Genomic DNA, 60,948 nt, shown 5'->3' with positions numbered 1-60,948 from the left:
AATGTCAAAACTATTTGCAGCAACATTATCATGGGCATCCTACATAATTATTTTGATAGCTCAACATAAAATTATTTTCTGATCTGTATCTAGCTAAATTTTTAGATGCAGTAAGATTATGCTTTCCGAGCATACATCGAGACATTCTTATTTTTTTATGAAATTTCAGAAATAAATGCTAAAAATAAAATTTTATAAACATGAACAGAAACTAAAAAGTATCTTTCAGATGGTATAGCAGCTTTTATAATACCGTTTTGTATTTTGTAATGTCTTTGAAACATAATCCAAAAGAGCATCTGAGAAAGTGGGCCTCAAAACCAACACAGGCAGCAAAATTTAGCCTCGTAGGGAACAAGTTAACTATAAAATAAATTAATAAACTAACAAGGGACGTTTGTGAAGTGTCCGCCTTAGATTTAAATGAGCTTTTAATATATTGTAATACAGATAAAAATAAGGAACACGTATTTTTTTATACGTGCCTTAATGCACTTTTAAGGGTAAAACATCTCTTTGAAAAAAATCGGTTTTTTTTTCTTTCAAAGCGTGTATCGTTCAAACTATAAAAGATAGAGAAAAATGTTCTGTTTAAAAGTTAAATGGCTTGAAAAATACTTTATAATAGTAATAAATTTTTTTTTATTATTGTTATAAAGTACTCCTCAGGACATTTAACTTTTAATCATAACATTTTTTTTCTATTTTTTAGTTTTGACAATATACAGGAGTGTTTTATCCCCTAAATGTGAGATTGAACACATATAAAAAAATACGTGTCTCTTATTTTGATCTGTACTACAATGTATTAAACGCTCGTCAAAATCGAAGGGGGATACTTCCATAGTACACGGACGGGTACGCGTACCATGCGTTATGAAGTGGTTTTTAATTATTTTTTAAAAATGGAAATGTCGCATCATAACTTTGTCATATACCATTGAATTTGTAATAAAATAAGTTTTATTTTGCTTATAAAAAAAATAAAAATTTTGAAAAAAATAGGTAAGTGGTGGGGAAAAATATAAAAAAAGTATTAAAAAATTTTGTTTGTTACTATTATAAAGTACTCTTCAAGCCGTTTAAGTAAAACATTTTTCTCTATCTCTTATAGTTTCGACAATATACGCTTCGAAAGAAAAAAAACAGATTTTCTTTAAAGGGGTGTTTCCCCCTTAAAAGTGCATTAGGGCACGTATAAAAAAATACATGTTCCTTATTTTTATCTGTATTACAACATATTAAAAGCTCGTTTAAATTGGAGGCGGATACTTCGCAAACGTTCTTTGTAAGTAATAAAATGTAAAATATAAAATTGAATCCTTCCATTTTATACATATTTTTGGCACCTTATTAGTGTATACGTGGTCACGTCCAACGCTATTTTTCCTACCTTAGATATTAAAGAAAATATGAAAAAATTCATGAAACATCTATCAATATTGTAGTTGAAGATTTTATAATTATTGTCTGTTCTCAACGGAGAGAGAAATGGATCGCTTCATGCTGCATGGAGATTTTATGTTTCAATACTACGAAGAAAATATAAGAAAAATATTGTTGTGCTGGCGGGTGCAACAAAGTAAAATATTCGAAGTTTAGTCCGTCTGAAGGATTGGAACCCACAAGGAGGACACTTGGAGGAGAGAGCGTGAATTGGCGAATAATACTCTCACATTCTTATTAACACTTTTATTCCTCAAACTTTTGTTATAAATGATTTCTCTTTTTTAATATAATCGAATCGCGGTGAACGGATCACATGTATTATCGCGCACTCGGCCGCTGGATGTGCTGCGGAGTGTCGGGTGACTAACTTATCGCGGAGAACGTTCGTGCCGCTTGTACTTTATATTAAAAATCTCCCGCTTCCCATAATTAGGCAGCTTAACTTATAGTTTCGGTATTTCCGATATGGTCATTAGATCCTCGCGATGACCATATATGGTCATACTCGCGTCAATCGTGCGATGCTTACGCTGCTTACGATTGCAAATTCTGCAATTTTGCATTTTCGATGCAACGAGAGCTCGTGGCGTGATCGTTGCTAAGCAAATATGCAAGATGATTATAGTAGTTAATGAGGCTACAACAATATAAATTGTAGAGAGATTAAAAGTCTTTATTATAAGGTCTGTCCGCTACAGAATCAGTTCGACAACTGGCTGCCGTCGCTCAGGCAGGACGCAATATATATATATATATATATATATATATATATATATATATATATATAAGGTGTGTTCAAAAAGTATCGCGAATTTTGTGTTTTTTCAAAAATTATTTATTTATTCATGAATATCTATTTTGTCCCCTTCAAAGTAATCCCCATGAGATATTATACACTTGTGCCAACGGTTTTTCCAATCTTCGAAGCACTTCAAAAATCATTTTTTTTATCTTGTTCAGCTCCTCCTTCGATGCCGTCTTTATCTCGTCAAGCGTAGCGTAACGTCGTCCTTTCATGGGCCTCTTCAGTTTAGGGAACAAGAAAAAGTCACAGGGGGCCAGATCTGGGGAATACGGTGGCTGCGGCATCATTAGTGTGTTGTTGCCAAAAAGTCGCGCACAAGCAACGATGTGTGAGAAGGGGCGTTTGGTACGAATTTCGCGGCGACCCGTCTCATGCCCAAATCATTGATAAAAATCGAATGGCACGAGCCAATCGATATGTTTAGGTCCTCAGCAACTTCTCTAACGGTGATTCGACGATTGGCCAATACCATTTTCTCCACTTCATTAATTTTTTCGTCTGTTGTTGAAGTGCTCGGGCGTCCGGCACGCTCTTCGTCGTTCACATCTTCTCGGCCTTCTGAGAACATTTTGTACCACCGATAAACGTTGCTTCGGTCCAAGGTAGCTTCTCCGTATGCCACAGTCAACATTCGGAATGCATCCGCGCACTTAATTTCGTTTTTCACACAAAATTTGATACAGGTTCTTTGATCCATTTTTTTGAATAGGTAAAAATCGAAGACGATCCAAAACACGTGCAAGCAAAGCAGCTGTCAACAATTAAGTGAACATTCAATGGCCGAGCTTGTCGGCATAAGTGAGAGACATGAGTACCAACATAACGCCACAAAAAGATCGAAATTCGAATATACGTAACCCGCGAAAATTCAAAATTCGCGATACTTTTTGAACACACCTCGTATATATGTATATATGGTTTTGGCGCGTTTGGTCGCTATATCTATAAGGACTCCGCAGATTATCGTTCCATCGTTCTGTGGTGTTAATGCGGCGCGGAAAGAGCTCGCAGTACGCTTCCAAAGCAGTGACGGTTCCCGCGATTGAGCTGATATCGCCAAAGAAAAGAAGCAGTTGGATCTGAGGTGGCAGCGATGATTTAAGTTTGTCGCCACCTCAGATTACCGTGCCGAAGAATTACAGCACGATCTAAGACAACAGATCCTACAAAATAAAACTGTTTTAGGAAACTACAAACATGTAAAATAAACTATTACTAATAATATGCTCATTATTGTTTATATTTGCAAAAAAAGTCGTGCACATTTTATTTTGACTTTTCAAGAATTTATTTTTAACAGTTTTTAATATTTTATATAGAAAAAAAGTTATGAATATTGGACTTTTATGTTTTTAATTATCTAAGCAAATCATATTTGTCAGTATAAATACAATATAATATTCAATTTTCGAGAAATAAAGGGATATCACTTTAAAAGAATTATACTAATATTATTGACTTTTCTCTACCAAAATATATATTTCATAATTGATATATATATATATATATATATATATATATATATATACATATACATATATATATATATATATATATATATATATATATCATATATACACATATATACACATATATATATATATACATATATATATATATATATATATATATATATATATATATATATATATTGTAATTTGTAATCAGTACAAAATTACCTTTTCATAAAAAAGGTAAAAAAGGGCGTCAAGTATGCGTATGTATCCCTTAAATCTTTATTCGTTCTACAAAATCCAAATGGTACTATCTTTGTATTTTCATTGAAAAATTTTCCTATTCTAATCCATCTGATAGGGTAAAGTCGCCTATTACGGGATGGGTTTCTAATATGAGGTAGCGAGGTTTCTGCTTCATTAATAAACACATGTGGTTGGTATCATCATAAACTTATTACTTTTGGAGTGAAATATATTTATTAAAATATTCATTATTAGATCATGCGTGCAATTGTTGAAAAAAAATTTTTTTTAATTGGATGTTGTCAAGTTTTATTGAGATGAGTTTTTAAACTTTTTTTATTATAAAATAAACAAATATTTGATAATAAATTCTGCATGCAGTGGTAGAATAAAGTCGTATTAATAAAAAAATACAAAATATGATGATTTGCTTAATTATAAATATTAGATTTGTTGAAACCGCAAATAGTGAAACTTATAATGAGACACTCAAAAATCCTTATTTATTATTTCATATTCTGTTTTCGAGAGCATTCTAAAATGCTATAATAAAGTTTTTCATTGAGGACTTTTAAATTATGAGGCTTGAAAGTTATGACTTTCGGTATTAACACTGAGACTTTAAAATATCTCTAATAAAATTAATTTCGGAGGAAAATATTACGTACAAAAGTTTTTGAGTATCGAAAGAGCTATTCGATTGGTCAACTAGATTTTGAGTCTGGAGCCTAATTTCAACCTAATAATATCCAACTCATTAAGACCAATTTCATATACAAAAACCTATGTGTCTCATATTAGGAAACCTTTTTTTGAATTTGCAAAATCAGCAATTTTGACAAAAAATTTTATATATAACAAATTATAACTATTATCAATTACTAACTTTTGGCAATGAAACTTAAATATATTTACTATAATTTGGTTATAAAAACAAGAGTTAATGGTATAAATAAAATAAATTATAAGCATTTAAAAAAAGGTATCTCATAATAGGCAACTTTACTCTACTCTTTTTAATTTCTATACAAAACCTAAGTACTATCTCTGTATTATCATTGAAAAGTCTTCCTATTTCAATCCAAGTCGTATTTACTTAAAAATAAATATCTTAAATTTAATCCAACCTAAATATATTTTTCCAAAAAAATATATGAAATCTTTAAATTGCGCCAATTGTAAAGAGAATATTCGAAATAACTGCTGTACTATTTTTAACAAATAAAATCCAAATGATAATATCCTTATTTTTTAAATAAAACCCAAGTAGTGGAATCTTTAATTTCTTTTTACATAAAATTCAAATGTTACTATCTGTGCACTTCCAATCTGTGCATAAAAAAATCTTTCTGTTTTAACCCAAATGAATGTATTTTATTTCAAAAAGTTTTAATGGAATATATTGGGTGCATAACTAAGTTTGATCCATTTTCAAAAGATGGCTCTAGGTGCTATAAATGGTTGACGACGACAGCTGATTTTTGTTGTATCGTGAAATGTCAACATCTGTCAACCAAATATTGTTTACAAGTCTTTGAGTTTTGCACAACAAGTTCAATTTTTACTGTGTTAAAATGTCAAGTTTTGTTCCAAATAAGCACCATTTGAGGAAAATTTTGATTTTTTGTTTCAAATGGAAGAAAAATGCAGCTGAAGCGCATCAAATGCTTATGGAAGTGTATAGTGAATCTGCACCATTAGATAAATCTTGCAGAGAATGGTTTTGACGATTTAAAAGTGATGATTTTAGTGTTGAAGATAAAGAGCGTTCGGGTCAACCAAAAAAATTTGAAAATAGAGAATTAGAAACTTTACTCGATTAAGATTTGTGTGAAACGCAAGAAGAGCTCGCAAAAACATTGGAAATTACTTAACTAGTTATTTCGAAACGACTCAAAGCCGCGGGAAATATCCAAAAGCAAGGAAATTGGATCCCATACAAATTGAAACTGAGAGATATTGGACGACGATTTTGCATGTCCAAAATGTTGCTTGAACGGTACAAAAAGAAGTCTTTTCTGCATCGAATCATTACCGGTGACAAAAAATGGATTCACTACAACCACATAACGCAAAAAAATCGTATGTAAAGCCCGGCCGACCGGGAACATCAATGCCGAAACCGAATATCCATGGTGCCAAGGTAATGCTTTGTATTTGGTGGGATCAGAAGGGTGTGATCCACTATGAGCTGCTAAAACCTGGTCAATCCATCACGGGAGACTTCTACAGGCAACAATTGATCCGTTTAAAACGAGCTAAAACGAGTTAGCTGAAAAACGTCTAGAATATGCGACCAGACCCGAGTCTATAATCTTTCATCATAACAATGCTTGGCCTCATGTTGCTATTCCAATTAAAAACTATTTGGAAAATAGCGAATGGGAAGTTCTGGCTCACTCGCCTTATAGCCCAGACCTTGCCCCTTCCGACTACCATTTGTTTCGATCGATGCAGAACACTATGACTGAAATACGCTTCACTTCAGAACAGGGTATCAAAAATTGGCTCGATTCATTTTTGGCTTCAAAAGATGAATGCTTCTTCCGCGACGGAATCTATAAATTGCCAGAAAGATAGGAACAAGCAGTAGCTAACGATGGGCAATACTTTGAATAAAATATTAATTCATTTTATCGTTCAAATAAATGCGTTTTTCAAGCAGAAAAACGGACCGAATTAAGTTGTACATCCAATATAACATTTAATCTCAAAGAATAAAAGAGAAAAAAAATACAGTATGGGCCAAAATTTTATCATCTTTCGATTTTTGAATTATAACTTTTACCGAAATGTAAATCGAATGCACTTAAAATTTTGTAGTAAACACTTGATGATAGGTACACGTCGTATATAAAGTGTAATGAGATTTGACAACATATACTATGAACTTTGAATTTTTTATTAATTTTTTCATAGTTTTATTTTTGTGCTTTTTTGTTTTTCGTGTCGCAATCATTGTTTTATCACCACAATCTAGTTTTGACAGTTAGATTTAATATTCTACATTATTTATACTTGTTATAACTCAAAATTAATTATGATTAAATTTTTATATATTTTGGAAGTTTCAAATAAAAATGATTTTTCACACGTTGCTGTTTTTATTATTTAATAAAAAGTTATTATTTACGTAAGTTATACTTATCCTTAAAATATATTATGATTTAAGAGAGATTTGTGCCTTTTAAAACAAATTATGCTGAAAAATAATTGAAAGGTGATATAATTTTGGCCGGTATAAAATTTCATTGAAATTGATAATTTTTAAACTACAAAAACTTGGCACTGCTAGATGTCTAAATATAATCTAAATATAAAGTTGTAAAATATAATAGTTATACTAACTTAGAAAATTATAATGATTTACAATATTTAAATGTTAAAGAAATTTAATCTGTAACTTATTTTGCGCAATTACTTTTATATAATAACGTATATCTTACCAGTATTACATTTATTGCATTCTTTCTTATGTTAATTCCTTTTATTGCTTTTCTTATCTAGCAGCGCTAAGTTTGTGTAGGTTAAAAATTTTTTATTTCAATAAAATTTTATATTTCATTTTCTTTTTAATTCTTTGAGATTAAATGTTATATATTCCACTAAAACGTTTTAAAATAAAATACATTCATTTGGATTAGAACAGAAAGAATTTTCATTGGAACACAGATAGAAGCACTAGAATTTTGTTTAAAAAGAAATTAAAGATACCACCACTTGGGTTTTATTAAAAAAACAAAGATATTATCATTTGGATTATATTTGTTAAAAGTAGTACAGCAGTTATTTCAAACAGTACATCAATGTATTCTCTTTATAATTAGCACAATTTCAAGATTTCATAGATTAAAAAAAAATGTTTAGTTAGGATTAAATTTAAGATTATTTATTTTTAAGTAAATACAGCAGTTATTTCAAAAAGTAACATATTCTTTTTATAATTGGCGTAATTTAAAAATTTCATACATTTTTGGGGAAAAATAGCGTTGATACGATCCTAGGCTCGGTGCGGGAACATGAGGAAGCGGCGGTGCCAACTCACCGCACCACTCGCCGTCGCTTAGGCGGTCCTACGGCTCAGACAGACGACCGCTTGCTCTCTCTACGTGTTCTTATTCGTTTGACTTTAATATTTTATAACTCGAAAATTATTGCGACTATTGACAAAATGGTATAAGACTTTTTGGTTTATCTCGATTCCTTCTACCTCATGGTGACGAACTTTATATAACGCTTTGGGACATCCTGTATATAAATTAGAAAAAGAAATACAAAACAATATGTTCAAAATAACAAAAAAAAAAAAAAAAAAAAATTATTTCTGCTTTGCTAAAAAAAAGTAAATTATAAATAAATGTAAATAAATTGTAAATAAATCTTGTATATTACAGACACGCATATTGATTTATGTTTGTTGCATAAAAATATATTAGTTTCTTTCATATAAATAAAAATTGTTTATTATTATCTTTTATTATCTTTAAAATTAATTTTTTTTATTATTATCCTTCATGTTGGGCCTCTTTTACCAATTCCAGTTAATTTAACTAACCGATTATTGTATTAAAACTGATCAATCACATTTGTCGTTCAAAAATGTATATTAAAGAGTTTCTTTTATATAAATAAAAGTCGTTTATTATTATTCTTTATTATATTAATTTTTTTCTTTATTATTATCCTTGTTTACATATTTTATTATTATCTTATATATCGCATTTGTCGTTAAGTAAAATTGATCAAAAATAATTAACCCATATAGAAATTGATCTCTAATGGATGTCTATAACTTCATGGGACGTCTATCTCCATGATAGAAGTCAGATGGACGTCTATTAAAAGTCTATGAAACATCCATAGCTCTATGGAATTTTATTTCCATCATGGGAGTCAGATAAATCTCCATTAGACAATCTAATTTCCATAGCTCCATGGAATTTTACTTTCATCATAAAAGTAAGACAGACCTCCATTAAACGCCCATTCAACTTTCATATCTTCAAAGAATTTTATTTTCATGAAGGAAGTCAGATGGACGTCTATTAGAAGTCCATGAAATCTCCAGAGCTCCATGAGATTTTACTTCTATCATGGAAGTCAGATGGACATCCATTAGAAATCTATAAAACCTCCACAGCTCCATGAGATTTTACTTCTATCATGGAAGGCTAACAGACCTTCATTAGAAGCTCATAAAACCTCTGTAGCTTCATGGAATTCTATTTCTATCATGGAAATCAGATAGACGTCCATTAGAAGTCCATAAAATTTCTATAACTTTATGAGATTTTACTTCCATCATAGAAGTCAGATAGATTTTGTAAAGCATATAATGCGCATGACGTAATCCTTGTTGATCACCAAAAGTTAAACAAGGATAAAATGTTACATTACCCACATCATGCGCTCTCTTTACGGAATTTGGTCATTAACTCTTTATCAAAACAATTATGCAACTAATTTGTTTATAACAATTATAACAACTATGACAATTAAAAAAGAGTCATATATGCCTTTTTAGTAATTTTTCCCGGTGAATAGATTGGCGCAATCGGTTTTTCTCTACAGTCATTTTTGACAATTTGTTTATAACAATTAATTGCAAAATTCATTTTGGCAACGGGCTCTTTACGTCAATAATGTTTTTTCATGCTCTGATACTATTTCTAATTGTTGTTTTTGAGTGATCTGGCCGTAGGCAGGAACAGGTTTTAATTATTTATATAATTTATATTAAAAATATTTAAGTAAATAAACAAAGGGTTAGTAAGTGTTCGCGCGATACTCAAGACGCAAGTTTCTTCCTGTTCAAATTAGTTTTACTTCAAATATAACTTTTTATTAACGATATCACAACTGTACGATTAGCATGTTAGGTTGTCGTTCCGAAATCTTAGGTTCCAATCCCGCCGGCGCCGACATTTTCAAAAATTTGTGAAATAATGCGTAATTGTAATTAGTGAATTAAAATATTATATGTGAAACAGTGAATATAGATTAAGCTATAAAACTAATAAAATCTGTTAAAAAAAATGTTTGCCGTCCATTGCACGTCCACTAGAAAGTAACGAACCTCCACGGCAAACGTTCGTTAATAATCCATGTAATGTCTGCCGGAACGTTATGGCCAGTAGAGGCCATAAAGCCTTTACTAATGATCCACGTGACATCGGTTTGTCATCCACTACGGCTTCATAAACCCTTTATTAATGATCCACGTAACGTCTAATGGACATCCATTGATAACGTCCAATGGACGTCCAATGGACGTGCGCAATGCGAAACTGTGGATGTCTAGTGGCTGTCCATTGGATGTTCATGAGACGTCCACTGGAAGGTCTGAACCTCCACGGCAGACGTCCATTAGACATCCATTGAAGGTTTTTGTTCTATGTGGGAATCACGGTTGATATGGAATCACGGTTATAATCAAGAGATTGTAAAACTAGCTCTTATAAATTGTAATAACATTAAATACTCTGTGATTACAATAAAAAAGTTTATAAGGCCTGTGTCCGCGATACTAAAAATTGCTCCGACTTCTCAGATGGAAAAGTGTGGAGCCAATTAACTTTTAGTTTTTACGGAAAAGCGACAAGCTGATTGATTACACAGTTCTCAGTCCGAAAAATCTAGCATCGTAGACATAAGTCTTAACATTTTTTTTCTAAAATTATTGACATCTTTCCAACGCTTATCTCATGTCGAATCCAATATACATTTTATTATAATTATACAATAAATGCAAATGTACGAACATTCACGTATATGATAAAAAGAGCCTGAGAATACAAAATGACGTGCGTGCAACGAAGACAATCATATTCAGTTGTAACAACTTTACGGGGTTAAACAAGGGTGGTACACGTGGGGACTCATGGTCAAAAAATAAGCCAGAGGGCAAAGAATTGGAGAGAGATGCTTGCAAACTGAGCACACCATGTCTAATCCCACCACGGGATAGACCAAGATGAGGAAGAGAAGAGACTCGCTCATTGGTTATTGAAGCAACAAGAGTGAGGTACATGGGGAGCGTTGTGTAACGCAAAGGTAAGAAGCGTCCTTTCGTGCTGAATAATTCACTCAAATGCATCAGTTTTTGTAGTACAGTGAGCTTGAGCGCTAAGACAGTCGACGATCAATCAAAAATCAAATTCTAAAGAAGTGCAAGTCTCGGCAAGACAATCAAAGTTGAGCCAAGTGCCGGATGTAGAAAACGGCGTGGCATACGTCATTAAAACGGGTAGAATTGACAGTTTTTCATGTTTGAAATCAACTCTTGAAATCGACATCGGGCATGGTAAGTAAAAATCGTACTATTTGGAATTCAAGTGCGTGTCGCGTGGTCAAAGAAGATATTTCGAGTTTTCTCTCTCATCAGAAAGTATACGTCTTGTGAAAGTGCGCGTCGCAAGAATGCAAGACGTGGGAAAAAATTTTAAATAATAACCACGTGTTTTGCTACTTTCGATTACGATCATGCTCCGTCGCCGGATGCGAGGATTTGGTCGCTAATTAGTAGTGTAAGAAAAGACAGACGAAAAAACAGCCGCTAAATCAAATACGCATCTCAGATACTCTCACATCTCGCGTACATCGTATTCGCGAGTTTAAATAAAAAGACATTCTCAAGCAACGACGCTGGCGAGAACTGATCTTCGAGCCGACGCGGTGCGCGATTTTCGACGAAACGTGTGTGCCTATTGCTATCTCCATTTTACCCAATTTATCTATTTTACTCAGGTTTCAACTACTACCCCAAGCCTATTCCGCGAGAACGTGGTATTGCAATAATCAAGGAGCAAAAAGAAGCACGGTGAATATCAAGACGCTCTATTTTACTCGAGCTAGCAGAAACGAAGGTGGATAGACTTCAATAGCAGAAGCTCTTTGCTTCGACAGAGGGCAGTAAGAGCGTGTAAGAAGGGGAAGAAGTGAGAAATGGACGATACTATAAGACGATACTATCGATCGATACTAAGGTATTTTTACAAATATTATGGATTTTATAATAACAAATATAAATAGGCAGATTTATTTTTCTAATCTTTGACTATACATATACTGTATCTCTGGACTGCTACTTATCCCCACTTTTTCTACCTTTCTCACAAAATAGACAGAGAGAACCGTGTATCCTATAGAGACCTTCTCATTGCGTCTCAAAAGCGGCCAATTCAAGAACTAAGAGTAAATATATTGAATAGGGGAGGCAGCTCCGACAACCTTGACCTTGACATATGTTGTCAAGGTCATGATCCTGAGTAACGTCCAACAAGTTTTAATCGTGGCTTGCCCTTTGTTAAAAAGTTATAATCATAAAAAGTTTATGAAAAGTAAAAGTAATAACTACACATATACTCACATATACACATAAAAATGTGGTACAGAAAACGCGTGGGCGAGGGAGGGGCTTCGCCTCTCCCCGTGCATCTCCTCCCCGTATATTTTCTAACCTAACCTAACCCTATTTTAGTTGTAACTAAGTACTTTTGCATTTTAAATAAGAATTGGTACGATCGGTACGAATAACTCCGAATAATTAGGGTAAAGTCTTCTATTACAGGATAGCTTTCTAATATGAGATAGCGAGGTTTCTGCTACATTAATAAACACATGTGGTTGGTATCATCATAAACTTATTACTCTTGGAGTGAAATCTATTTATTAGAATATTCATTATTAGATCGTGCGTACAGTCGTTGAAAAAAATTTTTGTAATTGGTTGTCAAGATTTATTGAGATGAGTCTTTAGACTTTGTTTATTATAAAATAAACAAATATTTGATAATAAATTTTGTATGCAGTGATAGAGTAAAGTCGTATTAATAGAAAAATACGGGATGTGATAATTTGCTTAATCATAAATATTAGATTTGGTGATCATGAAACCGTAAAGCACGGAACTCATAATATGAGACACTCAAAAATTCCTATTTATTATTGCATATTCTGATTTCAAAAGCTTTCCAAAATGCTATAATAAAATATTTTATTGAGGACTTTTGAATTATGAGGCTTGAAAGTTATAGCTTTCGGCATTAGCAATGAGACTTTAAAATATTTCGAAAAGAATAAATTTTGAAAAAAATGTTACGTACAAAAATTTTTGAGTATCAAAAGAGCCATTTGATTAGTGAACTAAATTTTGAGTTTGAAACCTAATTTGAACCTGGTAAAGTCCAAATTGATAATACCCATCTTATATAAAAAAAACTGTTGTTTCTCATATTAGAAACCTTTTTCTGAATTAGCAAAATTGGCAATTATGATAAAAAATTTTATATACAACAAAGTATAACTATTATCAATTGCTAATTTTTGGCGATAAAACTTAAATATATATGCTACGGGTAAAGTCCGCATAGTGTGCAGTATCAACATTGCCCGGGCAGTGTCAGCTTTGCCAAGCACGACTGGGCAAAGTTTAAAATGCTCTAAAATGCTTTATTAGCGGACATTGCCCAATTTGATATGAGCAAACTCAACACTGCCCATTGCTGGATGGGCAATGTCAGCAACTATTATTTTATTGCTGACTTTGCCCGGTTTCAAGTGGGCAATGTCGACACTATCAAATTTTTATGGGTTAAGCTGCGCTAGATAAATGGAATTAATACCAACTGTAAGTTTCTCAATTTGCCTTTCGTTAAAAAGTTAAAGATTAATACTTATGTAATAAAATAACTGTTTTAACAAGATTTATTAGACAATATACAGTAGAGTACGGTAATACTTACACACACACACACACACACGCACGCACGCACGCACGCACGCACGCACGCACGCACGCACGCACGCACGCACGCACGCGCACACACATACACACACACACACACACAGGGGGGGGAGGGGGTGCAAGGGAGTCGCCCCTCTCCCCTTTCGAAAATGATGAATGAATACTCAATTCGACGCGTTTTTACGCGAAATGAACGAATCTGATAGAAAAAGTGTCGCACAACAGTGCGGAACACCGCAAACCGATATTATTGTTAACGAATATTTAGGTTAGGAAATAAGAAATTTATCACGGCAATCATGAACGAGGTCGTACTACATCCCAAGTTACAAGTCGCATATGGCTGACTAATGTATGCCAGTGCCACTCTGCGTCGAAAATGTGAAAGGGAGAATTCTTGAGGGCGACGACGACGTTTCTTAATATGAAAATGTTGAAACTTAGACTTTACATTGCGATATCTCCGCACATAGGGCACGGAAAGAATAAATAAGAACACTTTTATATATGCAATTTTCCCCAAGCTATTGATTGAGACTAATCAGAACTTGATCGGTTCAACCGTTACTGAGATCTGATAATCTCGTAGACTTAAAACTTGCTGACTCGCTTAAAAGAGGCTCGATCTTCTCTCGCTTTATCTGTACATAGCGCGAAATGCGACCGCGTCTCTTGATGTATTTATAATAAATATATCTATGTTGCATGATATCAAAAATAATTTTTTATCAAACGTATTTAATATTTCAACAAAAATATTTTCCTGTATTTTATCTTTTACTAAGAAGCAAAAAAAATTTCTAAACTATCATCAAAATTATTTTTTAATTTTAACAATTTTTACCTCAAAATGCGCACCACGTATTTGTCAAACTTGAAACACAGTCACAAAGCTAGAGTAGTAATATTAATGTTTTTAGAAGAATATATAATGTCCCCCTTTCACGGAAAAACTGTAAAGTTTTTTATTGCGAAAAAATAACACCTCAGCCAAGGTTTGTTTGAATTTTTACATATTTTAGCAATATCGTTCTTTCCCTGCGGTACTAACAGATATAAGATGGCAATTATAAGCAATATTAAAAATAACAATTTAAAACTAAAGATTTAAATCAAATATCCAAAAATCTTCTTGATCTCCGCTCACCAAGAAGAGTCGTGAAACTTGTCCCAATGTTTGAGCAAACATTTTTCTTTTTGACTGTCGAAGATTCCAGGTCAGCGAACTAAGTTGCTTCAAAAGGGTTTCGAAGGGAAAGAGTTTCGCCCATCCTCGACATACAAGAGGGGCTCGTGGATACGATAAATGGAATGATTAAATTTTTCTTAAAGTTACTTTGTTTGGACCGATTGAGATCCAGTTGGACAGGTAAACAATGTGATGGATAAAAATATAATCATCAACGCTTGAAGAAGAATAGCATATTATACATATTTATTATGTTATTATATTATGTTCCATACGAAACAAAAGAATAACACGGAACTTATTTTATCTTGACCGAAAATGTGAAGATCTAGGTCATTGAGCAGACGAATAGCTTTTGAAATCCATTAGTCTTGGACAAAAACAGCTATATGATTTTTAAATAAACTTCCAAAAGGGATATACCTTTGCTTCGTTTTAAATAACACTTTTTTTATTGTATTTTTGCGCGTTGATTGTGAATATGATCATATCGATTGGCAACAGGTTCATTTTCAAAATCAACATTTAAAAAACTAAAACATTATCGTCCTTTTTTACATCATTATGATAAATGTTGATCTAAAATATGTTTCAAATAAATGTTAAAGCTTTTAAAAAAAATACATCATTTATATTTCGTGTATTTTTTGCACAAAACTAATATTTTTGTGAAAAAAAGGAGATAATAGGACACTCTTCCATGTAGAACAGAGTAATTATAGACCTCGTTTCGCAATCAAGAGAGGAAGTAATATGGACCTTACTTCAAGTGTGTGGGAAACAAGAAAGTTTGTCCACCCCTTCTCCTACAGCCCTTGTTGCCGAAAAAATTCTAACTCACAATCAACCTAAACCAAATAGATCTAAATCATACATGATAATCATTGAATTTAGAGAATACTGCGCCGATAACTTGTTAGACATATGTTACAGAGATAAAGATACTGATAAATTTTTTTATATAAATTAAACTACGGTCTCGTCTAGTTTTCAAATTATACTTACACAAACTTTATTTTCGAAAATTTTTGTGACTCATCACGCTAACCAACTACGTCCGAAATAAGGAGGAGGTTGATCATGATTTGTGTTGCAAAGTACTGTGGACATGAAGAATCCCTTTTCTACCCATTAGGAAAACCTGAACGATATAATCTAACCTATCAAAATTTTTGTCGCGATTGATCATGTTGATATTGATCACATTTCTGATCCAAAACTCCGAAATGACAATGTCAGTGTTCAAAATGTCAATTGAAACGTGTCAAGCAGGGAGGGTAGGAAATGTGATATGAACTCTGCTTCGCATGGAAAGTCAAAAACCCATTAAAATAGTAGAGAAAGAAAAGGGATAATAAAATACCATTTTGTTTTTTACAAATAACTCAGTAACTATAAACACGACACAATTCTTATCAACACCAGTTTGTTAGCCATAGAGTTTCACCAATCATTCTACAGACAGAAATTCATCAAATGTATAGAACAAAATTGACAATTTATTGAAGAAGGAAAAAAGACGTGATTTATGAAGTGGCTGGGGGGGGGGCAGGCATGGAATACTAATAACTAATAATATCATAAAAGACACTGTTAATTATAAAAAAATCACAAATTAATAATCCTTTGATAGATGTTACATGTTAGTAGTGCCACAAAACAAAGTTTTATGAATATTTTATAAAATATATTTTATTTGAAGAAAACAATTTTTGAAAATAATTTTTTTTACTTAAAAAATTAGATAAATTGTTATCACATACTATTTGTTTAACATAATTTCTATGTTACTAGTAAACATTACACAACATCTTTCAGCCAGAAATAATAATAAAATCAATGTCAATTTATCGTCGAAATCGTCGAAATCATTGAATCAACGTCGATTCCATTATCATTTCTGTATTCTGGATCTATGAGGTTTATAAAGTCGTAAAAGCGATCATACGCTCGTAGTGCAAATGGTTTACAACCTTTTCACAAAACAATTACAATATAAATCATCAAATAAATTAATATTTTATTTATAAATTTAATATTTTATTTATAAACTAAGTTTGTTTTTAATGTATAAAATAATAATAAAATATTTTTTTATATGGGAATGTATTTTTCGTATTCTTTTCTCTTTTCTTCTCTCTCTCTATCTCTATCTCTCTTTATATTTTTATATAAGGCAAATTTTTAACTTACAATTAGATAAATTGTTATCACATACTATTTGTTTTTCTTTTATACAATATAATCGGCATAATCGCGTTATTTATGATTTACATTAAATAGATCTGAAAGACGAGATCAGCGAAGAAGATCAGAAAAGTTTATGTTACCTGCATTGATATAAAATTCCCGTACGATAATACATATCTATTTGATGAAGAAAATTTAATCTTTGTTTAAAAGGATACAAAAGTACTCCAAATTACCGACATGTACAGCATCTAAATATCTTCAAATTGGCGTTACATAATCACAAAAATTTTTTATAGAATTGAAATACGCGTAAAAAGAAGAGGTGCTTAGATAAATTTTACAAGAAAGTCAAAAAGTTAATAAATTATTAAAAATTCAATCGTATAGCCGTCACCTAAAATTAACTTTACCTTAATATAGAAGTTGTGTAGCTCGTACGTACAAAATTAAAGCACCTTTCAGAAAACATTCACGAATAACACGGACCGTGTGAATGTTACGATTGACCGCCTAACAAAAAAGATATCCTAATGTACTTTTACTGCATGTATATTTCGTTCAGCGAAGCTGAACTGTTAAAGGCAGTAGTAATGATGTCCAACAGTAGTTGATAAGTCTTTTCACAGACGGCAAAATAATTAAAAAACTAAGACAGATCTACGCGTTGAACAAAGAGCGATAGCCTGCAGATTACGTTCAAAAAATAATCTACAGTATCAACGTCGAGGAAGTTTTTCGGTTACTATAGTACTATATACTTTAGGCCGGTATTCATAGCCGATTCTTATATTTAAGATCATCTTAAGTATTACCTTAAGATGCCATCAACCAATCAGAGAGCTGTATTAGCATCTTAAGACGTTACTTAAGACAATCTTGAAATAAGAATCGACTATGAATACCGGCCTTAGTAACCAAAAAACTTCCTCAACGTCGATACTGCAGATTATTTTTCGAGAGAGACCAGGCTATCGATCTTTATCCAACGCATAGATCTGTCTTTGTTCTTCGATTATTTCACCATCTGCGAAAAGAACTATCAACTATTGTTGGGCACAGTCACTGCTCTGTTTGCTATTTATTTACATACAATAAGCGAAATTTGTACACGTACAGCTGTTTAGGAATTAAACTTTTTGTTAGTTTTTGAATGGAATGACACACAGTCAGTGTTGTTTGTTAGAGTTTTTTGAAATCCTGGGTGTTCTCATTTCATACATACATTTCATACGAGTTACAGAACGTCAATAAATGACAAAAATTAACCTTGGTTGACAGATCCACAAGCCAAAAATAAATAAATTTTTTACTTTTTGTACCATTTTCTCGTAAAATTTACCAACCTAGATTTCGTTTTGGTGCGTACTTTTATTCTGCAAAAAGATTTTGTGATCTACAGAGCCAATTTGAAAATTAATGAATACTGTAATGTGTCGGTAATTTCCGTCAGTATAGCATCTTCTTAAGTTTTTGTCTTTAGTAACGCACAATAACTGTCTTGTGTTTCAAGTCTTAAATTATCAATAGAACCTCTTTTTAGTTTAAGACTTGAGACACAAGACTGTTATTGTGCGTTCCTAAAGACAAAAACTTAAGTGATAAAACTTGTCTTAAAATTGTAAGTCTAGCATTCTGCTGTAAACTGGCTTGCCAGATAATGTTGATATTTCTATAAATTTACAAAATTAAAATTATTTTCTGATACAAATTACTTAAAAAGTAATTGTTTAAAGAGATTTACCAGTTTCATTAATTAATTAAAATTGTGTCTCGACATAAAGTAATAGTCTCATGAATTGAAGCTATAATATATTGCCGTGATGTCATAATTTTAATTTATTACTGAGAATTCTAATTTTATTTACATTATTTTTCAAACAAATTTTTGTATCCGAGTAAATTTTTTTATGCAATTAAAAATTAAAACAGCGCGCGACCAACCGTGGTATTGCGTATACCGCTCGTATAGACGCATAGAAGAGGATACCGAGATTCTCCATAACATCATGTCGTTTCATGTCTTTTCTCTCGACCTAGCGTCAAGCGAGGAGGATGCACTGTCGTAACGCCCCCACCACTTTCTGTCCGATTTTTGCCACGTTACTCAAAACACGTACGTGCACGACTTCACGTGTGTGCGGCAGCCGAGCGTCAGCGCCGAGGAACATTTCTGCCAGTGCGTGTACTTATTATAATAAAAAATAATGAAATAAAATCAAAATAAAGTACTACATATTGTTGTGTGGCGTAATGTAATAACCATTGACTATATAACTATAAATTTCCAATTATCTCCCACTTTAATTTCCTATTTTCACAATGCTTTGCTGTGAGGTTGTACTGAAACACTCTGTATAATAAATGTAATATTAAATCAGATAAATAATATTTGCACATAATTGTTGAATAATTGTGTCGATTACATTGATGTGTCAAATATCAAAATTGTCAAAATGTCAAACATTATCGTTTTTTAAATTTAAACGATTAAAGTAAGATCGGCCTATAAAGACCTTTTTGTATTATTACTAGAGATTCAATATTAATGTAGATAGAATATACACATACCGATTACATTAATTTGCGAAAATAAGCATTTTTTTCTGCGGATATAATAAGATTAATTGTATGTCACTACCATTATAAAAAAGTTCACAATTTATAGCTTAAGAATTATACCAGAAAATTAATTTTTATTCGCGGCTTTTAGCATGAAACAGAGAAACAGTCGAAATTTTTACAACAGTATTATTAACTCAAATTTTATTTCACTCGCGATGGTTTGTTCAATATGTGTACGTAATGATATATTTATTTTTTTCTTTTAATCTTTTTAAATAAATAATGTATATATGCCACATTTAATATTCAATTTTTAGTAGTGAATAAAAATTGTTTCTATCAGTTAATTCTATGCGAAGCGGCAAAGAAAAGTATATGTTTACAAAGAAGAAATCGAAAATAAAATAGATTTAGAAACCAAAATCATCGTAACATTTAAAAAATAAAAAGTTTATACTTTCATGTATCACGTTAACAAAATTTAAAGAAAAATTTTGCTACGGGTACTATAACACCATGAAAACCTCAAAGTCGTCGTTATTTCTTTAACGTCATTTTTCTCAAAATGTGATAACTAAATTTGGGCAACGGATTCGTGTTCAGCATGCAAAAGTCTATAAAAATCACTCACAATTAGTCTCCGCAAAAAAATGTCCATTTTCGCAGGTTAATGTAATCGATAATGTGCATATTTTATCTACATTAACCTTTAAACGGCCGGCATTGGACCTATTATAATTCCCTTAAAAAATTCCCGAAATATTGTACTTATATCTTCGATACAACCTATATAATTGAAGGGTTAAACGAGCCCGTCGAGGACGGGCGAAGTTCAACCCTAATTATACGAAGCGTCTCGTTCGAAGATGATAACACAAGTGTAGATGTCAGTGTACTTGATATCTCACAACGTTTTAGAGCGTAGAAGAAAAAAGGGATGGCGCTACCGGCGGTCTTCCTGCCAGGCCGCCGGTCCCCCGCGCCATCCTCGCCATATACTTTGGAGGATTAAGAAGAGTTGTGTTTTTTTTTTTTTTTTTTTTTTTATGATCCTGTGTAATACACCTGGGTTAATAGTATTGGGGTGAGGAAAAGGATCATCTTCGAACGAGACGCTTCGTATAATTAGGGTTGAACTTCGCCCGTCCTCGACGGGCTCGTTTAATCCTTCAATTATACTACGCGTCTCGTTCTCGATGATAACACAAGTGTAGATGTTTAGCGAATATCACAACTCTGAATCTTTATTTATTTACTTTTGCTAAAAAAAAAAAATAATTTGTACAATCTATCCCTTATACTTAGAGGGGGTAGGAACGATTTTTTCGGATATCTGCCTTAGCATTATAATCCGCAAACGAAATATAAAATTTAACTTATCCTAAAATTGCCCGAATAAACTCATCGTTCGAAGTCTGTAACGGCTTATTATAAAACTTAAAGAATGTTTGTGACTGAGCAGACCAACCTGCCGTGCGTCTTATTGTAGTTACGTCTACACCTTTTCGGAACGCAGTAGATACGGCCGCATGCCGTGTGCTGTACGCAGAAAACTGCTTTGTATCTATACCGGCTTTGTTTAGCAAAGCTTTAATCCAGTGCCCAATAGTTTGTGCACTTACCGCACCATATGGCTTTACAGTAGCTATTAATAATCTTGTATTATTGTTATCCCTAAATTTTTTGGTATATTCTAAATATTCTAATATAGCTGATGCTGTACATAACTTTGGCTTTTCTTTAAAATACGGCAAATAAAGTTCTGGCTGAAACTTTCCTGGCTTAGATGTTTTAATTAAATCTGGTATTTTTATAGTTAGTCCTTCCGTTGAGACATGAATATTTTCAACACGAATCAGCGCTAATGTTTGCAGCCGATGTGCAGTCGTCAATGCTAATAACGTCGCTATCTTTTCTGCTATTTCCTTAAAACTTAATTGATTTAGAGGCGGGAGCTCTTCAATATATGTCAACACTGGGGTAATATCCCATGTTGAAGCATACTTAGGTCTCACTGGGTTTTTCTTATAAATACCTTTTAGAAACCGTGCAATAAGTCCATCTTGCGAAATATTGTATAATGAAATAAGAGCAATCGCCGACCTGGTGGTATTTAAGGTGCTGTAACCTGCGCCTTCTTTAAACCTTTGAGTTAGAAACATTAAAATAGACGTAGTTGTTGAGTTAAACGCATCGAATTGGTGTTCTACTGCAAATTTCATCCATAGTTTTAAGGCGTTTTCGTATTGCTTGAGGGTTGAAGGTGTTATAGAGTTTACCATGATGTCCACTGAGTCTTCTGTGACTCCTTTTTGCAGAAAAGCTTTCCTGATAACTGCCCTGCCATTAATGACAGTTTCGTTGCCAATGGATGCGTCCTTTGCCTACAAGGAGATAATAGAAGCTTCTTACTTGGAGGAAATATAAGAGGTTCCGATGCTAATAATGATTTAAATAATGGAAACCAAGGTTGACTGATCCATAAAGGCACTACAATTGTGCCTTCCGCTTTGTCTAAAATAAACTTTCTTAATGTTTGCAAAATTAGAGAAAAGGGGGGGGGAATGCATAAATTTCTTTGTTTTCCCATGATATTGTAAACGCGTCTACACACGTCGCGTCCGGATCCGGAAATCTGGAGCAGAATTTCTTGCATTTTTTATTTAACCTTGATGCGAAAAGATCTATATCAAATGGTCCGAAACTTCTTTCAATTTTTTTAAAGATTTCATCCGATAGCTCCCATTCGGTATCAATATTAGTAATACGCGACGCCGCGTCTGCCTCTATATTCTCACTAGACGGAATGTAAGATGCCGTGATCCAAATCTTTCTCTTTTCGCACCATTGCCATATTTTCCGGGCTAGTTCGCTGAGGTGAGGAAATTTGATTCCTCCCGCTTTATTGACATACGCTATTGCAGTTGTATTGTCCAATCGTAACAGAATTTCGCACGAAACCAATTCGGATGCAAAGCTTTGTAGCGCAAGAAAGGCTGCCTTGAGTTCTAAATAATTTATATGGCACTTTCTTTCTTTTTTACTCCAAAACCCGCTGATTCTAACATTGTTACAATAAGCGCCCCAACCAGTCGTTGAGGAATCCGAATATATTTCCATATTAAATTTTTGAACTCTAATCGGATTATAACCTAATGGTACAACTCGTTTCCACCACTGTAAGTCTTCTATTGCCGCTTTCGTTATATGCATTTTTCCTTCAAAATCGTTATTATTAAGTATTAATGCTAAAAACTTTTCCCTTTCCAATCTCTTAACATATACTTTACTGTATGCCATTGCCGGGCAAGCTGCCGTCAAAGTACCTAATAATTTTGCTATGTCTCGAATTCTGTACCGTTTTCCTTCGTAAACTTGGTTTATCAATTCTACAATTTTAATTTTCTTTTTATCTGTTAATTCTAAACAAAAGGTATTTGAATTAATTTTAAAACCCAAATAAGTACATTCTTGACTAGGTATTAGGGAACTTTTCTGATAATTTATAATAAAACCTAGATGTTCCATTAATTCTTTAGCATAATTAATATTACTCTGACAGATTTTCTTGGATTTGTGTATAAAAAGTATATCGTCTAGATATATTACTGTCACTATTCCCCGTAGTCTTAGATGGTTCATGACTGGTTTCATCAACTTTGTAAATACATACGGACTGGTAGAAAGCCCAAAGGGGAGGCAAGTGAATTGGTATAGCTTATCAAGAAATTTGAAACGGAGAAATTTTCTATGATCTTTGTGTACAGGAACTACGTGATAAGCATCCTTTAAATCTAATGAACCCATAAATGCTTTTTGTGTCATCAAACTCTTTACTGATCGAATATCCTCCATTTTAAAATGTACTGTGTCTATAAATTTATTTAATTTTTTAAGATTAAAGATAAATCTATTCGATCCATCTGGTTTTTTAATAAGAAAATATGACAAAATAAACTGTTCCCTAACTTCTGAACATTCTTCTATGACTTTGTTAGTCAACATCGTTTTGATTTCTAATTCAATTTCGGCTAATTGGCTTTCTGAATTATTTTTGCTTGTTGGGATTCTACGTTGACGTAGAACTCTTTGAAACGGAATTTTATATCCCTTTAACCAACTCAAAATATGTCTATTCGACGTAAGAGCTGTCCAATTTTTTCTATAATTACGCAGGCGTCCTGCTATATTCGTTACCCTTATTTCTTCGACGATGACCGGCTCGTCGTCGTCTGACTGCTGGATTTCTTTGATGAGTGCGTCGCTTTCTGATCCTTCGGTTTGAAACGAATCGTATTCCTCCGTTGATACGGCCTCTGCTGGTATCGTTGATAACCCACCTGTCGATATTTGACAGGTGGGAATCTCGCGTTTCCCTGATTCCAAGGTCTTAGAGATTGTCGCAAATTTGAAGTTTTTTCCGGAGCTTTAATATTAGCGCAGGCTTTTTCTAGCGATTTCGCTTCTTTTACTTGCTCTCCAAACTTTTCGCCGTATAACCATTGATCTGATTTTGCTGCTTCCAATGTTGGTTTTACTGCTTTATTCATCAGAGGTGTAATGAAAGCCTTTCTTGATAACGATTGTTGGTGATAAACCTCGGTTAACAGTTGTCCCACATCACATAGATACTTTGTAAATTTCTCCTGATCTATGCCTTCTTCAGGTCCTTCTAGCAGCATGGACACTGCCGCTGCTAATGCTGCAATGGCCGATCCTACACAATTTTGCGTTTCGGCAAAATGTTGATCTCTCTTAGTCGCTATTTCCGTTAAGGCAGGTAATATTTCCAAATTTATTTTTGGGGTTTCCGAGAAAAGGTCCCCTTTTCTCGGGTACATCTCCAGGATTGCTTTTTTATTCCCTTCGGGCAATCCATCTCTCATCCATTTCTGCCATCTAAGTTGTAATTCGGAATGGAACTTTACTTCGATCAATTTTTTTGCATCTTGATCTTCCCCTAACATTTTCGACATTTCCTCGGAAATGTTTTCTTTTTCGGCGAGACTGTTTGGAACTGTGTCCGCATCCGTTGTTAACTCCACTTCATCTGTCCTTGATAGGTCAGTGTTGTTTATAATTACTTCGCCTGTAATATATGCATACATATATGGTAAATACTCACCATAAGATGGCTAAATTATGGTTATGTATCATAACCTCTGTCGTAACCTAATAGATTTCGACCCTCGCGACGCCTATGGCATTGTCGAGCGCCGAATTTTTTGTTCATATTGAACGTCTGCGTACTATGACGCCTCGAGGGTTCGTATGGAATCCTCGAGTGACAAGAGAAGAAGAGGAAGAAAAAATAACTTCCTGGTGTTCGTCTTAATATGTTTGCGTGTTATAACGCTACCGGCTTCGTATGGAGTCCGGCACTCTAGGATTCGTATGGAATCCTTGAGCAAAAGGAATATTTTCCTTAAACATATTTTTTGCGTACTATGACGCCGTCGGTTTCGTATGGAAACCGACACTCGAAGATTCGTATAGAATCAACGAGTAAGACGAAGGAACTTCTCATTATTATTTTCGTATGGAAACAACAATGATCAACTTACTGGTTTCCGGAGATGATCGATCTGAAGCCTTATGCTTTTCCCGTGCCTGTATTAACGTCGTAATCACCGTGGTGAGGTTATCTACTTTTTCTCGTAATTTTTCGAGCTTTTCCTCGGTCGCATTACGCTTCCTATCATCATTCCTTGATCTTTCTCTTGATCTTGACCTTGAATGTTTCCTTTTCTTCGTTTTAGACATTTTTGCGAATTTGTTTCTGAGATTTTCTACGCCACACGTTCTGAAATCTCGAGCACAACAAAACAATATGGCGAGGATGGCGCGGGGGACCGGCGGCCTGGCAGGAAGACCGCCGGTAGCGCCATCCCTTTTTTCTTCTACGCTCTAAAACGTTGTGAGATATCAAGTACACTGACATCTACACTTGTGTTATCATCGAGAACGAGACGCGTAGTATAATAGGGAGTCCTCCGTAGCGTCTATATTTAGACTTTCCGGCCGTCTAAAGGTTAATATCCAATCTCTAGCAATGATAAAGAATGTTTATAGGTCTATCTTACATAATGACTTTTATCGTGTAAATCAAATAAACAATAATAATTGACATTTTGATAATTTTGATATTTGACACATTAATATGAACATAATTATTAAACTATTAAGTGCAAACATTATTTATCTGATTTTATATTATTTTTATTAAATAAACAGAATTAGTTCCTTAATAAAATTTTCAATACGTTTTTACAATAATTTCATTCTTATTAAAGGCATTAGATTTAGTGCGCCTTAAACACATTATCATCCGTGAGTGCGCGAAATTTTAGCCCTTTTATTCGTAATCTTTAAACTTTTTCCTCATTTGAAAATTGCTATAGTTTCGACATTTTGGTATCAGAATTTTCGTCTTAAAATTTTTCAAAGAATCTGTTACTCAAATTACTATCATCAGTTTTGGTACGTCCTGTATGTTAACAGATATTTTTTTTATTTGTCCAAGAATTTATTTATTTTATTTATTATAGAAAATATCGTAATCACAGAAAAAAGTTGACATACAAATATTAGAATTTGTGAAAACGAATAAAGTACTATTCCTGTATATGGATAAATATTATTCATTTTTACCACATTCAATTTCTTTTTATCCATATACATAAATCAAGAATTTAAATTAAAATGAATTAAAACGGATAAAAAAAGTTTTAATAAATTTTTTTTTATTCTTGTTTGTTGAGTAAGAGATTATATCATTTCTGTTTCCGTCATAAATAATAATTTCCAAGAAAAAGTGGAATGGAATCATTTTGATTGGTTAGCTTCTGCTGTGTATGTGATTAGATTTCTCAGTAATTACTTTTATGGATTCCTGTAATTTGCGATCTGTTTATTATTAAAAATATAAATGATTATAATATATGATTGTCATCTCATACTCAGTCTCTATTTCAAAACGGAAACTCTCTCTACATAGAACTTTGACTCTCGCGCGCCTTGCACATGCGTTCTCGCTGTGACTCTAAGGACCTAAGCAGAATGCTTGACTTACAATTTTAAGACAAGTTTTATGACTTAAGTTGTTGTCTTTAGTAACGCACAGTCTTGTGTCTCAAGTCTTATACTAAAAAGAGGTTCTATTCGTAACTTAAGACTTGAAACACAAGACAGTTATTGTGCGTTACTAAAGACAAAGACTTAAGAGGATGCTATACTGACGAGAATTACCGACACATTACAGTATTCATTAATTTTCAAATTGGCTTTGTAGATCACAAAATCTTTTTGCAGAATAAAAGTATGCACCAAAACAAAGTCCAGGCTAGTAAATTTCACGAGAAAATTGTACAAAAAAAAAAAATAAATTTATTTTTGGCTTGTGGATCTGTCAACCAAAGTTAATTTTTGTCATTTATTGACGTTCTGTAACTCATATGAAACGTATGTATGAAATGAGAACACCCCGGAAAAAATTCTAACAAACAACACTGACTGTATGTTATTCCATTCGAAAACCTAACAAAAGGTTTAATACCTAAACAGCTGTACGTGTACAAATTTTGGTTATTGCACATAAATAATGGCAAGCAGAGCAATGGCTTGCCCAACAATTTGTTTTCAACCTAATTTGAAGGTCAAATTCATTTTTTTTAATGGAAATGTATATTTTTTATTACAGAATCTTATCCCATACAGCACAGAAAATTGCAGCAACATTGCAGCAATGTTGCAATGTTGCAGATTGCAATGCAATATTACGGAAACATTGCAAAAACATATATTAACAATATGCCTGCTACATCTCATTGCATATGCCAGTAATATTCCAGAAACATTGCAATATCATAATTTTTTAATAAAATAATGGCAATAAAGAGCCAAAGCAGAACATTATTCACGTATAATAATATATTAATTTAACTCATCAATTAATTATTCATTATTGTTAATTATTCATTAATTATTCATCCGCATTTAGCAAACTAAGGTCGGGCGACGTTACTAAATTTTCCGCTGAAGCTCTACATCCTCTAACAGAACAATCGTCCATATGTCGACTGTAAGTCGAGTCATTTAAGTCAAACTTTTATAGTTGACTGCAAATCGACTTTACATAGACGTCTGTAGACATCCATCAAATGTTGATTCTAAGACGTCTAGAAAAAAGCATGCGGTCCCGTGGTGCTGTGTGCATCATAGTATTGTTGAGAAACATGAATATTCCCATACAACACAGAGAAATTGCAGAAACATTGCAGAATGATTTTATTAAAACATTGTAATATTGCATATTAATTGCGAAACATTGTTGGAATATTGCAGCAACATTAACCCTTAAACGCGTAAGTGGGTCTGAGAGACCATATAAAGTTTTGAACGCTTGCTATGTGAAGACTGAATGAGATAGGAGGTTCGGACCAAGACGTAAAAAAAGTTTGAAATCTCCTCTTTCAATTGATATAGTTGATCAACTTTTTTGGTCAACTAGAATTCGAACGGCACGGCAGCAAAGTTTTGTTAGAGTCAATGCGACCCATGTAATGTGTAAGTGAAACTTTTTTTGTATTTTACATAAAAAAACTGGACAAAAAACGTTCAAACAGGTTTGTGGATGTTACTCGCATATACTCTGTTTAAAGTTGGAATACTCTAAAATGTTGTAGAAAAAAGAGTTTTTCCGAAATATATCATGAAACACATCAATTTTCAATTTTAGACACGATTTAATCAAAAATTCCTCATATTCGCCTTGTTACATAAGTACATTTTTTAATAGAAATGACAATAATATAATTTTTTTTAAAGTATGACTCTTTAGCTTTAAAACTTCGTATTGTAAAGTTCTTTAAAGTTTTTTGTTGCAAAGATTTTTTTTTTTAAAGTGGATTTTTAGATGCCCAAAAATACCTCATATTCTCCATGTTACATAATTATACTTTTTAAAAGAAATGACTTTGCCAAATTTTATTTTGAAAGTGTGACTCTTTAGCTTTAAAACGTCGTATTTGAAAGTCCTTAAACGTTTGTTATTGCAAAGATATGATTTTTTGAAGGAAAAGTGGATTTTTGACCAATTTCTCATTTTTGCTTAATGGTTTTGCTTTCATAACTTCACAATAAATTATTTGTCGGCAATGCCGATTATGCAGTCACATTCCTGAAATTTTGAACTTTTGTTTTATCAAAAAATCGTAGAAAAATATTGATTGTAATCAAAATTATAGCTTCTCAAAGTTGAAAAAGTCTTCCAAACCCAAAAATGTGTTCCGTATTTTACAGGATCGGTGTGTTTAAGGATTAAGATGTCCGTTTTATGAAATATTGCATTAAAACATCCTAGCAACATTGCAATGTTATAAATTTTTTCAAAATATTCACATAAATATTATTACACCACATAATTCCAATGAACAAAATAATATTTGTGTAACATTTTAAAAAAACATTTTTTGCAAAAAAAATCTCGGGAATTTTTTTGGGGAAATTTCCAAGCTATTACCCATCCAAGTCGCGACTACGGTGAACGTTGCTTGACCTCCATGATTGCTGCGAACCAATCCCTCATGATGCCGTGTGGACATTTTATGCTAATATGTGTATATAACTGGTAGATCAATATACGTTACCGAAAAAATGAAATATGTATAATTAAAGCACAGTATTTATATAAACAAATATAAAATTATAATTTTTTTTTTTACTAATTTCGCAAATGCAGAATAGCATTTGAAATAACTTTTCTGTTATTTGTTTAAATAAGAATGCAATTAAAAAATATATATCAATATAATACAATAATTAAATTAAATATGAAAAAATTTTTATTAAAAAAACAATTAAAAAATATTGTTTGTTCATTGGGACATAGATCGAGGTTTCTTCATATATGGACCTATATTTCGTCTAATAATGCACAAATATTTAAAAAGGAGCGCGCGTCTTAAACATGCCTTGACACTCAAGGGCGTCCGCAGGATTTTTTTTTAGAGGGGGGGGGGTAATTTTTTTATCCCAAAATGTTATACATTTCTTTGTTTCTTTAATCATATACACCTTTTTATTAAAAAGTTTTTTCACCGCGACAAGGTAGGTGTATGCAGAGAAAGATTTATTATATTTTTATTGTTTTTTATTTAAATTTTTACACTTTATTGAAATTTTTTTTAGTAATTTATAAATATTTTATACTTTTTTTAAATTTTATTGCCTATTTTTTATTTTAAAAATTAACAAAAAATGTATTAATGTTTTTAAGTTATTTTTAATAATTTAAATTTTTTTCTTTTACATATCATATATTGTATGTTTTGATATTAAAGTTATGTTTTAATTTTATGTTGTATTTGTGTTAGAAAATGCAAGTGCAATTCTCCTATCATCGAGGGCAAAATCATCTATTATCTTTTTTATAAATTCCTGACCTTCTTTTTTTATTCGTTCTCTGTGTACACTTAGCATGCAAAGGTCGCTAATACGATCTTGGCGCATTGTTGATCGTAGCCAAGTTTTTACTCGCCGTAATGTACTGAAGGATCGTTCAATGGTGGCTATAGTTATTGGTAAAGCTAAAGATTTAAGAAGCAAAGTTTCTATCTTAGGTAGAAATTTTGCAGCTTTAATCATATCTTCAGCTGTAGATAAATCAGGGTTTGAATTTACTATTTGATACTAACACGTTTGTCTTCTTTTAACTTACATTTGTAAGTCTTTTCGATAGATTGAAATATATCGTTACATTGATCGTGATCAACTTTACGTAGTTCTTGTGGGTAGATATTAAAGAGCTGAAAAACGATGGTATTTTCTTCTGAAAATCTCGTATTTAATGAAGTTTTAATTGAGTCAATATACGGTAAAAATATTGATAGTTTATAATAAGTATGTGGGTCATTTGTATTATAATTTGCTCTTTTCGTCTGCTGAGTAGCAGTTCAAGGTATTTTTAATTGAATATCAAGCTTCGTGCACAAATCCTCACATTGTAAATATGTGTAAAGACATCACTCTGTCGATCGTGATTTAATATTGCAACCAATTGTTTAATATGATTTTGAGCATCAATTAAATTGATGTCTTTATCTTGCAATTTATGCTTAATTGGTTCCAATAAAGTTGAATATTTGGAAATAATAAATAAACATATCACAAACGATGGCTTTGTGGCAGCACAATAGAACATATAGGACTTAGTTTTAGCATCGCTTGTACTATTCAAAATTTTATCAAGTGTACTATCCAAAATTTTTATAAATCCCTCTTTAAATTTACAAATAGATTTATGTTATTTACACTATCGAGTTTGACAAAGCATTGGAATTGAAGGAATTAATTGTCTTCGAATGTTACTCTCCCTGAAAAATTTAATTATTTCTTTGATTGTTCCAATTGCGTTTCGAATTTCTGGTAGTGCATTCAAGTCATTGACTACTAAATTTAATCTATGTGAGACGCAATGGATAAAATTAATATTTGGGTATTTGCATTGAATGATGGCTTTTACTCCATTTTCTTTTCCTGCCATGGTTGAACACCCATCATAGCCTTGACCCACACATTTTTCCATATTTAAATTTAATTTTTGGCATTGTTTAAAAATCACATTTGCAATGGAATGAGCATCAAATTTTTTTAATGCAACATATCCCAAAAATTCTTTATGCAAGGTCAATTTTTCGTCTTGAAAAAAAGCAAATCTGATTCCAAATGAAAGTTGTTCGACTCCAGTAATATCTGCTGTTTCATCGGTTAAAATTGAGAAGCCTTCGGATGCATTAGCTAATTTCACAATATCTTTAGTAATAACTTTTTCGCAAATGTTGATTAGTTCATATTCAATTCTCACTAAAGTGTATTGAGCATTCTTTGCCCCTTCTAAATACTCTTTTAAAATATTATCACCAGATTCAATTCGAAACTTCAGTAAATCTCTGAAATTTCCTTCATTCGATTTTTTACCGCGGAATAGAAGATCATGTGTACCACAGAAGACAATTGTAGATATAATAAGCTCTAGTTTCTTTCGATTTATTTCAATTAATTTAGCTCTGGAATCAGAAATTTGATTAATAATGCTTGCTTGTTTATTTTGCATAATATGAAGAAAATTCGTATCATCTACAACAGCATTTATATGCCATTATGATTTTTCGTGATTATGTGCAACTTCGTAGAACTTTTTATATTTGTTAAACGCTTTTATAATAAAAACACCTTAGAAACCTCTATGTACATTTTGCTTAAAAATAACGCAAAATTTGCACAAACCACCTCCAGAAATTTCAGAATATGCTAACCATGAATATAATTTTAACCAATTGGCACTAAAATTTCGCTGTTACCCTTTATTTTTAAAATTATATTTTTCCGGAAAAACCCAAATATTAGTCATTACATCATATTTCTGCTCGTTAGATAATTTTAAATCAATATAATGTCCTATGTTGTATTTTTCAAAATTTTGAGAAACGATTACATCGGCAGTAGGAGTATCTTGAATTGATATGGAAGGATCATTAAAAGAACAAAAACTAACTGATGACGTGGAGGTGGAAGGATAAGATTCTTCTCGAGAATTATCATTTTCAAGTCTGGGTTTTTTAAAAAACGATTTTATATCTCTGTCCATTTTCAAAGATTAAACAAATAATCAATGTAAAATTTTAATATTTGCAAATAGTCGCGAGACTTGAAACTCAGCGTATGAGAAAGTAGAGGCCAATTGTTTTCTTGTCTAAAGTATAGAAATATATAGAAAGGATTCGCACTATAATATTAGATAAATTTAAAGCCTTGTGTTCACGATGCTAAAAATCATCGATGGACGGATTGGACCAATCATGTTCAATTGCTCGATAACCACACGATTCTAGTTATCACTATTACCAACTGAACTGAATTTCACCAGATAAGTTAATAACACAATAATTTATTTACAGATTTTAGGAATAAGCCTTTAAAATTAAAAATATTCATCAAAATGAATATAAATAGTTAAAAATATTTATTCGATATTTCTATTCATAATTATTTATTCGATATTTTTATATCGAGCTTGAAAAAATATCGAATATTCGATATTATCGAATGACGATAAACATGTCTAGTTGCAAAATTCCAACTCGAGAGTCATAGAGTCATGGCGGTAGAGGAGCACGCACGCAGCGAGAAGGCATGTCCGTGCGTGCTCCCCCACAGCCATGACTTTGTGACTCTCGAGTTGGAATCTTGCAACTCTGCTAGCAACAGAATAACAAATTCACACAACGAAAAATTTGCTGTATAAAAAGGCACCTTTATTGTTATAACAAATTTTAACAATTTTTCACAAATTAATACATGATTAAATTTATTTAGTAAAAATTTTAAACAAGCGTCAAAAACAAAAATTTGTGAAAAAATTTGCTTTTCCAGAGGGGGGGGAGTGCCCCATTTGCTCCCCCCCCCCCTCTCCTGCGGACGCCCTTGTCGACACTCGTGCAAATTCAGATGGCTAGGCATTTCTGTCTTAGTAGGGGTACCCCCACTACATGATTTTAGCACAGACTTGAACCATTTTTATCGACAGTGTCGCAAAATGGATGTAATTTTAATTCATATTCCGGCCTAAATGGATGTGCGTCGTTAGTGCGCCGGGAATTTTAGCGTTATAAGAAAAAGACCGTTGTGGCACCTCTCAGGTTTCTCTCTGGTTCATAAGTTACATCATATTTCATCTTTCTCTTTCTTCCTGTTTTACCGGAAAAATGTGACTTCGTGTTTCAATTTTCTGCCATTTAGCCATCGAAAGTGCGCGTGATGTTGGAGAAGCAGTCGACAATCAATCAAAAATTAAATTCTTCACGTTCAAATCTCGGCAACACAATCACAGTCGAACCAAGTGCCCAGTGTAGAAAACGGCATGGCATACGCCATTAAAACGAGTAGAATCGACGATCTACTGCATTTAAAATCAACCCTTGAAATCGACATCGGACATTAGGTGTGGTAAGTAAAAATCGTACTATTTGTATTGAGTATTTAAGCGGAGAGTATGTCTCGTGCGCGCCGCAAGAATACAAGACACGAGAACAAATTTTAAATAACGCCATAACCACATGTTTTGCTACTTTTAATTACGATTATGTTCCGCCGCTTGACGCTAAATAGTATTGTAAGAAAAGACAGATAAAAAAAAACCGCCAATCAAATACGCATCTCGAGGTCTTGTTGCGTGCATTGCGTTTGCGAGTTTAAATAAAAAGACATTCTCGAGCAACGACGCCAAGAATTGATTTTCGAGCCGACACGGTGCGCGATTTTCGATGAAACATATGAGCCTATCGCTATCTCCATTTTAACTAATTTATCTTATTTAGGTTCCGACTACTACTCCAAATCTATTTCATGAGGACTTGAATAATATCAGTAGCGGAGAGAAGCATCGGAGAATATCAAGACGCTTCATTTTACTCGTGCTAGCGGAAACGAAAGTGGATAGACTTTAATAGCGGAAGTGCTTTGTTTTGACAGAGGACTGTAAGAGTGTGTAAGAAGGGGAAGAAACGAGAAATGGACGATGCTATAGAACGATACTACAGAACAATACTAAGGTATTTTTACAACTATTACGGATTTTATAATAACAAATATAAATTGGCAAGTTTATTTCTTCTAATTTTTGACTATCAATATCTCTGGACTGCTACTTATCCCCACTTTTTCTACCTTTTCAATAAGATAGACAGAGAAAACCGTATATCCTATAGAGAACCTTTTAATCTTACAACTAGTGCCATCGTGTCTCAAAAGCGACCAAATCAAGAACTAACTAGCTACATTTCAAATAAGAATCGGTACGATCGGTGCGAATAACTACCCGTACAGCATGTAATATTGCAATATAACAACAATATTGCTGTAATATTACAATATTGCTATAATATTACTGCGATATTGTAATATTGTCGCAATATTGTTGCAATATTACGTGCTGTGCGGGTAAATAATTAGGTAAAGTCGCTTATTATGAGATAAGTTCCTAATATGACCCAGTAAGCAAACAGACATTTCTGCGATGTTATTACAACGTTATTTAATAATATGTAACGTTTTCAAATATGTTGTATTTAACGTTGTAATGAACATCACTATAAACAAACTTTGACATTGATTTAGAGGTTTCTGTAACGTTGAAGTAACAATTACAATTAACATTTCGCTAACGTTTTTTTAACATTTGGCAACGTTTATTATATAACATTAGCCATACAACACACTAATATTATATCAACATCTCAACAATATTTAATGTAAATATCAATGTAAATATTTCTCTGAAATGTAAATATTAATGTGGTTACATCATGTAATTCCAATGCAAAACATTATTTTCGTAGCATTTTAAAAATATTTTTTGCAAAAAAAATTCTCGGAAATTTCTCTTGGAAATTTCCAAGTGGCCACCCATTTAAGTCGTGACTGCGGTGAACGTTGCTTAACTTCTGCGAACTGGATCCTTTGTGATGATCTGTAAACACTTTATACTAATACGTGTGTATAACTATAAATTAGGTGAATATATGTAGAAAAAAATGAAACATAATGTATTTTATATTATCACACGTGTTTACCCGATGATAATAAATGGTCAATTTATTAATAAATTTCTTAATTTCTTACTATTGAACACTGTTGAACAGTTTTTCGGCAACTGAAATCCGTTCAAAGAAACACACACTTTACTATCGCACAGCATGCATTTATCCTACGTTATTAAAAGCAATCAAGCGCGATTTTATTGATAGGTATGCATGGTTATACAATTTCATTGCAAAGCAACGATTTAAAAACATTTAATGCAATATTATATAAGAACGTTGAAAAAACATTTGGAACAATATTTTTATTCTTAAACATTTGGAAATATCACATTATTTAGGTAATGTTTTAAAAACATTTTTATAACATTACATAAAAACGTTGAAAAAATATTTTAAACAACATTATTGAAACGTTTTTTAAACATTAGGAATTATCACATTGTTAAATAATGTTTTAAAAACATGTACACAATATTATATAAGAACGTTCATAAAAGTCACAACAAATCAATGTTTCAAAACGTTTATTTAATGTTTCTTGCTTACGGGGGGGGTAACGAGATTTCTGCTACATTAATAAACATATGTGGTTTGTACCATCATAAACTTATTATTCTTGGTGTGAAATCTATTTAGTAGAAAATTCATTATTTAGATCATACGTACAGTCGTTGAAAGAAACTTTTTTTTTAATTGACTGTCAAGATTTATTAAGATGAGTTTTGAAACATTGTTTATTATAAAATAAACAAATATTTGATAATAGATTCTGCATGCAGTGATAGAGTAAAGTTGTATTAATAAAAAAATACGTAATGTAATGATTTGCTTAATTAAAAATTTATTCGATTTAATGATCATGAAACCGTAAAGCACAGAATTCATATTACGAGACACTCAAAAATCTTTATTTATTATTGCATATTCTAACTTTGAGAGCTTTCCGAAATGTTCTAATAAAGTTTTTCATTGAGGACTTTCAAATTATAAGACTTGAAAGTTATGGTTTTTAGCATTAGCACTGAGATTTTAAAATATCTGGAAGAAAGTAAATTTTGGAGAAAATGTTACGTACAAAAGTTTTTGAATATCAAAAGAGCTATTTGATTAATTAACTAGATTTTTAGTCTCGGTATTGATCATGTAACTTATTTTCACCTTTCCACCATAGGGAAAAAGTTACATGATCGATACCCTGTAGTCTAATTTGAACCTGGTAAGGTCCAAATTGATAAAACCCATCTTATATAAAAAAATTCGCTGTGTCTCATACTAGAAATTCTTTTCTCTTTTTAACAAAATCAGCAATTTTGATAAAAGATTTCATATACAACAAAATATAACTATTATCGGTTACTAACTTTTGGCGATAAAACTTAAATATATTTAAAGTAGAAAGATACTCGACCGTTCATGCATATAAAATCACATGAGTAAATTCAAAACACCAAGATCCAACTACGATCGTAGAAGACGTTCTTGTTTAGATTTGTTAAATATATTTACTATAATTTGGATAAAAAAATAGGAGTTAATGGTATAAATTAAATAAATTATGAACCTTTAAAAAAAAGTATCTGATAATAGGCGATTTTATACTAATAAATAATTGAAAAGTAGATATTATAAATGCTAAATAAAAGATGTTTTGTCCTTGTTTTGCCCAATTGTTTAATAACACAAGATACAAAACTGTAGAAGTAATTTATGGTAAAAACGGAATTTATTTGAATTAAATAATTAAGCAATACCCATATAAAGTTAGTTTCCCATCATTAAAAAAAAATATTTTTTTAGCTTATTTTTGATTGCTCATCATCTGCACATGTATGCAAACTTTAAATTTTTGTTTACACATTTCTAGTAAAAAAGTTATTAAAAAAATTTTGGGAGGGGGCCACCTTTACAATCGCCTTCCAAGTATGAACACGAAAAATTGTGGAGGATTAATTTACAACTTTTTTATGATGGGATATATTAATTGCTTGTAAATATGAAATTGAAATTTGTTTATGATAGCAACACATTTATAAAAAAGGAATATCATTGCTACTATTTAATAAATAAAATTTTAACAAACTTTATAGGAACTGATGTTTTTAAGAATCTGACCACTTTCACAATCATTCAATGATGGAAAATCATATTATTCACTTAATTTAAACAATAATACAAAATTATGTCAAAATTAAATAGCATTACATCACTTCAAATATTATTGATAAAGAAAAAGCAAATAACGAACTTTCTTCAATTTATTAATTTGTATTAATTTTTTTTATTTACTATTTGCAACTGACCGCTAAGTCGTTATGTTACACGGCTGAAAGCATGCGCACAATCGTAGCCAATAAAACTTAAGCACAGTCACCCCCTGCATTTCAGCATCACACCCCTCGCTTATCTTTCGAGCTTATGCGCTGTCCCTATATTCCTATGTCCATGGCCGCAATCAGTTTGTAATGATCAAACGACATTACCGTTGCCGATATTCGAAATCACATTTTGCTTACACGAAAAATCGCTTACATCAGATCTCCAAACATTTTCAATTTTGCAACGATTTAAAGACACGGTGTTCACAATACTTTCATGTTTTTGTCTTGGCTTACAAGAGCCTTTTCCTTAAATATTTTCGAAAACGGTACGTTCTAACCTTGTTGTTCCGCTTCTCCTTTTTGCGCATGTATTTTTGGGTCTTTTTTACGTCTTTTAATTACGCGTTAAGTACGCTCGTAACGCTTGCAGCATAATGATGTTATTCGAGTTCAATCATTTCTTACACGTTTAGATTACCTTAATTATTGGGAGTTATTCGTACTGATCGTACCGATTCTCACTTGAAATACAGCTAATCGTTATTTCAAATGAGTAATTAATATTAAGTAGGGGAGAGTGAGGTAAATTGGATCTTTTTAATTTAAATAAATACTTTAATTTAAATAAATAAGCAGATTTGCGTGCCATTGTAATGTAAAGTCCTTTTTAGACACCAAACATGTGACAGCAGTTTGACAGTTCTCTGTCATATCATTCACAAAATAGACGCGAATATGTATTTTCAGTCATCGTGCAAAAATTAAAAATAAATTTTTGTAAATCATTATTTAAAAAGTGTTAAAAATTTGAAAGAATTGAATTAGACAATTAAAAAATGTAGAATTCAAAAATATGTAACAACTTGTTTTTTTTCTTGTATTGAAACCGCGCACGGACGTAGCTTGCCGGTAATTCCAGAACACGATTCGGGTTGAGAGAGAACCAGACGGTGATTTAAAATATAAGTAGAACATATATATATATATATATATATATATATATACACACACAAGTTTATTTAGAGTAATGAATACAAGACAAAGTGATTCGAAATAACGTGATACAAAGTATTTACAAGATAGGCGTGAACGGGTCACCGGTAGTATCATGTCGTCGACCGTATACGATCGCGCTGCAATTACACGATTTATTATTCGTATGAGTTACAGTAATGCACCTGACTCGATGCGCGTAGCTTCGAAGGCGCGGTTGCCGATACTCGTGTGGCCAGTGCGCGTGTTTGCCGATGGCACGGGCTTTCGACCAAGGTGTGTAATAGGCATAGGGCTTCTGTAAGTGGAAGCGTTTAGCTAATAGTAAGAGAAAGAAAATGAGATGATCCCCACTGTCCTTGTCTAATGTTGTGCGCGCGCATTGAGCTGAGTGGTGCTGAGTGGGGAGGTATGGTGTACTTTGCTTTAAATCTTCCCTACTTGACTGCGAAAATCAACAGCGCATACGCGATTGAACAAGGATGGTGGGGATTATCTCGTTTCCTATCTTTTTTTATTAGCTTACGCATTCATGGCGGGCTCTTCTCCTCTATAGTATAATTTCTTTGCCTTCGATACGAGCGATTGTTTGGCTAGACGGGCGGTCCGTTTTTTTTGCTCGTGTTTCTCGGAGACTAGGTCGCGTCGGGTTTCACGGTCGCCGGTGCGGCAACGGAACGCGGGGTAACAACCAGCTGAGCGTCTCTTCAAATCTAACGCAGTGCTCGGAATTAGTGGCACATTTCGAGCCGATTTCCTACTGTCTCCCCTCGAGCCCCTCACTCCGCTCGCGGGCCTACAGCCGAGCTGCCGGCCGCGCGTCAAATGTTGTGGCTCAGGAGCGTAGAGCGTCCCTTGTAAAAGAAATAGCCTAGGGCCTAGAACCTAGAAATAATTATTATTTTTATAAATAATTATATAAAAATTTAATATTAATGTATGTAATATATACATACAATATAAATAATTATATAAAAATTTAATATTATTGTATGTAATATATACATACAATATAATATACATATATTATAATAATATATTTCCAAAATATATAATTAAAAAATTAAAATTTGAAATTAAAATCTAAACAATAGCTTTCCACATTTACCCATGAGGTACTATTGCGAATGCGTTTTTTTTTAAGTGGTTTCCCCAGTAGCTAAACCACAGGTTTAGCAGCTAAACCACATTTTACATTATCTTACAATTAGTTATTTTTTTAGTGGATTAGGCCTACTGGGGAAACCACTTAAAAAAAAAACGCATTCGCAATAGTACCTCATGGGTAATGTGGAAAGCTATTGTTTAGATTTTAATTTCAAATTTTAATTTTTTAATTATATATTTTGGAAATATATTATTATAATATATGTATATTATATTGTATGTATATATTACATACAATAATATTAAATTTTTATATAATTATTTATATTGTATGTATATATTACATACATTAATATTAAATTTTTATATAATTATTTATAAAAATAATAATTATTTCTAGGTTCTAGGCCCTAGGCTATTTCTTTTACAAGGGACGCTCTACGCTCCTGAGCCACAACATTTGACGCGCGGCCGGCAGCTCGGCTGTAGGCCCGCGAGCGGAGTGAGGGGCTCGAGGGGAGACAGTAGGCGTCGCCTCGGAAATCGGCTCGAAATGTGCCACTAATTCCGAGCACTGATCTAACGGATCCGCGGCGCGTTATAATTGGCCGGCGGAATACACCGATTATGTCGAGTACGTTCGACGGAGGCAAAGACGCTTTACCCCGTTTTTCTTTAGCCGCTGCGACGGGATCGGATCGGTGTTAGGATGCCGGTCGGGTAAGAGTGCTTGCCAGAGCCCAAGCACGCTTAAATCCAGCTTCGGCGAGGAGAGATGGGTGTGAGAGCAGTAGCCGTCGAGAACGCTCGACAGAGGCCAAAACGTTTGACCCCAGGATTACCTCAGGAGACTTCTTTAGAGACTAGTCGGCGGAGTAGCTTTCCGAAAAGTCGACGGAGAAGAAGCGCAGCATCTTGCTGTTCCGACTCTTTTACACCCGAATCTCAAGTTATCGGGGATGCTTGGTAGCGGTTTGGTTCATTTTGGTGTCAGCATCCCCGCCGCTCGAGATCGGTCGCTTGGAGAGCGAACGGAGGCAAGCGAGCACGCCAATAGCGCATGCCGGTTCAAATCGGTGCGCGTGCGCGGCGAGATATCCGGCGCGCGGATGCCTCGTTGTCAGTATAGGCGCGTTTGGATTGTATTATGGACGCGCAGCACCTTTCCCTACGATGTTCGGCCGGGCATTTTGTGGACGATGACCGGTCCGCTGGGAGTTGCAAGAGGGTGGTTTGTTACAAATATAAACAATTTGTGATCTCTTTTGTTGTTTATTGTAACAATTGTTACAAATTTCGAAAGGACTCATATCCAAATCAGACTTTTACGTCGAAATTGCAACCTGATCATAGCATTGGTAATCGGCCAACCAAATCTGTTCCTAGAAATGTTAAATTAATAAAATATTATGAGCCACTGAATAATCGAATTTTATTGATTTCAACTCTAATTATAATAACAGTATCATAACTTGACCGGAAAACATCTAATTATATAAACTGTTATTGATTTGTTTTTTTTTTAATAAAATTTTTATTCTTTACTGTCAATTGCTCGTTTTTCTTCAATACTAAAAAAAATATATTATAATCTTTTGAAATTCTATTTATAAGTTGATAAAAATAGGAGTGCTTGATTTGGACTAGAGGGTGGTCCAATTTGGAACCAGTATTTTCAAATTGGACCACAAAAAGGGTTTTTACATTTTCCGTTATAGTTCGACACAAGTACGTCAAAGAGGTACGTCAAAATGATCTGAAACAAAAATGAAGAAAATTAAATTCTTATCAACGGTACCTTCAGTTTTAAGATCGGACTTTATTTGCGCCTTATAAAAAGCAAAAACTATAGCTAAGTCCCAATTTACCCCACTCTCCCCTAAATATTAAATTAACGTTGAATAAATATTAAATGATTGTTTGATGAACTTTATAGGTACAAGAGTTGTCTAAAAAGTTTTCGACCTAACAAAAAAACAAGACATTTTTTCTTTAAATTTATTTTTATTTTTCTACATAGTCTCCTTGTAAGTCTACAGGAGTGTATACACTTCTCCCAGCGATGCTTCCATCTCTTCAACTCGTCCAAATAGCACTTGGCGTTTTTTTCTGCAAAATAGTTGTTTGCAAAGGTGATAGTCTCCTCATTCGACGAAAATCTCTGTCCATCAAGCGCAACTTTTAGTTTAAGGAACAAAAAAAGTCGCTTGGGGCTAGATGAGTAAGGAGGGTGGTCAAGCAGTTCAAACCATAATTTGTAGATTTTTGCAATGGCAACTGCTGAGGTGTGATACCGTGTGACCCAACTGCGCGGAGCAAACGCGGCACCCATTGCAACGCGCGAACAGCTTTCTCATGTCTAAATTTTGATTCAATATGTAACAAACACGTTCTTTGAACATGCTCATAGCCTCTGCTATCTTTCTAATCTTAATTCGACGGTTGTCTAGCACCATTTGGTGAACTTGAGCGATGTTCTCATCAGTGGTTGCAGTTTTTGACCGTCCCAAACATTTATCGTCATCCAAGCTAGTACGGCCGCGTTTAAATTCAGCTGCCCAAAATTTTACGGTAATAAATAATTGTAGAGTCCCCGTACACAGCGTCCAACTTGTCTTTAATTTGCGTAGGCGTATTGCCTTTCAAAAACAAATATTTAATGACAGTTCGATACTTGACTTTTTCCATTTTTACAAAAACACTTACATCGACTCACTCAAACAATTGTCAAAATTGCGCGTCCAAAATAGCTGAAATTTTGGTGAGTACTTTTCAAAGCATGCGCAAGCATATTCCCCAACTTTTGTTGACGAGTGCTAAAATGTTGAGGTCGGAAACTTTTCAGATAACCTTCTTATATGTTGGATTCCAATAATGACTGCTATTAGCAGTCTACAAATATACATATAGTCAAAGTCTCCTTAGAACTGGATGCAATATTTAAACAAAAAAAGAAAGGGAATTTTTTCTTTTTATTTTTCTAAAGTTTATCATAAATTTGACAAAAATAGCCAGAATATTTTTACTAGTTTTATACGATAAAATTTAACCAATTATTTCTTTCTAAGCAGCAACCATGGTCGGCCACAAGAATTCCCTCTGGATCTCTCAACATGTCGTCATACTTTGACAATGTTCAGTTTAGACAACGTTCCGGATAATAGTCGGCCGGGACCATCATCACAGTCAACACCAATCAGCCAAAATACGATACTCTCGTCTTCTAGCGTTACGAACCGACCTATAGGTTACGTTAGACCTTACTATCGCGAGGAGCCTAAAGGACCTTGCACATGAAATGCATAACATAACATAAGCACAACATAAGACCGATGGGCCAATGAACATCCAGCATAAAGTCGCCATATTGATTTACATAACATTTTCATTGGTCTATCGGTCTTATGTTGTGCTTACGTTATGTTATGCATTTCATGTGCGAGGCCCTCAAAGGGAAAGTGTATGTAATTAAAAGTTAAAAGTGTACCTTGAAAAAGTTTAGAAGTGCTCAAAAGTAAAAATATCTTATAACAATTGTCAGTCATTATGTATTGGCATATTAGCATCACTAAAAAATGGCGGGCTACTACACGAATAACTCCATAAGCAATTTTTAGTATATATTAAGTTAGAAAATAATAACGGAAATAATAGGGGTAGCCATATTGTTGACAGTAGCCATAATACCCTCTTCTTTTCTACATATATCGACTTCGCACAAAAAAAAATTTGCTGAATTAATCTGAAGAATGGATAAAGTAACCATCAGACTGTTTGATGAAATATAATCCACATTTTTTATTGAAGTAACCAGACAAATTTGGTTACTTGCATTCTGATTAAAATAACTAGACAAATTTATTTGCACATAATCAGGTTACGACAACCAAGTACATTTGGTTACATACACATGCTAAAACCAAACTTTTAGTTGCAATACCATGACAATATTTTATTAACATAACCAGCTTTTATATCTACATAGAAAAAGTATCAAATTAATTTGTTAAATTTTGTTTTTTTTTATGTAAGCCAATTATGTTTGTTTAAGATTATCAAATTCTTTAAAAAAAAATTTGATATTCTTGCTCATGTATGAAACAAAATGAATTATTGATTTAATACTAATTTTCTTCTGTGTATAAATAAATTACAGCATTTTTATATAATATAATAATACCAAGAAAACATCTATTTCTTGCCTCCTTTACAATGTCTTCCACATCTTTTTTACAATATATACAAATAAATAAAGAAAATAACATTGCACATTTAAGAGAAACGTTTTAAAATTTGCAAGCAAGATTCAGTTCTGACTATTTTAGGGCGCTTCTCTCTATTTAATTAATGTAAATTAAAGTTATTACAACTTAGCAGAGTAAATAAAAAAGCAATTTTCTTATGCAATTTTGTTTATAGCGTGTGCAATTAATGAAATATAAGCATTACAAAACTTACAAAGCAAATTTATTATTAAAAAAGTTCTACTCACAAAGAAATCTTTCGAAGTATCACACGCCAATTTTAATAAAACTTTATATACATTTAAGTAATTAGATGATTTTAGAAAATATCAGTTGCGGCGAATATACGATTTCAAGGGGTAAATTTATTCCTTATGTGTATAGCGGTTTTCAGCTTTTTCCGTTATATCTCGAAAACTATTCGAAATATCAAAAAATGTTTTATACAAAAGATTTATAATAAAATTACCTCTATTAATTCACGTTAATAACATTTTTTAAAAATAATTATTTTTTTTTAATTAAAAAAATAATTGTTTAAAGAATTATTTTTTTAAAAAATCAAGAGGCGCGGTTGCGTTTTGCGCCTATGCCCCTTTTCTCTGAATGAACGAAACAAGAGAAACCGAGCCTCTTTTACGCGAATCAGCAAGTTCAAGCGTAACGAGATTATCAGATTTCAGTAACGGCTGGACCGATCAAGTTCTGAGTAGTCTCAATCGATAGTTTGTGGTCAAATTGTATGAGAAAAGTGTTTTTATTTTTTCTCTCCGTGCCCTACGTGCGGAGATATTGCGACGCAAGGTCCAAAATTTCAGAATTTTTTTTTAAGATACGTCGTCACCAATTGAGAGATATTGAGTACAAATTTTTGACACAGAGTTGAGAGTGGCGCACGCTACTACATTATCAGCCCGCATCCCGTACAGCACAAAAATATTGCAGCAACATTGCAGAAATATCATATCGCAAAATTGTAATGTTGCAAAAATGTTGCGAAATATTGTTGCAATGTTTCAGCAATATTGCAGCAACAGTAAAATGTCCGCTTTAACAATGTTGCTGAAAAATTGCACTATAATGTTGCAGCAGCATTGTAATATAATTTTATGCAATATTATGCTCTGCGTACAAAGGAGAAGTACTTGCAACAATATTGCAGCAAAGCATTACACAGTGTACAGCAATAAAGGAATACTTGCAGCAACATTGCTGTAACGCTGGAATGTTAAATGCTGCAAACAATTATGTATTGTATGAATTAAATATCAGACATACAAACAATTAGAAATAAATATTAAATAAAACGCACAATAGATACAAATAAGGCATAAAATATTATATTCACTGTGCGTTTTACATTTAAGAGGGAAAGGTCATGTAATCGGCGGGAAAAAGATGATTTTTATAAATTTTTTTGCGGCACAACACGTTTAATGAACTGTCCATAACTTTTTTCACATATTTCTTCCCACACAACACATGGACGTCCAATACATGTCCACAAAAGTCCTTGTAATGTCCTAGTATCTCGTACGTCCATAGGACGTTCCAAAGACGTCCGAAGGACATCCTGGTTTATCATAGCTGCAGTATAACGTTTGTAGGACATCCGTAGGACATATTTGGGATGATTCGTAATATTTAACATATTATGTATATTAAACATGTTTCCAACATACGTAATAAATATACATTCGAAAATTGCGTTGTTCTTTATATTAAATAAGACATTTTGAAGATATTCTAAGGACGTCCTTTAAATGTCTTGCAGATATTGGTAGTACGTTCCGAAAAGGTCCGCTATATACATATATGTCAACGAAGTTGAGTATTTTTATTATTATCATCATTATCATTATTATTATAACACAAGAATTTTATAAATTATAAAATTATAAAGATAATTTTTCGTGTTAAAAAATATTTAACGAAAGATATATTTAACCATATATAAACATAAACTACAAATTTTGATAATATGAGAAGCTTTAATATACAGTATATAGCTTTCTAATAAAATATATTATTCGTTAATATTTAATATTTCATTATATATAATATTTAAATTATGTAATATTTAATACATATGTATAATACTATAACGATTAATTTAATATGCTATTTAATGGCTATTTTATTTGTGAGGAAAATCCTACTCAAAATATAAATAAATAATAACGTATATTATATCAAGTAAAATTTTTCTTGGAAAAAACGTTTTAGAACGTAAACTTAAAATATAAAGAAAGTAATTATACATCTAGCAGGTATAATAAAAGGTATATATATTTGATTTACAGAATCATATCTGTTTACATGATTCTGTGAATCAAATACATGTATACATTAAAATTCGATTTAATTATAATTTATGAAATCCTGTAATTTCGGATTGAAATGAATTTAACAAGTGAGTGCACCATAGTGCTGGCACCACCGCTAGGCGGCCACGCCGCGAGATCTTCTCGTGAGTCGAATGCGGCCACGGGCGTTATATCTAGGCACCACCGCGGCCGACTCCCCAGCTCATAACTTCAGTAAGACTTTTAAGAACTGTTTGTTGTAACCTCGAAACGAATACTCGCTCTCAGTCTTTTCAAATGTGACGTGTGTGTGGTAACGCTATTCCACATAAATTTTTATATTTTTTACATGTAAATAACAATTTGTATTATTATTTAATCTTGTACAAAAATTAAATATTTAATTCAAATTTAATCTTTTTTTAGTCTTTGTCAACGAAAAGGATACAAGAAATATTTTTTTGTAAATCAAACATATATAACGTTTTATATTAATGTATTCTGTTTTAATAAATCTATCTGGGTTCCTATTTTATAATATTTTCAATCTGTCTTTACACCATATTTTCGGTGCAGAAATCTCGATTGATTCGGATTACTTTTTTTTTAATCGGTTTTAATCGCACATTTTCGGCAGAGTTAATACTACTTTTATTGATAAATATCATTTTTTACTAAATAAAGTCCTAATCGCGCAATATAAAATAATGTCTAACAACGTCCTTTTTATGTCCTGCTGCGACGTCCTAACGACGTCCATTTGACGTCAGAAGGCGGTACATTGTACGTCCGAAGGACGTTTCCTAGACGTCTAGAAGACACAATTAGTCATCTGGACGTCAAGACATGTCCGGCCGCGACGTCCATTGAACGTCTAAAGGACGTCCTTGTGTTGCGTGGGTTATAATTCTACATCTTCGAATTATAAGAAATATGTGAAAAAAGTTATGGACAGTTCATTGAAAGTCTTATGCCACAAAAAGATTTATAAATATCAACTTTTTTCTACTTTTTCCTGATCTTTCCTTGTTAATTTGTATTTTTTATTTTTTTGTTTCTAATATTTAATAATCATTTCTATTCCTCCATTGTACGCAAGATCTTACTCATGGATTATATACAACTTGACATAATATTCTTAACACACAAAGTAATTAAAATTGTTCGAAAAAAACGCATCAATCTATTATGGAAAGTTTTAGTATTACTGATATATTAAGACTAATATGCCAATTTATATCTATAATAATATAACATATTTCATTTAAGAATTCAATTAAATTTGAAGGTAATAAAAATAATTATAATTTATATATAATGTAGATATATTATTTTATTACTTTGGATTATAAGTATTACAGTATAATTATATTATACATATATGTAACTTTGGTTGCACAGTTTTTGGAAACAAACTTGTAAACATTAATTTAAAAAAAATGCAATCTTGAAATGTAAATATATTAAAAATATACTTATATTAGTCACATGTATAATAATCACAAAGAACACAAAGAAGCAGAAATAAAATATACAATATTGTATGATTATATTATTTTAAAATATAAGTATTGTAGTATCATTACATATATACAGGGTGATTCAGAATAACCTTATGTCCTTGAAAAGACATATTTCTGAAGTTATTCTAAAACAACTTTTTCTTTGGCAAAAACTTGTCCAAAGCATAGTTTTTAAATAATAAAAGGAAACAGTTATCCAATAACCGGGCGCGTATAGCGGTGAGGCAGGGCCGACGCAACTTACCGTTCGATATGAGCGATTACGTAAGGTGATTGTAGTGATAAGCTGACAGCTCGAACACTGCTTTCCTTCCCTTTCCCTTCTCTCTCTTATTCTCTCTCAAAATCTCTATCCCATTATCATTCTCATTTTTTTTCTTGTTTATTTATCAATTCATACGCTGACACTGAAATAATGCTAGAATTAAAAACGATATTTAATTATTTGACGCCTTGCTTTTAATAATTTTGTACGTGTAAAAAAATATTTTTTTTAAGTCAAAAATACCATATTTAAAATGCGTGAATGAAAAATAAAAATGCAGAGTGAGAGAGAAAGAGAGAGAGAGAGAGAGACGAGTTTGATCAAATTTGAACGTGTATACTCACTTAACATCCTGCACAGCAATCAGCCTTTATCTTTGCGAAAACAAAATATCCATATTAAACTTGAGATTTTTCTCTTTTCTTCTTAAATCACATCACTTGTCACATTCACTGCAATCATTCTCTTGATCGAAAAATACTAACGCATCACTTCATACAAATTACTATCGTCAATTACTATTAGTCACTACTAATCACGTGTGAGAATTACTCAAAAAATGAAACACGTGCATGTACCGTAATCTCGAAGATTTCAAGGTCACCCCAGTTTTTGACGACCGAAAGACTGAGTTTCATATGAGACAAGCGACAGTCGCTCGAGAAACGTGAGTCGTAAACGCGCAACGTTTGAGGCTCGTCCGGAATGACCGTGAAATCTTCGAGTTTATGCTTACAGGCATAACACACGGGAGCAACAGTATTTTTAATTTTTAGTTATCACGTTCTAACTTTTAGAACGTCAATCACGCAGTGATACCGCGAACAATAAAATTAGTGGACTGCTCGCTCGTGAAGCAAAGAGGATATAACTTAACCTAACCCAATCTCTTTGTTGTAAACACGTGTCGTGTGTTCATCGTGTAAACACGTGTTTCTTTTTTTGAGTAATTCTCACGCGTGATTAGTAGTGACTAATAGTAATTGACAATAATGATTTGTATAAAGTGATTAGTAATTTTCGATCAAGACATGATTGCAGTGAATGTGACAAGTGATGTGATTTAAGAAGAAAAGAGGAAAATCTTGAGTTTAATATAGATATTCTGTCTTCATGAAGATAAAGCTGATTGCTGTGCAGGATGATAAGTGAGTATACACGTTCAAATTTGATCGAACTTGTTTCTCTCTCTTTCTCTCTCTCTCTCTCTCTCTCTCTTTCTCTTTTACTCTGCATTTTTATTTTTTATTTACGCATTTTAAATATGATTTTGACTTAAAAAAGAATATTTTTTTACTTGTACAAAATTATTAAAAGAAAGATGTTAAATAATTAAATATTGTTTTTAATTCTAGCATTATTTTAGTGCATGAATTGATAAATAATTAAGAAAAAAATGAGAATGAAAATGGGATAGAGGTTTTGAGAGAAAATGAGAGAGAAGGGGAAAAGAGGGAAAGTAGTGTTCGAGCTGTCTGCTTATCACTGCGATCGCCTTACGTAATCGCCCATATTGAACGATGAGTTGCGCCAGCTCTGCTTCACCGCTACATGCGCCTGGTTATTGGATAACTGTTTCCTTTTATTATTTAAAAACTATGCTTCAGATAAGTTTTTGCCAAAGGAAAAGTTGTTTCAGAATAACCTCAGGAATATGTCTCTTCAAGGACATAAGGTTATTCTAAATTACCCTGTATATATACAGGGTGAGTCATTTTAGTCTATGGACCCGAATATCTTCCAAATAACAGTATCTACAAAAAAAATGGTTTAGATAAAAGTTGACCAGGACAGAGGGGGTCATTCAATTGTACCATTGGTTTTGACCTTGAAGTCAATTTTGAAGGTTATTTCAAAGTCACGATGGTTTTTTTAAATGGGACACCCTATTTTTGACTGCGGATTTCGAAAGAGCGGAAAATTTTACATCAAACTTGTCTTATGAAAAAATTGTTTTTGCGACCTTAGAAAGGTCAAAAATGAAGGTGAAATGCCTGAAAAACGATCTGGTGTACTTTTTCTGAAATGACGTGGTTTTCTGGGTAACACAAATGTGCATAATGCTTAAACATTACTACTTGCAACTTTCGGCCGGATTCTTCGACGCACGCCTATTGCACCCCTCCAACCGCTCGCGTCTTAGCAACGGCGCCACCGGACGGCGTAACGCACGGTCCTGAGACGATGTATCGCGCTCCTTAGTTACGCCGTCCGGCGGCGCCGTTGCTAAGGCGCGAGCGGTGGGAGGGGAGCAATAGGCGTGCGTTGAAGAATCCGGCCGAAAGTTGCAAGTAGCTGACAGCACTGCGATACCTAATGCTAATAATCAACGATTGAAAAAAAATAAACAATTACGTTTGTTTTAAGATTTATAATTATTGTTATAATAAAGTTTTATTCCTTTTCTTTCTTACTCACTTCTGCATAATTGAAAAATTTACTATTTAAAGTTGCTTAAATTTAAAAATTCCAAACATACATACAGAGTATGTAGGTAATTACATTCACAAGTTACCTTTCCAGAATGGCTGATTATAGTCCTAATGAGATTGTTGATATTATATTAGTTTTAGGGGAGTGTCATAGCAATTACAATGCAGAATCAAGGCTTTATGCTCAACGTTTTCCTGAAAGGCGACATCCAACTGATATGACAATACGTAGTTTAGTCCAAAGAGCTCGCAATGGACATCTTGTTCGTCAATGTCAACATCATGAATATGAGGAAAATGATGCGCGAGCTGTAACTATTTTACTTCACCTTAATCCTCATGTTAGTACTCGCCAGATTGAAAGGGAAATAGGTATACCAACTGTTGTTAGAATTTTAAGAGCTCTAAATTATCACCCTTTCCACATCACTCTTACGCAGGCTTTACAGTCTAATCATCATCTGATGCGTATTGCTTTTTGCCAGTGGGCTTTACAAATGTTACACGATGATCCTAATTTTTTTAGGTATGTGCTTTTCTCAGATGAGGCTAAATTTTATAGTGACGGACAACTTAATAGACACAACTGCCATTATTGGTCAGATGTTAATCCCCACTGGTATAGACCAATAGGTCATCAAAATCGATGGAGTATTATGGTGTGGTGCGGCATTGTAAATGGTTATTTGATTGGACCTTATTTTTTTGAAGAGAACGTTGATAGACACAGTTACTTATCGTTGCTAAGAGATCACTTACCAGGCTTATTAGAAGATGTTGACTTAGTAACAAGAGCAACAATGTGGCTTCAACAAGATGGTGCTGCACCGCATTATGCACTCATTGTACGTGCCTTTTTAAATGCCAGTTACAATGACAGATGGATTGGACGAAGGGGTCCAGTTGAATGGCCTCCTTGCTCACCAGATTTGACGTCGCCTGATTTCTTTTTATGGGGATATTTGAAAAATGTTGTTTTTGCTGAACGACCAACTACAAGAGATGATTTTATGGACCGCATTCGTAGAGCTTGTGCAGCCATTCCTAGAGTTACTCTGCTTAGAACTGTGGATAGTTTTCAAAACAGATTGCAGTTATGCCTCGAAGCCAACGGAGGTAATTTTGAACTATTACTCCGTGGGTAATTCATTTAAATTACAGTGTCAGTGAGAGGCGAGGGGACTCACGATAATCAAGCACCCTAAAGGAAACAGAACTTACTACGTCCACGTAGTTGTTTCCGGGTAACGCTAAAAGTAAGATGAAAGTGCTTTTGACCTTAATATGACCTCCAAAAGGTCAGGTCAAAAAACTAAAAAATCCCTATGCTCATGTAAAAAGTGCCATTGTTTAAGAGCCCATTGTCAAGAAACAGGTTCTGCGGTCAAAAATAGGGTTTACTAATCAAAAAATGCGTTATGAGCCTCAAACAACCTTGAAAATTAACCTCAAGGTCAAGCTAGTGAAAGTGATTAACACTTTTACAATTCATTGACTTCGTTTAAGCATTATGCACATTTGTGTTACCCAGAAAACCACACCCAGAAAAAGTACACCAGATCAGATTTTTCAGGCATTTCACCTTCATTTTTTACCTTTCCAAGGTCGCAAAAACAATTTTTTCATAAGATAAGTTTGATGTAAAATTTTCCGCTCTTTCGAAATCCGCAGTCAAAAATAGGGTGTCCCATTTAAAAAAACCATCGTGACCTTGAAATAACCTTCAAAATTGACCTCAAGGTCAAAATCAATGGTACAATTGAATGACCCCCTCTGTCCTGGTCAACTTTTATCTAAATCATTTTTTTGTAGATACCGTTATTTGGAAGATATTCGGGTCCATAGACTAAAATGACTCACCCTGTATATATATATATATATCGTATAAATATATATATACAGGGTGTTTCAGACCACCCGTACACCCCTTTTCTCTTCGCAGGATTAGGACCAATCAAAAATATGTTCAGACGGAAGTTGTAGGGTTTCAAAAGATCTATTCAATGATCTTATCAGTTTGACCTTGGATGGCGTCGCCAAGGTCAGATCGAAATCACATTAAGTTTTTTAAATGGAACACCCTATTTTTGATTCCAGAATCTAATAGCTGGTGTCAAGACCTTTCCAAAACACTATAAGAATGTTTATTTTCGTTGACTACTTTCCGAGTTGTGCGGCTTGAAAGTTACACTACCGCCAGCATCAGCATTACTCAAGATGCACCATGTGGTGGTTACTTAGTCGGATTTAATCTTGTGTGTGGGTGTGTGCATACGTGCATGCGTATGTGTATGGGGGAGGAAAAGGGGAGTCAAAGTTTTATATACTCTGCTTTTGTTTATTAACTGGATTGATTATGTTTGATGATCAATCATGTCCAGATTGACTGTATGCATTTTCCCGTGCTTAGCATTATCCAGAATGAACGACGTGGACGTGACGAGAATTTCATCCCATTGGGGTGCTTGATTCACGTGAGTCCCCTTGCCTCTCACGTTTGTGGTGCTTGATTCACGTGAGTCCCCTTGCCTCTCACGTTTGGGGTGCTTGATTCACGTGAGTCCCCTTGCCTCTCACGTTTGGGGTGCTTGATTCACGTGAGTCCCCTTGCCTCTCACGTTTGGGGTGCTTGATTCACGTGAGTCCCCTTGCCTCTCACGTTTGGGATGCTTGATTCACGTGAGTCCCCTAGCCTCTCATGTTTGCGGTGCTTGATTCACGTGAGTCCCCTTGCCTCTCACGTTCGGGAATGAATGAGTGTATGTTTTGTTAAGCGACTAAATGTTCAAAGTGAGCACCATTCTCTGCAATGCAAGCATCAACTCTATTTTGAAAATCATTGGTTGCTCGAAGAATTTCCTCGGCACGTAAGGATCGAATTGCTTCACTTATTCTACGAATCATATTATCCCTCGTAGTCGGACGTTCATGATAGACCAAGTTTTTTATCCTTCCCCAGAAATAATAATCAAGGACGGTAAGATCTGGTGATCGGGGTGGATAATTGATTGGACCGTATTTGCCTATCCACTTGTCGGGGAACATAGTATTTAATGCCGCACGAGCAACTCTCGATGTATGAGACAGACATGCATCTTGTTGGAACCACATGTTCAGGCGCAATTGCAGAGGAATATTTTCTAGTAAGACAGGAAGATCTGTCATTATCAAGGCGGAATATCTATCACCGTTTAGATTTTCGTCAAAGAAAACAGGACCTATGATTTGACTTCCAATAATTCCACACCAAACATTGACTTTCCAAATGGTTTGATGTTCTACTTCTCTCAACCAGTGAGGATTATTTTGTGCCCAATAACGAGAGTTCCAAGTATTAACAGATCCATCACTTTTAAGTGTACATTCGTCAGAAAATAAAATTTTCAAGTGGAAATCAAGTGGTTGCTGTCTTATAAAGTTGCAAGTCTCTGTCTAATATCGTTATAATTCAACGCTTGATGAACAGACATTCTGTAAGGGTGAAATTTGTTATTTTTTAGAATGCGCCAAACACTGATTTTACTAACACCAGAATCTTGTTCTCGTCGTCTTAAAGAATCATAAGGGTTCAATTCTGTCGATGCAAGAATTTCCACTGTTCTTTCATCCATAATCGGACGACGAATTTGTGTACCTTTGTTATGTTGAGGCTGAACGACACCTTTAATTTTGATTCGTTTTGCCAAACGTGAAAAAACATTTCGCGAGTGAGGAGTCCGATCAGGATAACGTTCCCGCCACAATCTTTCCGCTGCAATGAATGTACCTCGACACTCACCTAAAATTAGCAGCATATCATATGCTTCTTCATTGGAATAAGACATGGCTAAATAAACCTAGACTAATAAAGAGGGTCGGATTTTTGTTGCGCGATTGATACTGATATGACGGTTATTGAAGACGTAGGTGACAAGTTTGAGAGAGTTATTGTCACTCGTGTTGAGTTGAGTCACAATAGCGTTGTGGTGAATACATCTCTACTACATCCTATGCAAATAACAATATGTATAAAATCACGAGTTAGACATCGTTACGCAGAAAGCCGCGCTCGTTATTGCTCGTGTGCTACCGTTAAAGTAATAATGTAATTACATAATATTATGACATACATATGTATGTGACTATCTACGGTCGCGACAGCTAACTTTCACGATTTTTCATGATCTGTTTTTGTTGGCCCGGCTCGCGTGTTTACTTTCTTTGTGTCGGCTGCACGGCTTTCTGCGTAACGCGTGATGTTATATTGTTATTTACATGGTGTTGGCGGTAGTGTAACTTTCAAGCCGCACAACTCGGAAAGTAGTCAACGAAAATAAACTTTCTTGTAGTGTTTTGGAAAGGTCTTGACACCAGCTATTAGATTCTGGAATCAAAAATAGGGTGTTTCATTTAAAAAACTTAATGTGATTTCGATCTGACCTTAGCGACGCCATCCAAGGTCAAACTGATAAGATCATTGAATAGATCTTTTGAAACCCTACAACTTTCGTCTGAACATATTTTTGATTGTCCTAATCCTGCGAAGAGAAAAGGGGTGTACGGGTGGTCTGAAACACCCTGTATATATATATATATATATATATATATATATATATATATATATATATACAGGGTGTCAGGTAACTACCGCCCCTAGTTTCGTAGATTGATAGATGGAGTAAAACTGAGCAGAAAAGTCCTTTATCATTTTTTAATATTTGTCACAGTTAACAAAATAAAAATTAATAAAATCTGCGAATAAGCACGTATCACCGCGCTCTAGAACCGCCCGCCGGTTGCCGAGACGTAGGCTGCCGCGGCTATAGGCGCGGCGCGGCGCGGTGCGATAAGGAGAGAAAAACAACAGTAGCTGCGGCCTGCGAGCGGCGCGGCAAGGAGGGAAAAGGCTGCCCCGGCTGCCTACGTCACAGTATAAGAAAGAACAGTAGGTCGATTCCATCGTAGAACACGGCGAAAGTTGTCCTTCGCGCATGACCGAATCGCACAACCAGCAATATGGCGGTTGAGTTCTGATTGGATGATTCCAGCATATGGCGTCATTAACCCGATTCAGGTTAAGTTGAACCACTGCGCTCGCAAACGCTATTGGATCCACGCACAATCAGCAACATGGCGATTTTGTAGTCATCATATCAAAAGTGCCGACACCGAGTTGATCTACTCTTCTTTCTTATACTATGCCTACGTCTCAGCGACCGGTGGGCGGTTCTTGCGCGCGGTGATACGCGCTTATTTGCAGACTTTATTAATTTTTATTTTGTTAACTATGGCAAATATTAAAAAATGGTAAAGAACTTTTCTGCTCAGTTTTACTTGATCTATCAATCCACGAAACCAGGGGCGATAGTCACCTAACACCCTGTATATATATACCAGGTGTATGCATAAGTTTTTTCCGGTTTTTTGGTAAAAAAAACACGTAATTTTCAAAAGAAATTAATTTTTTTTTTATTCAAATTGGCCATCGGCTTCTACACATTTCGCCCATCTTTCAGGTAATTTATGAATACCATGCTGGAAAAACTGCTTGTCTTTTGCGGCAAACCATTTGTTGAGCCATTTTCCAACTTCCTCGAAATTGCTGAAGTGCTGCTCTACGAGCACGTGCCCCATTGATGCGAAGAGGTGATAGTCAGATGACGGCAGGTCTGGGGAGTACGGCGAGTGCGGAAGAATGTCCCATCCAAGAGATTTTAAGGTGTCTTTCACTGGTTTTGCTGTGTGAGACGGCGCATTGTCGTGTAACAAAATCACTTTGCCATGTCTTTTGGCCCATTCCGGTCGTCTTTCAATTAATGTGTGGTTAAATTAATCATTTGTTGGCGATAGCGTTGTGTATTAACGGTTTCGCCGGGCTTCAAGAGTTCATAATACACAATATCGCTCTGGTCCCACAGAGCATGGTCTTCTTGCCGAAGCGATTTGGCCTTGGTGTTGATGGATCGGCTTCGCCAGATGAAAGCCACGATTTTTTCCGCTTCGGGTTTTCAAAATAAATCTATTTTTTGTCACCCGTCACAATTCGATACAAAAATGATTTCCTTTCGTGGCGTTGAAGCAGCATTTCACAAGTGACTTTGCGATTTTCCATTTGACGTTCATTCAAAATGTGTGGGACCCATTTACCGAGTTTATTGATCTTTCCCATTGCTCGTAAACGTCTGCTAATTGTTTCTTGTGTGATACATGTAATGCTTCTGCTAATTGCCGTTGAGTTTGAGTTGGGTCATCATCCAATAATTTCTGCAATGGCTCGTCTTTGCATTTTTGTGGTCTACCAGAGCGCTCAGTGTCTTTCACATTGAAATCACCACTTTTAAATTATCGAAACCATATCTCACATGTTCTAATGGATGGAGCGTGTTCACCATATGTTTCTACCAGCAAACGATGACTTTCAACAGCCTTTTTCTTTTGATTAAATAAAAAAAGCAATGCGTGCCGCAAATGTTGTTTTTCAGGCACAAAACTCGATATGATCACTGAACAATAAAACAAAGACGCTAGTTTTTGGCGGACTCAACTTGTATGTGTTTATAGTTCTATGTCAGACGAACAAAATGACATACGTGTCAAATTAATACGCTGTGTACTTTTCGCTGGCGCCATCTCTTAATGAAACCGGAAAAAACTTATGCATACACCTGGTAGCTACATGTAACGTTAAGAAATGCATGTATATGTTACGTTTTAATATATGCCTTAATACGATAGGACCTGTATATAATAAGAAATTTCTAAATTTTACAGCTTTCCAGTGCTTAATTTCTCTTAGCGATCTGGGCCTTCTAACAAAATCACTTGGTGTAGTATTTCTAAATAACATTAACATATGTGGTACTTTATTAATGGATCTTGTATTTAACCGTACAGAAAACGGACCTTTCATCCATAGAATTATCATTTTTTTAACAACCTCTAAACATATTAGATGCATGTAATCTAATGGTGTATTAGTTAAGGGTAAAAATTCAGGAATATTATTTAAAATAGAATAATTAGTCTGAAAATCTTTATATGCATTAACGGTAAATAATTCATCTTTTCTTAAAGGATAAGTTTTTTGAGATGGAAAACAAATTTTACTATTGATATATTTTCCTTTGATTAAGCATTTAGTGCAACTATAATATCCGGTATGACCTTTTATACATAAAGCAAAAGATTTTGCAGGTGCGTCGCATATTAAAGGAAATAATTTGATTTTGATTATTTTTCCGGCATGAATATAACTATTATTAATAAAATTAATTAAGTCGTTGACTACAGGTTGCAAAAAAATATTAGGATCAGTAGGTTTTTGGTATCCAAAATAAGCACCAATAAGGTATACTGCTGTATTTACCATATTAGAACATAAAATTAACCATAAAGTTGCTTGCGATGATATTGCTAGTGGAAAACTATCTATATTTATAATTAAATTAATATATGAATCATTATTTTTTGACAGCATCTTTTTAATAATATCTTGAAAATTCGAATAAAAATATTCTCCTTCACATATTCTTGAAATATTAGCTTGTCTTGGAGTTTATAGTAATGTTCGTACATCTGTAGGTACTTTACATGGTGTATATCGATTTAAAATACGTAACAAGTCATTGCATGCGTTATGAGTAATATTATAAGATACTATCTATGTAGCTAAAGCATTTCTTAGTTTGTCCTCATCATTAATACTATTATTATTTGTTTTGTTAGTAATATCATTATGATCTCCTAAAAATGTAGTTTCGACAAATACTCTTTTAGTATCATGTAAATTAAAAATATCTATTTCTACAGAAGTATCATGTAAATTAACCCTTAAACACATAAGTGGGTCTGAGAGACTCCATATGAAGTTTTGAACGCTTGCTATGCGAAGACGGAATGAGATAGGAGGTTCGGACCAAGACGTAAAAAAAGTTTGAAATCTTCTCTTTCGATTGATATGGTTGATCAACTTTTTTTTGGTCAACTAGAATTCGAACGGCACGGCAGCAAAGTTTTGTTAGGGTCAATGCGACCCATATAGTGTGTAAATGAAACTTTTTTTGTGAGTATTTTACATAAAAAAGCTGGACAAAATACGTTCGAACAGGTCGGTTTGCGAATGTTACTCGCATATATTTTGTTTAAAGTTGGAATACTATAAAATGCTGTAGAAAAGGGAGTTTTTCCCAAATATATTATGAAACACATCAATTTTCAATTTTAGACACGATTTAATCAAAAATACCTCATATTTGCCTTGTTACATAAGTACATTTTTTAATAGAAATGACAATGATATAATTTTTTTTGAAAGTATAAGTCTTTAGCTTTAAAACGTCGTATTATAAAGTTCTTCAAAGTATTTTGTTGCAAAGATATGATTTTTTTTAAAAAAGTAGATTTTTACATGCCCAAAAATACCTCATAATCTCCATGTTACATAATTATACTTTTTAAAAGAAATGACTTTGCCAAATTTTATTTTGAAAGTGTGACTCTTTAGCTTTAAAACGCCGTATTTGAAAGTTCTTAAATGTTTTTTGTTGCGAAGATATTTTTGAAGGAAAAGGATTTTTGACTAATTTTTCATTTTTGCTTAATGGTTTTTCTTTTATAACTTCCCAATAAATTATTTTTTGCCAATGCCGATTGTGCAGCCACACTCCTAAGATTTCAAACTTTTGTTTAAAAAAAAAATTGTAGAAAAGTATTGATTGTAATCAAAGATATAGCTTCTCAAAGTTGAAAAAGTCTCCCAGACCCAAAAATATGTTTTTGTATTTTACAGGATCGGTGTGTTTAAGGGTTAAAAATATTAACTTTTGAATTTAAATTTAAAATATTTTTAGAAGAATATTTTACATTAGAGCAACGGGAAATATGTAGAATAATCTGCAATCTCAATATCGGTATTATTTGCAATAATTCGTCTATCATGACGTTTAGAAAACAATTCTTTTTGCTTGCGTTATACATATTTCTCGTAATAATTGTACAAATATCACGCTGCAAAAAAAGTATATTAAAATAATAAAAAAAATATTTTTTAAATATGCATAATAAATTGTTTCCAGTATATGCGTTTTTTTACTTTTTACATTAAATTCTCTACACAATTACATGTACACTTGGGCCGTGTTTGAATATACACTGTCAAAAAATATTAAAAATTTATTTAATGTTACGTATACTATACATTTTCAGCACTGACACGCAATGTATATCCGAACACAGTCGAAGAAGCAAAACAGTTAATAACTTTAATTATTAGTCTACTACTGACGAATTTGTATAATAACTGCTCAAAAACAAAAAACATACGTACCTAATCAATAAATAAATTTGTCAATTGTGTAGATAATTTGGAGTGTCGCTTTTATGTGTATATTATGTGTATTTTAACCATACACATGCATAGATGTGGATGCCTTATTATTTCAACTAATCAAACCCAACCCACTTCGTCTCAGGTCCACTAATGACGGGGTGGGTGCGAGAGAGGGTGGGCCATAATTTCAAATCTAATATCGCAACGTCAATTAGATATCCTTGGTCAAATTACAATTAAAATAAGGTTAGGTTGGGTTAGAGAAAATACGGGGAGGGGGTGCGGGGGAGGGGCAAAGCCCCCCTCCCGCCCAAGCATCTACTTTTTACACAAAACTACTAAAAATAAAAAATAATTATTTTAAAACAGTTTTTCTACTATAACAACTAAAGTATTAAAGTTAGATAAAAAATGTGTATAACCTTTTTTATAGAGCTTATTACTAGCTTCATTTTTTGTTTGACACATTTTTTCGTAAAATGAATATTTAATGAAATAATTAAGAAAAACTATTTTTCCTTTCTCTGATAATATTTTTTTAATAAGAAGTGAACGTTACTCAAAACCTTTTGTATGTCACTCAGTACTTTCCCATTGATAACATATGTCAAGGTCAAGGTCGTCAGAGACTGCTCCCTTTTTATAAAATTTTACCAAAAAATAATAATTATATTTGTGTATTTTTCTATGTTTCTTCTCTCAATCTTTTCACAATTGTATTCTATAGTTTTTAAAGTACGTATGTAAGTATATTACCTATGAGCACATGTGAGAACACCAGAGAACACGCGAGAACAATGCGAGAAGGCGCGATAACACAGTTTGCCTAATAGATCCTTCTGCGCATGCGTGATGACATTCGCTACTCGCAATCATGGAGAAACACAGCTATCTTTTACTTTTGTATTAAAAATATGATTTTTAACTCTATGCTTGTAAGATTAAAAATTATAGAAGTAATTCTTATTAAATGATCATGCATTTATAATACAATAGAATAGGTTATTATATTTTTTATAACATTTTTTAAATAATGCTGCAATATTGTTGAAGTAATATTGCTAAAAAAATATCTTTGCGATGTTTCTACAACATTGCATTGCAAGGTGCAACATTGCAACATTGCAGCAATGTTGCTGTAAGATTTTGTGCTGTACGGGATGCGACCATATGATGCATCACGTGACCGCGATCATAATTACCGCGATATG

At 33.3% G+C, this 60,948-nt stretch overlaps 2 protein-coding genes across 2 annotated transcripts; both read right to left on the bottom strand.

Moving 5' to 3' along the window:
* Positions 1 to 21,019: 21,019 nt before the first annotated feature.
* On the bottom strand, positions 21,020 to 23,498 carry LOC120359674. Its single transcript, XM_039458035.1, has 2 exons — positions 22,254 to 23,498; positions 21,020 to 22,027 (listed from the first exon to the last, which is right to left on the bottom strand). The coding sequence occupies exons 1-2, from the start codon at positions 23,496 to 23,498 to the stop codon at positions 21,020 to 21,022; spliced, it is 2,253 nt and encodes a 750-aa protein (XP_039313969.1).
* LOC120359681 lies at positions 21,894 to 25,667 on the bottom strand. Its single transcript, XM_039458055.1, has 3 exons — positions 25,208 to 25,667; positions 23,841 to 24,732; positions 21,894 to 22,027 (listed from the first exon to the last, which is right to left on the bottom strand). Exons 1-2 carry the CDS (start codon positions 25,404 to 25,406, stop codon positions 23,843 to 23,845), a joined length of 1,089 nt encoding a protein of 362 aa, XP_039313989.1. The 5' UTR covers positions 25,407 to 25,667; the 3' UTR covers positions 21,894 to 22,027; positions 23,841 to 23,842.
* Between the last annotated feature and the right edge of the window lie 35,281 nt (positions 25,668 to 60,948).

This window comes from Solenopsis invicta, chromosome 15, assembly GCF_016802725.1.
Source record: "Solenopsis invicta isolate M01_SB chromosome 15, UNIL_Sinv_3.0, whole genome shotgun sequence".
Taxonomy (NCBI): domain Eukaryota; kingdom Metazoa; phylum Arthropoda; class Insecta; order Hymenoptera; family Formicidae; genus Solenopsis; species Solenopsis invicta.
Note: the sequence above shows the minus strand (reverse complement) of the source record. Positions and strands in the feature narration are given on the sequence as shown.

What these genes read in the sequence shown, in the direction of transcription:
- LOC120359674 (XM_039458035.1), bottom strand. Translation starts at nt 23,498, where the DNA reads ATGGAGGATATTCGATCAGTAAAGAGTTTGATGACACAAAAAGCATTT. An exon ending in CGGATCCGGACGCGACGTGT is followed by an intron (nt 22,028 to 22,253) that starts GTAGACGCGTTT and finishes ATCTCCTTGTAG; the next exon opens with GCAAAGGACGCATCCATTGG.
- LOC120359681 (XM_039458055.1), bottom strand. Translation starts at nt 25,406, where the DNA reads ATGTCTAAAACGAAGAAAAGGAAACATTCAAGGTCAAGATCAAGAGAA. An exon ending in TCGATCATCTCCGGAAACCA is followed by an intron (nt 24,733 to 25,207) that starts GTAAGTTGATCA and finishes CATATATTACAG; the next exon opens with GCGAAGTAATTATAAACAAC.